The following is a 72,089-nucleotide window of genomic DNA, read 5'->3' as shown; positions in this document are numbered from 1 at the left end:
TGTGTTTATATACATAATTTCAATTAATCTTACCTAATATCTAAGAGAATACAAAGGGATTATGCTGTATAACTCTGCGGGGAATATTTATAAACAGTGTGGGAGAGTTTATAAGGGCTTAAAATATATAAAAATAACAATACAAACATATGGTTTCTACTTTGCGGATTTTCACCTATCTGGTGGGGGGATCTGGAACGCAACCCCGCGATTGAGGAGGGATTACTGTATTTATATATATATATATATATATATATATATATATATATATATATATATATATATATATATATTATATATTATATATTCTAATAAAAGGCAAAGCCCTCACTGACTGACTGACTGACTGACTGACTCATCACTAATTCTCCAACTTCCCGTGTAGATAGAAGGCTGAAATTTGGCAGGCACATTCCTTACAGCTTACTTACAAAAGTTAAGCAGGTTTCATTTCGAACTTCTACGCAGAACGGTCATAACTGAATCCCACTTACGTACATATATACGGCCATAGCCTGCAGCTCGTTCGCCGTGTGAGGCGGAGTTGCGTCACCCATCACCATGCCTCCTACGTAGTTGGCTGCCTGCCTATATTGCGTCTCCCATACCCATGCCTCCCACGTGATTGAGTGCCTGCCCATATAAGGCCGTCCGTCAGCAGCAATCCAATAGACATGCTGCCGCTACGAGGCGTTTGTCATGCCTAAGACGAATAAGACATTCGTGAGATACAAGTTTAGTGAGAAGACACAAGGTATAAACGAGACTTTTGATCACTTTGTAACGGAGTTAAAATTGCTGGTGAAGGACTGTGCTTATGCAAACGAAGATGAGATGGTCAGGGATAGACTAGTGTTTGGCACAAACTCAGAAAAAGTGCGAGAGAAACTTTTAAGTGCCGGGTCTGAGCTAACATTAAATACAGCCGTGGACATAGCAAGTTTGCACAAGATAGCAAATCTTCGATGCATGTACTCCGAGCGGCTCATGTGAACTGACTGTGAACGCAGTACGCAGACAACAAGCAAAAACTCCAAAGAGCGCTGAACAAAAAAACGCATTACACAATTGAGAAGGCAGCAAAAGAATATGAAGCGAGTGACGCATACAAGCATATTCATAAGTGCAGCTACTGTGGAAACAAAGCATACGGTGGAAAAACTCAATGTCCAGCTAAAGGAAGACAGTGCAAACGAAAATGAGATGGTCAGGGATAGAATAGTGGTTGGCACAAACTCAGCGAAAGTATGAGAGACATTTAAGTGCCGGGTCTGAGCTAACATTAAATAAAGCCGTGGACATCGCAAGATCGCACAAGATATTCGCGAGATACAAGTTTAATGAGAAGACGCAGGGTATAAACGAGACTTTTGATCACTTTCTAATGGAGTTAAAATTGCTGGTGAAGGACTGTGTTTATGCAAACGAAGATGAGATGGTCAGGAATAGAATAGTGTTTGGCACAAACTCAGCGAAAGTTCGAGAGAAACTTTTAAGTGCCGGGTCTGAGCTAACATTAAATAAACCCGTGGACATTGCAAGATCGCACGAGATAGCACAACCACAGCTGAGAACCTTCGACACCTACGCACACAAAAAGCAAGAGCTCCAAAGAGCGCTGAACAAAAAACGCATCACACAATTGAGAAGGCAGCAAAAGAATATGAAACGTGTGACGCATACAAGCATATTCATAAGTGCAGGTATTGCGGAAACAAAGCACACAGTGGAAAAAGTCAATGTCCAGCTAAAGGAAGACAGTATAAAAAATATGGTAAATTGAACCACTTCGCTGTAGTTTGCAGGACTGGGAAAGGTAAACCCGTGCATGCAGTGTGTGATGTCTTAGATAAAGAGGAAGACGAGCTATTTATTGATGCAGTAAGAAAGAAACAACCCTCAGATGCTGAACAAGCCTTTGTAGACATATCAATAAGAAAGCAAGGTGTAATGCTTAAGTTTAAATTACGTTCATAGACACGCTGCCGCTAAATATTCGCAGGCAAATCCACAACTTAATACCGGGAATGCCTGTTAAACATCTTAGATTCACGAGTACCAGTTTGGGTAGTGAACACTTCAATGAATGAAAGCTGTTATCTTTACAACAGTTGACAAACACGGAATATAACTTGAACACAACACATCCTCCAAATACAAACCTGATTGAAAGAAATAATGATAATCAAATCCTTGATGACAGCAACACTCATAACACTCACAAAACAATTACTTTGACAATCATGTTACGTTATTTTCAAAATGTTTCCTTTTCTTTTTCATAACTTCTTTAACACACTACTTCTCCGCTGCGAAGGAAGCCTGGGTATTTTGCTAGTATATATATATATATATATATATATATATATATATATATACAGTGGTGTGAAAACTATTTGCCCCTTCCTGATTTCTTATTCTTTTGCATTTTGTCACACAAAATGTTTCTGATCATCAAACACATTTAACCATTAGTCAAATATAACACAAGTAAACACAAAATGCAGTTTTTAAATGATGGTTTTATTATTTAGGAGAAAAAATCCAAACCTACATGGCCCTGTGTGAAAAAGTAATTGCCCCTGAACCTAATAACTGGTTGGGCCACCCTTAGCAGCAATAACTGCAATCAAGCGTTTGCGATAACTTGCAATGAGTCTTTTACAGCGCTCTGGAGGAATTTTGGCCCACTCATCTTTGCAGAATTGTTGTAATTCAGCTTTATTTGAGGGTTTTCTAGCATGAACCGCCTTTTTAAGGTCATGCCATAGCATCTCAACTGGATTCAGGTCAGGACTTTGACTAGGCCACTCCAAAGTCTTCATTTTGTTTTTCTTCAGCCATTCAGAGGTGGATTTGCTGGTGTGTTTTGGGTCATTGTCCTGTTGCAGCACCCAAGATCGCTTCAGCTTGAGTTGACGAACAGATGGCCGGACATTCTCCTTCAGGATTTTTTGGTAGACAGTAGAATTCATGGTTCCATCTATCACAGCAAGCCTTCCAGGTCCTGAAGCAGCAAAACAACCCCAGACCATCACACTACCACCACCATATTTTATTGTTGGTATGATGTTCTTTTTCTGAAATGCTGTGTTCCTTTTAAGCCAGATGTAAAGGGACATTTGCCTTCCAAAAAGTTCAACTTTTGTCTCATCAGTCCACAAGGTATTTTCCCAAAAGTCTTGGCAATCATTAAGATGTTTCTTAGCAAAATTGAGACAAGCCCTAATGTTCTTTTTGCTTAACAGTGGTTTGCGTCATGGAAATCTGCCATGCAGGCCGTTTTTGCCCAGTCTCTTTCTTATGGTGGAGTCGTGAACACTGAACTTAATTGAGGAAAATGAGGCCTGCAGTTCTTTAGACGTTGTCCTGGGGTCTTTTGTGACCTCTCGGATGAGTCGTCTCTGCGCTCTTGGGGTAATTTTGGTCGGCCGGCCACTCCTGGGAAGGTTCACCACTGTTCCATGTTTTTGCCATTTGTGGATAATGGCTCTCACTGTGGTTCGCTGAAGTCCCAAAGCTTTAGAAATGGCTTTATAACCTTTACCAGACTGATAGATCTCAATTACTTCTGTTCTCATTTGTTCCTGAATTTCTTTGGATCTTGGCATGATGTCTAGCTTTTGAGGTGCTCTTGGTCTACTTCTCTGTGTCAGGCAGCTCCTATTTAAGTGATTTCTTGATTGAAACAGGTGTGGCAGTAATCAGGCCTGGGGGTGGCTACGGAAATTGAACTCAGGTGTGATACACCACAGTTAGGTTATTTTTTAACAAGGGGGCAATTACTTTTTCACACATCATCATTTAAAAACTGCATTTTGTGTTTACTTGTGTTATATTTGACTAATGGTTAAATGTGTTTGATGATCAGAAACATTTTGTGTGACAAACATGCAAAAGAATAAGAAATCAGGAAGGGGTAAATAGTTTTCACACCACTGTATATATATATATATATATATATATATATATATATATATATATATATATATATATATATATATATATATATATATATATATATATATATATATATATATATATATATATATATTTTCCCTATCCTATTGCATAACTTGAAGATGTGCATATTGAGGAATATATGAGGTATATCTGTCGGATATTTATGTGTGTCTGGACCCAATACAGGGCTACTTCCTTCCCTGTTCCAGTAATGCTAGTATAAAATCAGAGTCCCCAAAGCCCTAATTTGGAAATGAAGAGGAAGATCACTCGATGTGGGTGTATATTTTAATTAAAATAAGTTTGTTTTATCTCTGCTTGAGGACATTTATCTTGCGTATGTGTTGCTCTGCCTGTACCCTTAGAATATTGCAACACACTCACTTCTTGCTGATAAAGACAGCAGGTAACATATTGTTGTCAGCTCGAGTCCAGGAGTCTCAATCGACCACAGTCCAAGAACCTTCTTGAGCTGGAAAGCTGATTGCATCAGTACTGTTAAAGGCTATAGGATTTTAAGTATTCAGCTGAGCCCAGGTTAATTATAATCTATATAATCAATGCAGCTTTAAATTTCAAAGTTGATTTAAACTATCAGAGCCTATCCAAGAAATGTTCGATTTAAAAATAGAACAAATTCTGGGAGGAATTCTACTTCACTCTACTGTATTACAGAGCACATTTAGGGTACTCAAGAGTAAACACACACACTTGGCAGATTTTGCATTACCAGTTGACCTACAATGTTTTCCCAATGTGGAGTGAAATGACCTGAGATGGAAGGAACAGCTGTAGTAAGTTGGCGACACCAGAAAGCCAGTTCTTCAGGATACAGCAAAGTACCAGGCATTGCTCCATTTTCATTGATTGTATCTTGGTAGCAGATCCCGAATATGTGAGAAGTGTTAACTTTGTAAAAAGATTTCCATGATTAAAGTAGTGCTGTGCTTTAAAAAAAAAGAAAACAGATGTTAAGCTGGTATCTGACTCCTACTGTAATTTTCTTCCCTACTTGGTGTTTATAAAGACAATGTCAAAATGCAGTGTTACATTCATCCTAAAAAATAAAAGGTCATTACAAGCGGAAAGAGGAATACAGTGTCCTAGAAAGTGAAGGTAATTACAAGTGGAAAAAGGTACAGTGTAAGTGCCATGCTGGATGGAACAGCATCCTGAATGAGATGGAAGATGGATTCTTACACGGCCAAGAGGCCATAATGAAAGGACTACAGAGAAGGAGGTGTAACCTGGCCAGGTTGATTGTAGATTCCTGTCTCAGTCAGGACAAACAAATAATGGCTGGACAATTCGTTCCCCAGTATAAAAGGTGGCAGTGCTTCTCTGGTTTGGCCCCAGTATGGACACCCACAGGGTTGCCTTGGAATTGGAGTTTTGAGGGACTATTAGCACTATTAAGAGTAATTCTCCATATTTTAGAGGACTTCTGTCTGGCCTGGAAGTGCTTCAGTTATGTAACACCGTAACCATGGAAATAGTCCCGGGTCTGGCATAAAAGAGTTGGGAGGGAGTGAGACGACGCATATGGAGGAGGAGGACACAAAAGGATGAATAAATACGTGTGTGCTGTATTGTTGATTGGAATCCTGAAAAATGTATTTTTATCAATAAATCTTAATTTAACAGATCTTGGAACTGTCTGTGAGTGAGTTGTGTCTGAAACCTGGGCACCAAGTGGAGGTCACAACAGTTAATGAGACTCTTGTTTTTATTTTAGACACCGTACCAAACACATCTCAAGCCCTTTTCCAACACTCTTCACCAATGTCACTCTCTTGTTTGGGCTGTCTCTGCAGTACAGACGAAACCTATTTCCCCTTTCAAATGGAATCTTCAACAATAACTTAAAAGTCTGCAGCAAATATGTGTGGAATTCATATAGAAATGGAGTTTCTGAAATTAATTTGTGTGATTAATAATTCCAGGTTTGTCGTTCATATTATTATCTTATGTTTTGTGAAATACAAAGTAAAGAAAACTGTGCAAGCAGATATGGAATTACTTCAAACACAGCACAACCAACAAATGCCCATTCAGGAAACTAAATGCAGTGAGAGTTGAGGGGGGTACATCTAAGTCACACACTTAATGTATGAATTCTTCCACTGTACCACGTGTAGTGGCATTGACAAAAAGAATGCTACTGCATTTCCTATATTTTCCATAGCAATGGCACACACTTGTTTAAAATAATATAGATATATCCAACCTTGAGACCACACAGAGCTGATATCAAAGATCCACATTTTAATGATCCACATTTTAATGACACACCATTGGCCCTAAAAATGTTCTGCTGGACACAACAACTAGACAACTTCCTACAAATTTACATCAGCAAATCAACAGTATGATCACAAAACTTCATCTATGAATTTTAATGCTTGGAAAGTTAAATTTACATTGCCGGAAGAAATCTCACCTGTGATTAGGTGGGACCTGAGATCACACTAACGTATCACTGAGCAAAGCAATGTGACCACATGCACAGTATCTGCTACAGGCACTAGTACAGGCCTTGAGCAAACCTTTTCAGTTCACAGTGCCACTTTTCTGCTAGCAATTTACAAACCAAGAAAAACCACATTAAACTGGGTGACTGGTTTCGTTGCAGTATTTATTTCCATGAAATGTCCTGGAAGCCGCCATGAACTTTCTTTATATACAGTAACTGTGCCAGTTTGGGCATGAATCAATGAAATTATGATGCAACAAGCTGACAATTCCAGGTTATTTCTTTCTTGAGGCCTTTTTATATCCCTGCTCTAATTGTAGCAGTAGTAGTTGCTGTGGTTGTACTGCTATGGGAATAGGGTACAGTGGAATTCTAAAATGTCTGAACTATCTGGATTTGTGTAAGACTGAAGTAAAAGTGCAAGCACGTGCTTGATGGTGTATGATGAAACTTGGGAAATTCATTCTTATCAAAGCCCCAAGTTTATGAACATGAAAGAAGCTGATGGAAATGCATATAATGTACAGAGTGCTGAATAAAGCAGCCAAAAGTAACTTTAGCATCACATCCTTATCTACTGGGTGGGTAAGCATTCAAATATTCCCCTGTTATGTTTGATGTCAATACCGTACATGTATCGCCTCCTGTAGAATACTCAAATATGTATCTCTGCAGCCAGGAGCTGAATGTTGAGTAGGAGGAGCAATGTTGAGTAGGTGGGGCAGTGTCGAGTGGGAGGGGACATACTTAATGGGTAGGATGAAGTTTTCAAAATAAAAGTCTGTCACAGATGCAGCTGTCAGAGGTTTGGCATGAATACTCTAACATTTTCACAGTTAATGCTATATATAATAGGGAAATATACAATTTAAAAATGACATTTAGACAGGATTGACAGGGTACACTGCAAAAAGAGTTAAGCCGTATTTCCAAAACACAGACCTAAACGAAGAACAGCCAGTCTAAGATCCACAACAAGATTTTTAAGCCGACTGAATTTTATAAAGGCCAGCTTGGAGATTTCCAATTAAATAAAGTTAAGCCTAGTAGATAGGATTGAAAGGTGCAAGATATTGCAAAACTTATCTTGTGAAAGCAGAGTTACATAAATCCCTTCGTTCTGGTTTGGGAACTGCAGTGTCTCTGACTGCAAGATCCTACAACTGATAGTGCACAAAGCAGAAATGATCATTGGGACCTCTCTGCCCTCTATTGAAGACATTTTTATGAAGTGTTGTACTCGTAAAGCCTTTGGCATTGTGAAGGATCTCTCCCATCCTTCCCACAGTCTCTTTGTCCTACTTCCATCTGGCAGAAGGTATCATAGCATTCAAACCACTTCTGCCAGGTTCTGCAACAGCGTCTATCCCTTGGCTGTCTGGAATCTGAACTCTGTGCTGTCCATCTCCCCTCCGATCTGCTTCTAGTGGTTGATCTGAATGACATACCATACTTGTACATATTTTGTCTTATTGACAGTGGTTTTTATTATTAATCTATACTAGGGGGCTTTGCCCCCTGCTTGCTTTGCTCGCCTTAAACCCCCTCCCCAAACCCGGGGTGTGCTATGCACCAGCCACTGTGTCTCTGCCTCTCACTTTGTGTAAGAGGGAGGCTGAACACATTCTAAGGAGATGCGTTGGCTCCTCCGAAACGCCCTCTTAAACGGTGATACAATGGGAAACAAATACATTTTTTTACCTCCTCTATGCTCGATCAGCTGGCTTGCTGCTGCTACTGCTTGTGCCGTGCTGCGTGATCTGCATGTCGCGCTGTGCTTCGAACATTTAAAAGCCTGTACTGTACAGCAACTGTCCTCCTTGGATGTTAAAGTGTCTCAGCGAAAATCACATCTCGACCCAAGATTTTTTTATATAATAGAGAGATATAATTAAGTATTTCAGATTATTTGATCTATTCATTATTACTTAATTAATCAATAAGTGTGATATAGTGTGGTATAACTTTATTACAGTACAGTTTCTTACTTGTCCTGCACTTATCCTGTTTTTTGTGTTGTCCTGTATGTGTTCTATTTGATCGTGTACATGTTGCACCGAGGTCCTGGAGAATGTCCTCTCATGCCACTGTGTATGGTAAGACAATAAAGTCACTGTAGCCCCTCCTACTCAACATTCAGCTCCTGGCTGCAGCAATACCCATGATATAAAAATATCTGGTATCAAGTCATCAGCTGCAGTCGTCTGGTCCGCCTTTCTAGTAGAAAAGCAACATCAGACGATGTGAGTGAGTGTGGCCAGTTTGGTAACTTTGGATACAAGTTCATTTACGTTCTGTGCATTGGAAATGTGGAAAATTGTGTTTGGTGTAGGCTAATGTGATGATATCACATTACACCACTTCTAGTCAAATGGCGTGTCAGGCTTGCCCACTGCATTTGTTGATGTTGTTGACGTACCATGTTAATTTATATAACTTAAAATAACTGGGCATGTCAAATCTAGTGATCATGTGCTCACCTCTTTTTGTAGCAGCCAATAACATGCTACCTGATAGAGCCGGTGCTATATGAAGGGTTGACAGCAAGCTGAGCCACAATCTTGGCCTTTTTTTTTTTCGTTTTTCCATTTTTTTTGTGGTATATAAAACATGAGGCACCAGACAGATGAGCCTCACCTCTGTTTGTGATGTCCATAATATTCCTTATTCCTCATTGCTGCATTATATGCATTGCATTTCTGGTTGAGAACTCATTGGTTGTTGCACACTTATTCTCACAGAGTCTAAAAATTGTTGGGAAAGTTGCAGAGAGTATCTGCCTTCTAGTCCTTGCCACTTTACTAATCACTAAACCAATACTCACTGTATTTTACTTTAAGCAATCTTTCTATTAATTAATTAAAGCACTCTTCAATGAACAAATGAATGAATGAATGAATTTGTAATCATTTTTGTACTTTACAAGCCAAAGCAAACATGTGAAGACTATCTCTATGTTTTTTTTTACAAGTTTTATGGATCGAGTGGGAGTTGTAATTCAATTGTTAAGTAAAGCTAATTCAGATATATATTTAATATAAAGCCCTTCCCTGAGAAATCAAAGACAAACATATAAAAACAAAAAGCAAAAGCAGAAGACATTTGTCTAAAAGCTGTCACGTGCAGGTTTCCCTCAAAACTTCAGACTAATCAATCTTTTTTCAATTTTCCTTTGTCAAGTGGCATTAAGGTCCAATACATTACAAAGCACAGTCCGTTCTTTGATCTAAATCAAAGTGGGTAGGTCGCTTTTTTGGACTGTGGTGACCCAGTGGCTAACACTGCTACGTCACAACCACTGGGTTTGATGATCTGCTGGGTCTGTCTGTCTTCTGAACATTCTGTGTGTGTCTGTGGATTTTGCTCCAAGGCATTTTCATTTTCTCATGTTCCAAAAACTGGTGACACTAATTTAGTCCTTTGTTAGCTACTATGGGAATATTCTGCAACAGACTGGTGTTAGCACTCAGCAGCGACTTCTGCCTTGTGTCAAAGCGCAGATAAATTCTGGCTCCCCAAGACAATATTATGATAAAGTGTGCTCAGTCAGAAAATGGATAGATGCCTAAAACGACTTTTAAATTTGAATGATGGTATTATTCATCTTCTTGGGTTTTTAAAGATAATTTTTGAGATCAGACATTGGTAAAATATAGGAGGCATTTTCTTTTTTTTAAACTCATCCTCCTTCCATTGACTCCTTACTTTAACCATTTTAAGTCTATGTTGATCCGACATCTATTACCTAAGGTGTTTTACATGAAGGGCACAATATAAATATGACTCTTACTACTTCCATCCGTTTTGTGACAATTTGTTCTCTCTCTCATAATTCCACAGAGAACTGAACAGTAAAACAATCTAAACGAGAACAGGTCATTCAGCCCAACAAAGCTCACCAGTCCCATCTACTTAATTCCTCCAAAAATAACATCGAGTCTAGTTTTAAAAATATATTAAGTTTTACTGTCTACCACAATACCTGGGAGCTTATTCCAAGTGTCTATGGTTTTCGAACGTTGGTACTTCATTATCTCTAACCTGCTCTGGATGTGTATCACGCCAACGTTTTTGAATTCCTTATGACATTCTACTTTGTCATCTACTCTTTGTCTTTTATTTCCAGCCCCGGGCATGGTTAAATCTGTTGGCAAAAAGTCTTGTCTCGTGGGACATGAAAGTATCTCTCTGAAAAAGTCACGTCCTGTCCCAGGCTAAAAAGTCTCGTCTCCTCCCAGAGAACTACTTAACAGATTTAAATCAGGTTTTTTTCTATAATTTGCTTGAACATTCCGGTTGATTTTACAACTTCTCTAATCACGCTAAGAATCATAGTTCGCTTGATTCGTGACGTCAGAAGTAGGGAGCCGGTCAGGGCCCTCCTGTCCTGTTTCACTACTATGCAGGTGGAGCCGCAGGGGATGGCTAGTATATGTATATACTATATATAATAATAATAATACATTTTATTTATACAAGGCGCTTTTCTGAGAATTCAAGGACACCGAACAAACAATAAATAAATAAATAAAAAGACACATTATAAACAACATAAAACAGAAAAAAAACAGGATATAAAAATGAAAACCAGATATGTCAAACATGCGGCCCACAACAGAAATCTGTGTGGCCCGCATGCCAGATCCTAGTTAGCACTAAACTTGTACAAAATGATTACTATCATTTGTGATCGAATCAGTCTGCATCTTCGTTGTTACTTATTGACTTTTCTTACTTCCGCCTTCTGACAAAAGCACGTTTTCCCATGGCATTACAAGACCGGAAACGTCATCTGCTAGTATAGTTGTAAAGTAAAGTTAATGAACGGCGACGTCGCAACTGAAGTGCTCGGCTGCAGCAGCCTGGCAGGCTACACTACTGGCTAGGCTGCTGAGACTGGCCACTGGGCAGAACTGACCATCACGAGTAGTAATATCTTGCATATTTTCACATAATGGAGCGGGAGATCGACAGGCGGATCAGTGCTGCGTCCGCAGTGATGCCGGCTCTGCATCGGTCTGTCGTGGTGAAAAAGGAGCTAAGCTGTAAGGCAAAGCTCTCAATTTACCAGTCAATCTACATTCCTACCCTCACCTTTGGTCATGAGTTGTGGGTAGTGCCAAAAGAACGAGATAGCGAATACAAGCGGCTGAAATGAGTGTCCACTGCAGGGTGTCTGGGCTTTCCCTTCAAGATAGGGTGAGAAGCTCAGTCATCCAGGAGGAACTCAGAGTAGAGCTGCTGCCCCTCCGCATCGAGAGGAGTCAGATGAGGTGGCTCGGGCATCTGATCAGGATGCCTCCTGGACGCCTCCTTGATGAGGTGTTCTGTGCACGTCTAACCGGGAGGAGGCCCCGGGGAAGACCCAGGACACGCTGGAGGGACTATGCCTTCCGGGTGGCCTGGGAACACCTCGAGATTCCCCTGGAAGAGGTAGAAGAAGTGGCCGGGGAGAGGGAAGTCTGAGCATCTCTGCTCAAGCTCCTGCCCCCGTGACCCGATCTCAGATAAGCGGGATAGGATGAATGGATGAATATTTTCACTTTTTTTGGCCTAGTTTTATGTAATTTTGTGGTAGTATTGTAATGAACAGTTAGTGCAGACTACAGCTGAAGATCTGAAGTGGACACGAGAAGTTGAGTTGTTTATTAACAAATTTTTGTGATTTTGAGTTTGTAAAATTAGTGTAGGTCAGGTGGCTTTTTGCATATCGGCTTATTTTACAATATAAACTTTGAAGTAAACTTAGTAAAGTAAAATTAGATTTTTGGAGGATTTGTTTTCCAACTTGAATTACTGAACAATGAATTCAGTGAGCGTTTTCATGATTTCAGTTCACACCAACAGGACTTTGGTAGATAGATAGATAGATAGATAGATAGATAGATAGATAGATAGATAGATAGATAGATAGATAGATAGATAGATACTTTGCGCTGTTTACATCACCATACTCTTACAACGTTGAGAATGTGCCTGAGAATTTCCAAATGGAATTGATTGAACTGTAGTCAGATTCTATTCTGAAGACAAAATACAACAAAGTTGGTGTGCCAGACTTGTATGCTTACCTGCCACCCTCGTATGTGCAGATCCGTAAGTTGGCATCGAGAGTACTGTCTATGTTCGGAAGCACTTACCTTTGTGAGCAACTGTTTTCATTAATGAAAGCTACCAAAACCCCATATCACTCAAGACTTACTGCCGAGCACCTTTCATCCCTCATAAAAGTTGCAGCTGCACAAGATTTCAAGCGCGATATTGGTGAACTGGTCACTAACAAGAGATGCCAAGTGTCCGGACAAAAGAAATAGATCTCACACTGTAAGACTCCTATATAAGCAACTAGCTAGGATACTAAGACTCTAATTGTACGCTGTTGTACAGACATTGTATGTAAATAAATTGATTTTCTTTAAACTTTAAGTGTTACATTTTTTAAAGTTTTCAGCACTGGAAAGAAAGCTACAGTAACTTTGTATAGCAGTATACTGTAATAGTATTTGTTACAGTGCGGCCCGCTGACATACGTATGGCAGTCAAAGCGGCCCACCAATGGTAGCGAGTTTGACATGCCTGATTAAAACCAAACAAAGCCACCGTAATCATAAAGGAAATCCCATTTTAAACAGATGCGTTTTAAGTTTACATTTAAAGGTTAAAAAAGATTTGATATTTCTTAGCTCAGTAGGTGGTGAGTTCCAGAGCTTGGGAGCAGGACAGCTGAATGCTCTGCTCCCCATGGAGGTTAGACGGGCGAGAAGGACGGTCAGGTGGATGGAGGAAGAGGATCTAAGGTGACGGGAGGGAATGGCAACATGAAGAAGGTCAGACAGATATGGAGGAGCGAGGTTATAAATGGCCTTAAAGGTTAATAGCAAAATTTTAAAATTAATTCAAAACTTAACCGGGAGCCAATGAAGCTGCTGCAAGACCGAAGTAATATGGTGAATAGATGAGGTTCGAGTAATGATGCGAGCTGCAGAATTCTGGAGTAGCTGAAGCTTATGGAGAGATTTATTAGAGAGACCAAAGAGGAGTGAATTGCAGTAGTCCAGACGAGAAGTAACAAAAATGTGAACATGAATGGCAGTGATATGGGGAGTGAGGGAGGGACGGATGCGATTAATATTACGTAGGTGGAAGTAAGCAGACTGGGTGATGTTATTAATGTGAGATTGGAAAGAAAGAGTACTGTTGAGGATGACACCCAGACACTTAACCTGAGGTGATGAAGAAACAACAGAGTTCTCAATCACAAGAGAAAGATTATCGGCTTTGGATGATGATGATTTTGAGTCAATGAGGAAAACCTCACTTTTGTCACTGTTTAATTTAAGAACATTTGAAGAAAACCAGAATTTAATTTCAGCAATACAGTCAATAAGCAAAGATGGTGCAAAAGAAGAGGTGGGTTTACTAGCAAGGTAGAGTTGGGTGTCATCAGTATAATAGTGAAAATTAATGTTATGTTTACTAAAGATATTGCCAAGGGGAAGAAGGTAAATAATAAAAAGAAGAGGCCCCAGGACAGAGGCTTGGGGCACACCAGAAGTAACTGCGGTGGGTTGGGATGTGAAAGTTTTAAACTGGATGAACTAAGTGCGGCCTGAGAGGTAGAATCTGAACCAATCAAGAGGAGTGTGGTAATTTCAATCAGAGATAATCTATCTACAGTATACCGTATATATATATATATATATATATTACAACTGGAGCCTGTTCTGCCAACATCAGTTATAATTCAGGAACTGATGCTGGACAGGTTGCTCATCTAACACCAACACACCCACACTAACTCATACCAGGATATTTTAGCACATTCTTCAACTACAAGAGGAAATGGAAGTTAAAAGAGTAAACTTTATTGAGCATGAAGAGAAAATGTAGATGCTATATACTGTAGAAAACACCGGTTGGAAAATAAGTTACTTAATTTGAATTGTTTTAATAATCTAAATGATTTTCCTGGATCCACATATGTAACTGGCTTTTATTTCATTTGCTGTTTTTAATATCTGAAGACTTTACTGATTCCTCTTTGGAAGTGACTGAGAGGTAAACTTCTTTTAAGCCCCATTTTATATAGCACCTTTCACTGCTGGCCCCATTACAAATTACTAAATGCAGCAAACAAAATGATAGTACATGTACACAAGCTGAATTTTAAAGGTGAGTTTGTCCTCTTGGCCAGGGGATGTTTACAGTGGAATTTGGTTCTTTTCTCTGTAAGTAGATGATTGATATTTGACTAGTAGCTATAAGCTTTCTTGTATCATGTAATTACAAACCCAAGAGAGGAACCGAGAAATAATTCTCACAGACAACATTAGAGCTCACTGTTCCAGCCCACCAGATATGAGAGGAGAATGCCTTTACCTGAGGGGCAGTGGTGGCCTCAGCTGTAATACATCTGATTGGGGATGACCCTTGGACTGGTTTACGAGCCCGTCCAGCTGTCTGGCTCAGATTTTTCAGGAGTAAAGTCCACAGCAGGTAGGCGGGGGACTGCTTTCGTAGTCAGCCAGCGTAAGTTTATGTATTTGCCTGGCAGACCCATTTCTATCACTCCTAAGCATTTGCAGGATCGAGACTGGAAGCCTTGACTCTGGAAAGCTTCTGTTCCATCATGAAGCCATCAGTGCTTGTTCTGCTGCTCCTGAGCTCCTATCTATGGCTGTCACATACCCAGGAGACAGAAGTTGTCACCTCTGCTCCAGAGCAGACTGTGAATACAACTGAGACCAAGCAAGAAGAGGACAGCGACTGGGGTATCGGTTCCATCCGAGATAGCTTTGAGGCAGTCAATGGTTATTTTGATTCTTTTCTGGAGCTGCTTGGAGGTCGTAATGGGGTCTGTCAATACAGGTGCCGATTTGGTAAGTAGAGTAAGAAAAAACTCAAAATAGTACAATATTATTTTTAATGGCAATGGTTATTACCAATTTCCTTTGATTTTTAGACCAATCCCTTTTTTCTGTTTCATATATATATATATATATATATATATATATATATATATATTTATTTTATTTTTATATATATATATATATTTATTTTTATTTTTATATATATATATATATATATATATATATATATATATATATATATATATATATACTCAGCAAAAAAGAAACGTCCTCTGACTTTCAACTGTTTTTACTTTCAGTAAACTTAATGTGTAAATATTTGTATGAACACTAAAAGAGTCAACACCATAAGACATAAACTAAAAATGTTTCACAATGTGTCTCTGAATGAAGGGAGGCTCAAAATCAAAAGTACCAGTCAGTATGTGGTGTGGCCACCAGCTGCTTGAAGTACTGCAGTGCATCTCCTCCTCATGGACTGGACCAGATTTGTCAGTTCTTGCTGTGAGATCCACTCTTCCACCAAGGCACCTGCAAGTTCCTGGACATTTCTGGGGGGAATGGCCCTAGCCCTCACCCTGCGATCCAACAGGTCCCAGACGTGCTCAATGGGATTGAGATCCGGGCTCTTCCACTGCGAGGATGATCAGCTGTCCTTCCTGTCTCCCTGTTACGCTGTCTTAGGCGTCTCACAGTGCGGACATGGCAATTTATTGCCCTAGCCACATCAGCAGTCCTCATGCCTCCCTGCAGCATGCCTAATGCACGTTCACGCAGATGAGCAGGGACCCTGGGCATCTTTCTTTGGGTGTTTTTCACAGTCGGTAGACAAGTCTCTTTAGTGTCCTGCGTTTTTAGAACTGTGACCTTTAATGCCTACTTTCTGTAAGCTGTTAAGGTCTTAACGACCATTCCACAGGTGCATTTAATTCATTGATTATGGTTAATTGAACATGCATGGAAAACATTGTCTAAACCCTTTACAATGAAGATCTGTAAAGTTATTTGGATTTTTAAAACATTATTGTTGAAATACACAGTCCTGAAAAAGGGACGTTTCTTTTTTTGCTGAGTATATATACATATATATATATAGCCTTTGACTCTTGTAAGTCTAAGCAGTATCCTCTGATGAAGGTCCCTGGCAGGGGCTGAAAGCTCAGGAATAAAAACTACTTTATGATTCATAAAGTGATTCATTTTCTCCCTTTGTGGATCTCCAGCTGCATATATATATATATATATATACAGTATATATATATATAGGTTCCTGCCTTGTGCCCTGTGTTGGCTGGGACTGGCTAGAAAATGGATGGATGGATGGAGATATATATATATATATATATATATATATATATATATATATATATATATATATATAATTTTTCTAAATCCACTTATACCACAACAAGATGTTTTTCACAAATTATCTGGCAGGTAACATACACATCTTTGTGATGTTTGAGGAAACAAGCATGTTCAGGGAAACTTTAGATCAAATGTGTGTGTGTGTAAGCTGCATATCTATCTCAGGCCTCTGGACCTGTGAATCAGACAGACATTGCACCACCATTCTAGCATCACCCGAATCCTGTCATCTCTATATAAACAAACTACAAAGTTGTTTTGGTTCACATTTACCTCCATGAAATCAATTCTGTGGGTCCGTTCATAGCTCTCAGGCTGAAGGGAAACTTGGGAAGATGAGCATTTGAAATCCTGGGGTCCCTGGAATTGGGTCTACATATTTACTTCTTGGCACCATGTTATTAGGATTCATCCCCTTGATTTGTTCCTTGGGGATAAGATGAATATTTTCCTTTTTTTAACTAATATGGAAATTCAATTTATTCACAAGGAAACCATTTTTAGAATGGTCGGGATAAGAGTAAATCTCCCGTTACTCAAAGAAGTCACATTCCTATTTATTTACATACCCGTCCACTGCTCAGGCCAGTGTTTGCTTGGAAAGGCCTCCATCACCCCATAATGATGTCACATACAAAGTATTTGTCACACAAGCAAAATAAAAGAGCAGTTGATTTCTGTTTTGCTGTGACTGTCAGGGTCAAAATTCCACCATGGGGTTAGTTTGGTTGTTTGCTTATGTATCTTCCTAATTCATTTATTGACAAAACCTGATAAATCCCAGTGTTGGCCACAGGGAGTCAAAGTGTATTCTTATGGCAAAAAAAAGTACAAAGTCTGGGGCATATCCTGAAAAGGGCACCCAACCCTCACAGTAGCACATGCCAGGTCAATTCGGAGTCAATGAGTGGATAAAGGAAATCCAAAATACATAAAGAGAACAGCGGCACAAGGGCACCTCAGGCAGAAACTGAATTCCTGGAAAAAGCACTGAGGGTTTACACCATTACCAGCTACCCAACGTACACGAAACAAGATTTTTCCAAACAAAGCAGATTTCAAATGGATTTATTTCCGTTCCACTTACTAGCATATGTGTTTCATCTAATGAAGGTGTGGACGTTAGAGAATTTGACAAAATTTGTCAAAAATCTAATCAGTACTGTACACTAAAAACAAGTATATTCTTTTTTTTATTTAGCACTGACTTAAAAATTGGCAGAGATGTCAAGAAAGGTAATGGTGTTAGCAAAGTGAACCAGTAGTATGGTGGATGGGTGGGCTGGGCTTGCTTTTTTATATGTTTGAAAGTCTAAAAGATAGCAGAGTGAATGATGTCACCTCAGTGCCAGTCAGTTCAAGCAAGTGCTGCTGATGTTGAACTATCTGTGCCAGGTTGCTGGCTCAAGGGCACTCTGTGCCTACTAAGATCGCCTGATTCCTCCTGGCTCACAGCCTGCAAATACACTTTCATTAAGGTGATCACCAAGCTTTCAGAACTGGGCTTGCATTGGTGAAAGTATATCACTCAATGAAGGCTATGCTATATATTACAGTTCAGATTAAACAAAAAGCCCTCTGACACCTGCTCGCTGTTTTTTATTGTGTTCCAGTCTAGCAAATGTTTGATTAGTGTTGTCGGAAATTTTGTGATTTAGAGGAAGGCTTTTTACATTTATTTTCAGTTTTTGCATTCAAGCCTCATATTTTGTGTTCATAACTTCTATGATCGTGGGCAGTCTTCAGACCAGTGGTACAGTATCACTAGTGGGGTTCAAGGGGTGCAGACCACACTGGGTGACACTCAAATGACTGCCTATAAAATTTCTTTGCAGTGGTTTAGGCTGAAGGGGGACACCAAACTGATTAATAAAATGGAGGCAGTCCATGGGCTGAAATCACCAGCTGCTCAATGAAATGACAGAGTATCCAACTGGTATTAATAGTAGGAATTACCCGGCTGGATTAAATGGTTAGGTTGTGCGCATGCTGAATTATTTAACTCTCTTTTAAGGAGTGCTATTTATCAAGTCACCCAGGGGCCTATGGAGGTCATAATCCAACCCTGGTTACCACAACGGGTGACACCAACCCTAGTGACGCCACTGCTTTAGATTTCTCTCTTATGAGTAAGTCAGCGATGCTCATTTTAAAAAACACCCATCTATTAAATTTCCCACCACCCATTACTGAATCTGCTTATCTTAAAAACCTGTTAGAGCCTCACTCAGCAACCAGGAACAGAACAGGACAGGAACAAACCTTGGATGGGTTTGTTATCCCAAGAATCCATTTGCTTATGGGGCCAAACATTAACCTAAAATGTATGAGTTTAGGTGCAAAAGAAAACTGCAGGACACATGGAATAAAATGGTATGGATAAAATGTGCAAAGTAAGACAGGGCATCAAATGTAAATGTAAGACTGTAGTGCCAATCAACTTGCTAGTAACGAGAGGAGTAATCAGGCACTGTGATTCTAGATGAGCCAATCCCAGCCAACACAGGGCACTAGGCAGGAACAAATCCCTGGGCAGGGCGCCAGCCCACCGCAGGGCACACACACACACACCAAACACACACTAGGGACAATTTAGGATCGCCAATGCACCTAACCTGCATGTCTTTGGACTGTGGAAGGAAACTGGAGCACCCGAAGGAAACCCATGCAGACTCGAGGTTAGGATATAGCAGGCTGGATAATGGATGGATGGATGGATTCTAGATGATGGTATACAGTATGTTCATTCATGTATTACCTAACGTGTTTATCCAGTTTAGGGTTACAGGTAGCAAGTGGCTATCCTGGCCTCACGGAGTACGATGAAAGAATCAGCTCTCGACAGGACACGCTTACATATGCTAGGCCAGGAGAAAGTAGGGTGAAATGACACCTTTTATTCGCTAACTAGATTACAAATGCAAGCTTTCAAGGCAGCTAAGGCCCCTTCATCAGATAAGGTATAACCCAGTAAGTTATTAAGTTAATAGTCTTTGACTTTGGACATACACAGGAAGAACATGCAAAATCCACACAGACAGCACCCCGGCAGAGATTCAAACTCAGAATTCTGAAGCTGTGAGGTAGCCACACTTGTCATGATGCCACCCTATGAGGGCAATAGGCATACAATACATGAAACACAAAAGACAATACTTGTAGTGGATTATTTCTTGTCTTCCTCCCAATGTGTGTGTTAGGTTTGTTAGGCAGCTCTAAGCTGGTCTCATGTACTGTGAGTGGACCACAAAAGGAAAGGACTTGTTGACACTGTGTGACCTTGAGCAAGTCACTTGACCTGCCTGTGATCCAATTACACAACCAATTACATCATACATGTTGTAAGTTGCCTTGGATAAAGCCATCAGCCAAATAAGTAAATGTAAATATCCAGGGTTGCATCCTGTCATGTGCCAAATCTGCTTGAATAGGCTCCACTCATTTTGAAAAAGATGTTATTCCTCAGCTCTATATTTATAAGTATCTAGGTCTTAGTCAAAGAATTAAACCTCTTTATCCAATTAATAGGTTTTTAGGGTCATTATTGTCACGTGTAAAGGGTACAGTGAAATTCTTACTTCGGTTGAGACTGTTATTTTAAAATGAGTTCATCAAGGACACGGGGACACAGTTGGAAACTTGTTCAGGGTAAATTTTGCACAAACATTAGGAGGTTTTTCTTTACACAAAGAACGATAGACACTTGGAATAAGCTACCAAATAGTGTGGTAGACAATAAGACGTTAGGGACTTTCAAAATTAGTTTTGATGTTTTTTTGGAAAAATTAAGTGGATAGGACTGGTGAGCTTTGTTAGGCTGAATGGACTGTTCTCGTCTAGATTGTTCTAATGTTCTAATACTCTTACTTGCATTTGCTAAGGAACATACCACACGATGCCACTCTCTCGAAACCTTTCGCTTTCTTTTCTGAAATAAATACGTCAAAACTTCTGTCTCTCTAAATCAGTGGTGTCGAACTCCAGTCCCAGTGGGCAGCAGTGGCTGCAGGTTTTCATTCTAACCATCTTCTTAATTCGTGACCAGTTTTTTATGCTAATTAACTTCTTTAGCCTTAGCTTTAATTAGCTTGACTCAGGCCCCTTAGTTGTTTTTTCCTTAATTAGCAGCCGGACAGTAATGAGACATAAAACAAGCAAGACATGACCAGCTCACCTGTACCCATCAAACAAAATCTGAAAATAAAGATGAAGGCCTCAGTAAGGTTGATCCCTCAGGTTACCAAAACATTTTAGGAGTTCTTAGAAAAAAACTGAATATCAACAGTTTTGGAAATGTCTGCTGTGGCAAAAAGAGAGCAGCAACAAGCCATGGAATTGAATAACGGGTTTAATTAACAGCAAGAATCAGCTTCTCATTAAGGAACTGGTTGGAGTTTGAAACCCCAATTTAGTTGGTCATCTATCTGTTGGCTTGTTTCAGGTCTCATTTCTGTTTGGTCTGTCATTTAATGAAGACAAGAATCAATTCAGAAGACTTAATCCTTAAAAACAGGGCTATTAAAATAGAGGGAAAAGAAGTTAATTAGCAGTGAAAACTGGACACTGATTAGGAAAAGGGTTAGAAAGAAAACCTGCAGCCACTGCGGCCCTCCAGGCCTGGAGTTTGACACCCGTGCTCTAAATAATCTTTTTCCCAGACACCTTCTACTACTTGACTTATGTATGAAATATTGACAAGATAAACTGACAAAGAAAATCTAGCTCTTAAGATCTAGCTCCAAGATAATATTGGGGTTTTGGTGTTATTGGCCTGCCCAAGGAGGTTAGCCTTTAGTCACTAACCTTTAGGAGGTAATGACACCAAAATAAAAGATCTGTTTTTTTCTTCATTACCTTCCTATCTTTTTTAATCACATTTTCTCTCTTTGACTCATTCTACACTCCCTTTACTGCAAATGTGTGATATCAGAGAGTATCAAACAAAAACGGTTTGTGTCTAGGTGCACACATATAATAAAACTTTTCATTTACATGTATTGAAATTGGCACACCATGTCATACAAGGTATACTGTATATTATCTAATGAGTTATGTGCATATTTTACCAATTTACATCACAAAATAAACTCATGTGAATTAAATTTATGAAATCATAGAGACAAAAAGAAATAACGGGAGTGGTTGAAAGAAGAAGAAGGAACAAAACAAAACTCACAGTGCATCATAGTGATATGTGGTTAACTTAACATTGACTGCATTTTTCCATAAAATACTGCCATCCCTCCATGACATGTTATCTTTACTTAAGCTTTGATGGTCTGACACGCTTGCACATGTTCATAGGAATGACATATTCTAATGCGTATGACATTTACAGCCTAAACAGCATTCCACATAGAGTGGGGGGCTACACAGCTTGGTCTGTATAAACAAATACTTTTTGAAAACCAAAATATTAAATTCATTATTAATGATACACATATGAAAAAACTTGGGCGGTGCGGTGGCACAGTGGGTAGCGCTGCTGCCTTGCAGTTAGGAGACCCGGTTTCACTTCCCGGATCCTCCTTGCGTGGAGTTTGCATGTTCTCCCCGTATCTGTGTGGGTTTCCTCCCACAGTCCAAAGACATGCTGGTTAGGTGCATTGGTGATTCTAAATTGTGCTTGGTGTGTGGGTGTGCCTGGCGGTGGGCTGCCTTGTGCCCTGTGTTGGCTGGGATTGGCTCCGGCAGACCCCCGTGACCCTGTAGTTAGGATATAGCGGGTTGGATGATGGATATAAATTACTTCAAAAATTAAAGTCTGACCCAACACATGTAGAACATATTATTACCTTCTGTTTACACTTTAACTAGAAACCATATGTTTAACAATATGGAAAAATACACTCCCTGCCTGTTTACTCAATGTTATGAAGAACATCGAGCTAACACCATCAATTCTCATGTTCTATCGGGTACTAGCAGGGGTACGCGGCACTGCCTGGGGTGGAGTAAAGTGCAGGTCCAGACACTACATAAGTTTCTCAGAGGGAAAAATTTTGCCCATGAAAACAAAGTTTCACTGACTAAACCCACCATAGGGATCACTAAAAGTGGATCCTAGGGGCACTTCTGTAAAAGAAAATCACAGGTGTGGTTACTAAATAAATTGCAGACTGAAGCATAGCCTGTGGTCATCCCCTGTATGAACAGAGAATCAATGCCAAATTGTGGATTTGCATACCGGACAAACACACAGACATACAAACACATGTACAGCTTTGTATATTAGATTCATTGTTTCGTGGGCTCAACACCATTTTCAGTCTGAATTTTTCAGCTTCTGAGTTAAATTAAGGCCAATACATCCTGGAATAGTTTCCACTTTCTGTTCGGTTCATTAAATGATTTTCATAGGCATCAAAATGCAATTTAGGCTTTAACTATGTGGCCTTTTTAATTAGTATGATAAAATTTGTCATCTAAGATTCATTGTTTTCACTTTGATGTTTATTTTGTTTGTACCAATGATTTTTTTTTTTGGTCATTCTTTTTTTTTTTGCACAATGAACAGGATTCCAACCCATAATCCTTTGGGCTGTGGTTGATACTTGCACTGGCTAATACAAAGTTTTGGAATAACAGTCATGCTTTTGTTAACCAGGGTGATAAGAAACACAGAGTTGCACTTAGCATAGGTAACATAGGTTTTTATGAAATAAATAAATGTCTTTGTATTGCACATCATTTTCTAGGTTCTTGAAAAGTCTACATAACTCTATGTAGATAATGCAAATAGTCATCTTTCAAGGTTCACAGAGATGAAGCTCTGGTCAAATTTCTACCCATCTAATTTTATTAAAGGCTTTTTTGTCAACATGCTAGAATCTAGACAGATGGCATCTTGTTTGGATTAATGCTTATCAGTTGCAAATTTCAGATGCCTTGAATTGTACCAAGCAAGATTGCAAAAGAAATGCCAAACCTCTCCACATTAAATCTTTGTGGTCTATAAATTAAGTTGTCTGAGACACTATTGCAAGGATGCAGGGTGGCACAAAGACCTAGGGTGCCACATAAAATGGCAAAGATTATTTTATTTTAATACTAGGGGGCTTTTCCCCCTCCTTACTTCGCTCGTCAACCCCCGGGCCTGCGCTACACATTCGCCTCTTTGCAGTTCTGCTGCTCACGTATGGGGATGCGGATGTACAATTTAAACAGATTGTTATTTTCATGAGAATTGTTACATATGCATAATAGAACTAACTATTTTACATTACAGCGAGTAATTAAACATATAAAAAAATAGTAAAATGTAATAATTTGAAAGTAAATTATGTTTCATGTTGCGTTACAGTTGTTCGTTGCGTAATACGATTTTTTTGCCTTTGAAATTAACATGCAAATACTTTTTAAACTTACACTTTTCCTGTAAAACTTCAGTAAAAACAATTTTTTTAATTACATTTTTGTCAATATCGCATTGAATTTTGATTCTGTGTTTGGACTTTCATCGTGACAATGCCACATATAACTGCACGTGATTGAATTTTGAATGTTTGGCTCTGAGATTTGTTAATTGTCTTTGCAAAAGCTATTCTAACAGGAAACTGTTAACGTTTTAATATGGATGGCATATCAAGATCTCCTTTGTTGTCTAATGTTATCCCCTGAAGATGTATTCCCATTCTTGGATACATCCTTCTTTCTACATTAATTTGTGTGGTGGAAGACCGGACGGTGTTAACGGTTGTAGATATTCTTCGAGATATTATAAGTTGATGTTTTCATCTTCTGCACGATCACCACCAACTGTTTCAGCATAATCGACTCATACGCACTTAACCAATTTGCCATGTAACCGATCGTCATTTTTGGCTTTAATTTATTTGACTTCATTGTTTCTCGGTGCTAGGATTGCCCGTGTACTCATTTTTTCTGTTGATAACAGTACCGTGTGCGTGGTTGAATATGGTTGAGAGGAGGGCATGACTTGAAAAAAATCTCATGGCCAAAGTCTCGTCTCGCGAGAATTGAAAAAATCTCTTGAAAAAAGTCTTGTCTCATCACAGGATTTTTTTATACAATAGAGAGATATTGTTCTTGATTATTTAATAGTAATTTGCAACTTTGGTAACTATTAAAGAAGTAATTTATGGATGCAATAGGGAATATACACCTCATTCTAGATTAGATAGATAAATTAGCACAGTTACAAACTTCATATTGCAAGCTTCATTCCAGGAGCAACAATGGCTTTCTCCTGGAGGGCATTTCAATGTGGGATGCACTGGACACATAGTTGCTTAGCATATGCATCTTAAACAGCTTGTGAGCTAGCCAAAAAGGTCTCTATATCCTGTATTTGGATTCATCTGGTTTACAGTGAAGCTTTGAAAAACCTAAGAATCTAATCAAATGAATCATAAAGGCACCATTTTGAATATATAGTATAAGAACACACGCAACATACTTTGCAATAGTTAGTGATGCTGTCTCACAGTGTCTTGGTGGATGTGTTCATTCTACTAATGTCTGTGAGGGCTTTTCTCTGGGTACTATGGGATTCCTCCCAAATCCCAGAAAACTGTGTATTAGGTTAATGGGCATTTCTAAATTGATCCCATGTGTGAATGGGCCTGAGCGAGTTGTGCAATGGACTGGTAGTCTATCCGATGTTTCTTTCTGCTTCATGTTTGATGGAGCTGGCTCCTGGCAAACCTGAACTGGATTAGGTGGTTTTGAAAGTATCATATAAATGTAAAAACACTATTCGTGCTACACTGGCTCTTATGAACACAATCCTCTAGGGGGAAACCTTAGTCTGATCTAACCATTTTTTTTTTCCTTGGCCTCCAGGGAAAGCCCCAATGCCACGGCCGGAATACAAGACTCCAGAGCCCAATGGATGCAGTTCCTACTTCTTGGGCCTCCAGGTACCAGAGAGTGTATGTAAAAAAACATTTTTTACCTGAAAACAGATCCGACTTTGGCCGGTGAAGAAGACAGTTACTGTTTTCAGTCTAGCAAATCACTCTTTTCAAGTTTATACAGTCTGTCTTTCTTGTTCAGCTTCTGTTAAACATTCAACATTCAAGCATCTTTGCTACAAACAAATTTATCTATCTATTCTTTCTTTAATAAAAAAAGTTTAATAATGCATTTCTTTGATCTTAGCTGGATCTGGGAATTCCAGCAATGACCAAATGTTGCAATCAATTGGACCTCTGCTACGATACCTGTGGAGCGAACAAGTACCGCTGTGATGCCAAGTTCCGTTGGTGTCTGTATGGAATTTGCTCAGACCTCAAGAAGAGTTTGGGATTCGTATCCAAAGTTGAAAGTAAGTGCTCTTCTAAGTATTGTTTGCAATTGCATTTAAAAAAAAATAAAAATAATGATTGCATTTTGTTACACAGCACATATAAAGTAATTGGTTACACACTAAATAACAAATCGTCATTAGCATCATCTTCATTCTGTTTTCTTAGTGAGGGTCACAGTAGCAAAACACAAGTTCCTAACAACTTCCTCTAGCCAATTCTGGGGAAACCCAGATGCTTCCAGGACAATTGAGAAATAAAAGCCCTGCAGCTTTGCTCCTCTCAGTGACCTTCATAACTGCTTCTTAACTAGCTCCTGTTGGTTCAGAGAAACAGCAGTTATACTTTGAGTTATTTTCCCATAGAGAACGAGTCCAGAAACCTTGCACAGGATCCTATATGCAGTAGAGCTCTTTGATGCCCGGGGTTGCCTATAGCCTTGGGATCTTTTGAACCCAGGACATCAATATAAAAACCAAAGTGGTCTAGTGCAATGAGGACACAGAGTAACAAAGGTAGGTGCAAACAGGGCATTGTGCAATTTACAAAAAAAATAAAAAGCAGTGTCCCAAAGAATGAAATGCACTGCGAAGTCATCTCAAAAAATAAATAGATAATCCATGATAAAAACAAGGGCTTTTATGTGGGAGTTAAAATCAGTGCAATAAATAAATCAAACGCAGGTTAAAAGAATAAAACCATTGACACAAAATTGGTTTAGGTTTACTGCTGCAAGCCTTCATGTCTTTCTCCTTCTTGTCTTCGCCCCACTCACCCATCAGGTCTCCACAGCAGAGCTGAGGCGCTGGTATGCGAGGTCAACCATTAAACCTCAGCCAGTCAACACCGGGATGCCAAAACCTAGCTTCATCTTCTTACCACCATCCCATGCATCCGGAGAATGATCCTCAAAGCCAAAGTGATGTTTCTGCTCCCTGGATGCTCAGTAGGAGCAACCCTACCCTAAGAACATTGATCGTCTCACTCACTGTGGGGCTTCTTCCCAACCACTATGCCTCTTGTCCAATACACCTCCTCAAATTTCTGACCTTACTCCACTTTTTTCAATCCTGTCTCTTTATCAATTTGCTCTCGCCATAGATCTTTCTCTTCTTCCTTCTCTGTCTTACTTAGGGTCCTTTAGACTCTGGGAGTGTAGGTGTTTTTTGTAATGACCCGTGGAGCGTCCATGAGGAACAGTTGAGCTGATCGCACCTGCATATTAATAAGCAATAAACTAGCTTTCCAATCGAACATCCCACAGCTTTGCATCAGCATGCACCCACACCCACCGAGCCTGGGGGGGGCACTGTTTTTATTTCTAAAACTCTCACACCGCCATGGACCCTTAACACGCTTTCCCATAAACTTGTGAACATAGGTGAGAATATGAATGTAGACTGTGCAGTTAACTGACACATTCATCTGTGGACTTAGGTTCCACTTCATGACCATAGTTCGATACAATGCTTCAAAAAACCACTGCTGATCCACTGTGTCAGTCGCATAATTGTTTCTATTCTTGCTTGTGAACAAGACCCAAAGAACTTGGAGGTATTAGAATATTTCTATTCAGGACAGCCGTTAACCCGTTATCTGGCAAGAACTCTTTACTGTTGGAGGATCAGATATGGAGGTAGTAATTCTACCACATCACACTCAGTTGTACACTGTTCAAATATGTACCAGAGATATATAATAGTCTAATTTGGCCAAAAGGAAAACATTGCCTGCAAACAGCAGAGATGCAACCAATATAAGTAACAGTGTGAGCAAAATCACATGGAGTGATCCTTATATTGGTAAAATTGTTAGGAGGCATTAAATAGACCTTCAGTCGTCAATGCATCAACTCCTAATAAGAAGACAGTAGTCAGCAGAGAATGACCCCATTCTATAAAGTATTCAGTCCCTGTATTGTATATGACAATGGGTGTGTATAATTATATGAAAGAAAAAAAATATTTTAATGAAATAAACAGTGACATTTTCTGCTTGCAAAAAAACTATTTTATATTTTAATTGAGCTGAGTTACCTATTATTTGTGTATAATCTTTTGTAGTGTATTTCCAACATTTTTAATTTAAGAATTAAGTCTTAGGGCTTAACACCTCTTTACTTTAGAATAAAAAGCAGGGACAGAGCAATTTTGGGAGAATCCTTCCTGAACCGGAAGATTTCTTGGTAGGATAGGCAGAAACAGTCCAAACTGTAGAAATAACCATTCTGAATTTTTCACTGGACTGATCTGCTTTTCCTCCACTCAGCCCAGTATTAACTGACTGATTTGCTTCAGCTTGCATAATTAAATTAACCTCATTTAAAATGACCTCCTGCAAAATTTCTAGTTCATGTTCAGACCCTCTTGATCGCAGCTTTTACCAAGTTGTGGGATGGCCTTCCACACTCATCGGATGGTTTGAGTGTTTGTCAATGTTCAGTTGCTCTCCTCTGGTTTGACTTAGGAAAAAAAAGGTCTTTCTTATTAGATTAGAGAGTTAGGAGGATAGTTAGCAGAAACATTAAACCTGTACATAAGTGCTCTCCTATTGGTATTCATCATTATAAGTCCCTAGGCTTCATTAGTTCCTGATGGGCACAACGTAAACATTAGAAAAAGAGTTAAGATGAGTGAAGAAGCTTGAGAAGCAGTAGCCGGTTCTGAAAACCTGACCCTCCTGACCTCCCTACTAATCAATCATTTTTTTCAACTTGTTTCTTTACAGCCTGTGAGACAATCGCAGACACAATGTTTAACACGGTCTGGACACTGGGATGCAAACCTTTTATGAACAGCCAGCGAGCCGCATGTATTTGTAATGAAGAAGAGAAAGATGAACTGTAGAACGGAAAACAGTTCCACCACCAACATTAGATCACTTTTGCCCTACGGCTCTTCAGAGACATCAAAAATTGTCAAATTTGTTTTGGAAAGATCTTCCCGACAGCATTATAAAAGCTAATAATGTACAATATATGAAGTAGAAGAGCAGCAAATTGAAAGAAAGTTTACCTCTTGGTCACACATAAAACTTGGCACTCTCTGCCCGTGAAGAAACAATGAAGAAAGATGCCACGTGAGCAGACCAGGAGCTACTGGAAAAAGTGAACAACATCTGGAGCAATCCCAGTTTTGACCCAGTAGCTAAGTACTCTGGCACACTTAGCAGAAAAAGCAATCAGGCCCAAGACTGCATGCACAGTAATAGATCTGGAGACGCCATATTGTCTCACCTAAAGAAAGGGAGAGAAAGAAATGCATCTTCAAGATTGCATCTGATAAATTTACAGTGTACATTGCATTGCAGTTGTAATAGTAATTTAGTAATAAAACTTTCTGAGAAACCAAGAAGCACAGAAGATGAAAAATATCTCTAAAAATGGGTATTGCTCCAAATTATATATTAAAATCAAAAAGGTGGGCTGTATCATGAAAAATTAAGTTGGTTTGTTACGTGTTTAGTTCTGTTTTTTTCTAAATTTATTTTGTATGTATAGTTTGTGGCAAATGGCACAGCAATTAACTTATTGGTAGATTCACTGATGACAATCTACAGAATAGCTAATGAATATTTTGCTAGATGCAATGAATTCACATTGTTAATTTAACTGGAGGCTGAAGATGTGAATTGAAAAGTCACGTTCCCATTTCTCAGTAGCAATGAAACAAATTTCTACAACCTCTGTGAACAGAAAACCCTTCTGTTCCAAAACTGCACAACATGGAGTTTTCTTTCCCCATGTATGCGACATAAAAGACTCAAATGTGACCGGCTACAGTGTGCCATGCTAAATAAGTAACCTATGATTCATGTTTGCATGTTTCTTATATTCTTGGTCAGCCCATTAAAGTTATGTGGAATTTTGTACTTAAATTAAATTGCGATTTGCTTTTTGTACACTTCTGTTCACTGTATGTGTGTTTTGCCAATAGGCAATGTGTTTAACTTATCATTATTAATCATGCTTCCACTAATAAGCTCAGTGTACTATACAAGAACGACAAGTTTCATATGACAAATAAAACGCTGCATAACCACAAAAAGTAATGTTGAAATACAAACAGAGATTCATCATGCAATAAATACAATATTCTGTATACAGACCTGCACACGTATGTACAGTACAGTGCGTTTTTACCACCCAATTCTAACTTTCCTAGGTTATCCACATTCTGTACTCAGTTGTAAATATCACATTTTATGTACAAGCTTGCCCATTTCTTACGATTAATATGTAGCGTCATACACTAGATTTGTCGAATGTACAGCCCCAAATTAGAAAAAGTCGGGACAGTATGGAAAATGCAGATAGTCATTCTTCGATTGACTTTGACTTTTATTTCATTACAGGACAGTATGAACCCCAGATATTTCATGTTTTATCTGGTCATTGTTTTTAAACATTTCAATAATTTCCCACACATTTATTGACAGACTGGAGACCCTCTGCCCATCTTTGCTTCTCAATCACCTGTTTGAAATCACATCAGGATTTAATTATTTTAAAGCATTACTGATCCTAATTTGCCCCCATTTACAATGTGTAGCAGGAATGGATGTATGTTAACAAATGAAATGAAGCTGACCAGACAAAACATGAAATATCTTGGGTTCCTCCTGTATGCAATAAAATAAAAGTCAAATTAGTTTATGAACCCCTGCTTTTTTTATTTGTATTGTTTTCATACCATCCCAACTTTCTGGGGTTGTATATACACGTTTGAGCATTTTGTGTATACTTAATACAGGATCCTCTCAAGTCTATTAGTGTATCCTTTTCACATGTCTGGAAGGATAATTTTAACTTTTTGTTTTTCATTTTCCATAAGGTTTTAATGCAGCACGGTGGTGCTGTAGTTAGCACTGCCACCACCTCACAGCAGCAACAGGCTGGATTCAGATCACCACATGCTCTCCTTGTGTCTACATTTCTCCAGTTTACCTCTTGACTCTCAAGCATTAATTACACATTCAGCTAGCCTGGTCAGACTTGCATTTATGGGGGTCTCTGATCAGGTTTTTTAAGGTTGATATCGACCACCGATTTCATGTTACTTATTTTCCAATTCTAATTTTTTTCCTTTATCACTTTAAAAAACTTTTTACACTAATCTCCTGCATAACCAGACATATAGAAGCCTCATGTCCTATATTAATGTATATTTTTATAATTACACTATAGACAACAGGTGTTAACTTTTCATTTTTTTATTAACAAAATTAAATTCTGTAGGCTTATTGTTCACTGACCATAAATAAAATTTCCATAAAATACTTACTTTAACATACAAAACATGTACAAAATATTTATCCATATTACATATGGCATAAAAGAAAATAAAATGCTTCTCATAATTACAAGCTGTCATATTGTTTAGTTTTTTTCTGTAATGTACCTGTCTGAAACAAGACATAATTAAAAAAGTAGTTTTCATTATTTCTGTAACAACACCAAAAAATAAATAAATTATATATATATATATATTATATATATTGTAACAAAGGCGCTATATAGGCACCTGACACGACACAGATGGGCACGGAGGCACGTATAAAAAACACAAAGACTTTATTTTTCTTCGGCTGTGGAACACGTCTTCCCCGTGCCACACAGCCCAAACACAGTCCCCAAAACACAAGCACAAAACAGTTCTCTTCCTTTCTTTACCACCACTCCTCTTCAAGCTTCGTCTCCTTCCTTCCAATTCTGGCTCCTCGAGTGGTGGTGGCTGGGCCCTTTTATAGCCCACCCAGATGCGTTCCAGGTGATTAACCACCTGATCCTAATTGCACTTCCGGGTGGGGCTGAAGACTCGTCCAGCTGGGCTGTGGGAAGCAGACAGCCCCCCCTAGCGGCCACCCCAGGCCCCAACCAAGCTGTGGAGGACTCCATCTCCCATAGAGCCCTGCGGGTGGTTGGGGAATCACCATGGCAGCTCCCCTGGAACATAAGCAGCAGAGGCATCCCTGCCGGGCATGGGACCCAGCTGTCCTTCACAATATATATATATATATATATATATATATATATATATATATAGTGATATATGGCCGGTCGATATATGGCCAATACCCCCAGACTGCCAGATGGAGCCCTCCCTGTAGCATGGAGGGGCCCTGTATTCCAGCAGGGCATCATGGACATTGGAGTGTTTATTCACAGCCCTGCTGGATACCATGGGGGCAGCCAGAGGGCACTGCAGGGAGGATCAAGGACTATTTTCCCTACAGCCCGGAAGTACGTCCCAGTCACATGGACAAGAGGAATGATGTGTTTCCGTGTTGAAGAAAAGGACTTTTTAATCTGACCCGGAAGTGTTCCTAGTCACATGGACAGAGAGAGCGAAACACTTCTGGGTCGAGGACTATAAAAGACTGTGGTAAATCCCCAGACGGCGAGCTGAGCTGGGTGGAAGGGTGGCAACGCATCTGGGAGCGGTGGATTGTGATTATTGATTTAGTATTGTGTTTATTTATGAGTCTTGTGGAGAGGAGGGTGCTTTGTGCACTTTGTATTAATAAAAAGTCAACATATTGGACTTTAACTTGGTGTCTGGCGTATAGTCTGAGGGTTCAAGAGGATGATAGCGCCCTCTATCTGTCACTCTATATATATATATATATATATATATATATATATATAGTGGGAAACAGGTAGACATCGTTTATTTACAATAATATTTACAAAGGTGCACACACAGCCCAGTGCCGCAGCACCAATCACCCTCAGTCCAGAATCTTCAACACAATGCCTTTCTCTTCTCGCCTCTTCTCTCCTTAGAGGCTCCGTCCTCTTCCACCCGACTCCAGCCATTGAATGGAGAGGGGTGGCCCCTTTTATCCTCACCCGGACGAGCTCCAGGTGCCTCCCGATACCTGGGATGGCCAGCGGAAGGTTGTGTTGGAAGTGCCGGTTGTGCACCCGGGTGTGGCGGAAGTGCTGTCGGCCAGGTCTCCTCAGGTATCTGGGTGCCCCCTGGCGGTGACCACGGGCCCCTATAGGGTTGAGCTTCTAAGCTCTGTTCCCGTGGTGCCCAAAATCACCAGGGTGGTTGCCCCCTTGTGGTTTGGAGGAGGCGTAAGCCCTCCTCCGGTCCTTCTGGGCGTCCTGTCTGGGTACCATCCCCCAGCCACTTGCCACAATAATATAGTCACAAACTCAACAAAAAGGTTTGGGGCAGCCACCTGTATATTGTTTCCTGGCTGCAAAATTGAATAATTGTGCAGATGTGTACAGGTCAGAGTCCAGAACAGAACTAATTTGCTTGTCACAAAGATGGCGGCTTTAAGGGAGAGCAGAGGAAGTCATATCATCAGTAGGTCACCCGTGGCACCAGAAACAGAAATGGCATCATTGGGTCCAGGGAAAGTGATGGCATCGGGGCCAGACAGATTTTCCCATAACTGGTCTGCAGAGAAGTGAGAGCCACCACCTCCTGGTCTGGCATGGGATTACTCTCATTCAGGCCCTTTAGCTGTTTTTCATGTGCACGTATATATATATATATATATATATATATATATATATATATTGATTTTGACAATTAAACTGTGTTTAAGTATAAATATACTTGTACTTATAGGTTTTAATCATTTTAAATCATTAATTGCACTACAGCTTTTTAATGTTAAAATATATATATTTACTATATTTATACATGTGTTTTTTTTTTCTTCAGTGTATCAACTTGTAATTCTTGAGGTGTTATTATAAGTATGGATCACTGTTTTAATAATGCCATACCTGTTTCTTTAAAAACTTATGCTGTATGACCCACAGTAACAAATAATAGACAGTACAAATGTGGTGTTATGGGTCCACAGCTCGCTTAGCAAAGGCCTTTTTTTTAAATAAATAATCACTGCACTTCCGGCGGCTTCGTGAGGGGCGTGGTGGCCATAGCAAGCTACGGGGCGGTCTGCAGTGTGGGCGTTTCTACATCTGTGATTGTTCCCATGGCTAATGTGCTGAAGCTGCTATGGCCCCTCGCGATATAAAAGAAGCGCAAGTCGGTTGGCGGGGAAAGAACAAATCAGAGAGAAAAAAAAAAGAAGGAAATGGAGGTTGTAGCAGGAAGCAAGTGAGGAGAGAGAGAGAGCAAGTCGGTGCAGCAGGAAGCGAGCGAGCGAACGCTCGCAGGCAGTTGAAGACAGCCTGAGTGTTTGGCCAACACCTGGGAGAAGTAGTGGTTGTGGTCGCTCAGGCAGAGTTTGATGTGGAGGGCGGGAGTGATCGGAAGGTGTAGTACTCTCGGCGGAAGGTAGCGGGAGTCGGGACTTGGTGTCCCCAACGTGAGAGCCTTGGCCGTTAGGGGATTCCCAAGTCAGTGTCAGTGGGAGCAGACCGGAGCCAAGGATCGAGAAGGCGACTGACAGTAGCAGTAGTGGCAGAAGCAGGAACAAAAGGTCAGCTGCTGAGAGAGCGTCTCGCCTGCTGTAAAGCCCAACCGGGATAAGCAGGTGAGACGCTAGCGTAGAAGAGTATCGGGCTTGGCATTGTTTTAAAGACTGCTTCCTAGAGAACGTTTTAACCTTGTTTTAAAAGGATTGTTTTTTGTATTGTTTTTAACCTCCACATTTTTCCTATGGATTCTTTGTATCACTGCACTTTATGGACACTTGCTTGTTTTAATAAAAGCACTTTTGCACCTTTTGAACCAACCCCTTGCTCAATTGTTATTGCCTCTTCTGTCCAGCTCATCGGTGACATTAATGACGGTTTTGGATTGAGGGGCTCCTGAACAGCGATGGGAGTGTGGAGCCGAACCCACATTGTCACAACAAATCTTTAAAAAAGCCTATTGTTTACTAAACAGCCATTTCAAATTTGTCTTTATCTTTTATCTTTCCAATTAAAAGTCAAGCGGTGTCCATTTCAATTTAAAGGACAAAATGAAAAGGTCAGAATTCATTAAAGCTTTTCTTGTCATTTATCTAATTGCACAGGATGACTCCTCTGATTCCTTTTTTCAGTTTATTACTCCACTTTCTTTAACATAAAGGCTAATAATGCGATCGCCTCTGTCTCACTGATAAATCAAGCCTCGACTTGCTGCTTTTTGCTTACACAGCAGGAACTTTGTTGCAAAAAAAATAATTAAAAAATAGAGACTTGGTCTCCCTTGACTTTCTTGTATACTCAGATATGGGGATGGATATTTGAGCCATAAACCGCAAGACAATGATTATATTTTTATATTATGTGCATTTAAGAATCATCAACAGCAAATCAAATTAATATTATATTGAACAATATATATCGAATTATTGTAAAAGTAAAGTTGAATAAATCGGACTCAGCAGCTGCATGAATAAAAGATAAAGTACCACTTCCAGTTAGCAGAAATAGCCCAAAAGGTGATAGAAATCTACGTTTTATACTGTGGAAGATCAGCCCAACCACCAACAGGCAGACACCACTGGTTCAAAAACACACACACACATTTATTCACACTAATTACAATTATCCAAGTCCCGCACACAACCCAGTGTCCTTACACCAAACACCCCTATGTTCGGGCCTTCCAATAGTCCTTTCTACACCCCCTCCACTCCTCTCCTCCGAGCTTTGTCCTCTTCCTCCCAACTCTGGCTAATGACTGCAGGAAGGTGGCCTCTTTCATCCTCACCGGGATGTACTCCAGGTGCCCTTTGATGATCTTCCTGCAGCACTTCCTAGTGTGGCGGAAGTGCCACATGAGCACCAGGAAGCACTCCAGGTGTCCCTGGTATTCCTTCCGCCAGCACCTCCGGGTGTGGCGGAAGTGCTGACGTCCAGGGCTCCTCAATCATCTGGGCCCCCTGTTGGTGGCCACAGGCCCCTATAGAGTTGAGCTTCCATTCTCACTTCCCGTGGCCCCCATACAAACCAGGGAGGCGGACCTCTCATGGTCCGTGGGAGGCATAGTCCCTCTCCCGGTCCTAGGAATCCTAGCTGGGCACAGGCCCCAGCTGACCACCACAATACCTAATACTTGTATGCAAGATTTAGTTGACTTCAGTGAAAGCATACTCTGTTTATCATGTTTTCATACACACACACACACACCCACACACGCACACACACAGTTCCAAAAATGGTATTTTAGGACTAAAACATTGAGATTCATCAAAATCTCGGCATCGAATCTTTGAACAATTAAAATACTTTCCTTATACTTCCATTCATCCATTATCAAACCCACTATATCCTAACTACAGGGTCACGGGGGTCAGCTGGAGCCAATCCCAGCCAACACAGGATGCAAGGCAGGAAACAAACCCTGGGCAGGGCGCCAGCCCACCGCAGGGCACACACACACACACACCAAGCACAATTTAGAATCGCCAATGCACCTAACCTGCTTTGGATTGTGGGAGGAAACCCACGCAGACACAGGGAGAACATGCAAACTCCATGCAGGGATGACGTGGAAAGCGAACCCGGGTCTCCTAACTGCAAGACAGCAGCGCTACCCACCACGGCACCATGCCGCCCTTCCCTTTACTTTGTATATGAAAAAGTAAAAAAGATGTGCGTAGGCTCAACTGCTGTAATATCTTGTGTAAAGGAGCACTGTAACTAAATTACCGTAAAGCTTAGTAAAGTAGGGGCTGAAAATATCGGTTCTTGTGAACCAGCATTTTTACCGATCAGCAGTCAAGTGTTTTTTAGTGAACATTGGCTGATTTAGATAAGCAGCCCATCGATTGGCTCATCTCTTCTTGCATTGTGTGTGTGTGAATACTGTATGCGCCGTGATGCTTTATTTAGGTTTGATTCCTGCCTTTCAGCAGAGTCAGATTAACCCAGTCAGGACTTCGGAGCTATGACATGTCATCATTGTGCCCCCTTTATTCTTGGATGCATTGTGTAAAGCAACAAAAAGTTAAAGAAAAATGTAACTGGATAAAAACAAAGTAAACAAATATTAGATAAGAAACAAAGCCAAAATGTAGAAATTGTGTCATCATGTACATAGTTAGTCATTGCAATGGCTGCTAGATGCATGAGGCTCTTACTACTTATGTAAGGCTTCTTTGCATTACTGCACTATTAAGTACACTAGTTATGCTTGATACGACATTTTTCTTTCTTTAGCTCTGATTTCCTGCAAACTATGCAACATTCTGTCACTACGACATACAAATTAATTTTTTAGCATGTTTAAGATGCCTTGTTTCTAAATGTCAGACATGTTTGAAGCTGCCGTGACGTGAGTGAGGAATTCTGAACACAAATCACGCAATAGGTAAGGGTTCACCTTTAACAAGCAAGCATGTACATCCATTGCCATTTGTGCTTTATATCTTTCTTTTCTAACAAGTGTCTGCCCTTTGCCTTACGTGTATCATTTTCTGGAGTAAACCATTTTAATTGATCTATTCAATTTGCCACTAATAGTATTTCTCTTGCGTTCTTTTGATGTTTAACTTTATTACTGAGTATAGTATATATAAAGGAGTGAATTTAAAGAAACTAATATTGATGATGAATATAATACCACTATGTAAAATTGTTAAAGTGACAAGAAGCTACTGAAACACTGCCTGCTATTGCACCATATGTTTTAGAGAAAGACTGAGCCACTTTGGGTACCGCTAAAGAATTTTTCAATTTTAAGAAGCAGTTTAAATTCCAGACATTTCATTAGTTCTTTTAAATGAAAGTGCTATTCCTTTTTATTGTAAGAGCTCATAAATATATGACAAAATTTAAAAGATTGATGATTTTTTTATATAGTCACATGCCCCCATGACTCTATGAACCTATTAGGTTTATACCCAGGTAGTCCCATGCATTCATCCTGCCCTGAAATCCTGTCCCCCATAACCCTGAAATGGGTTAATCAGAACAGAAAATGCATTGATTTGTGGAGCAAAGTTCCACATGAGCACATTTATCATGTCACAATGGAAATGCCAGAATATGGATATTGAGTATCCATAGGCAGAAAGCAAACTGAGAAGTTCTGACTTGTTTCTACAGTATGGCACACTGTGTATGTGCTTCAGTATGCAGACCACAGAAGTTCAACTGTTTATCTTGTGTCCTAATCATTGGATTTTACAGGCACTTGTTGCGTGAATGTGTGTGTTTATAAAATGTAAAATTACAGTTAACAATATATTTTTTAACTCGATTAGGACATTCAGATCACAAAATACAAGCAGAAAAAATAACTTCCTGGAAATCACATATGGCCACAAAACACAGATAGGAGTGTGGAAAAAGAGTAAACAGAGAGCTTAATACCATTTAGTTACAGTAAAAAGAACGCACTTTAGTCTGGACTCTGCACTGATATGGTGTTTTGAAACCGTAGATAGCAATGGCTGATTCAAAAGAAGTGCCAGTACTGTTCAGTTAAGATGCATGCCAATAGCCCTGCACAATATGAGAAAGAATATAGTGCCTTCCATACCGCCTCCAAACTAAACATGCCAATGTGCATTCCTTTCTAAATTAATCATGGCCTCAAAACCAAGTCCCATTCTGTCTCTCTGGACTGTGCATGTTCTCCTGAGGTCTGTGAGGTTGTCTTTGGGCTCATTGCTTTCCTCTCATGTTAGGTTAACTGGTTACTTTAAATTGACCCAGTGGGTCCTTAAGTGTATGGTAGACTCTGACATGTTTGTGTTCAGTGTTAAAATACTTGAAAACACTGAAGGTCTGTGGCACCTACGTGCAGATTCAGATACATAGATTGTTTCACTGGGTGATTCCCTAACCTTTACAAATGGTGATTCTTAACCACCACATGGTATTTGTATTGTTTTAACTTTCAACCACAGCTGCTTGCACACTTACAGAACTATTTTAGCCACTATAAAGGAGTATCTCTTACTCTACCTATGTAACTAACCAAGGATTTCTTGCACATTATAGTTTCTTAAATTTTTAAACATTGTGGCAGAAAGTTTCAATACTCATTCCTATTTACTATACTAGGGGCTTTACCCCCGGCTCGCTTTGCTTGCCAACCCCCGTATTGGGATGCGGATTTCATGGGAATTGATACATATGCATAATAGAACTAACTATTTTACATTACAGCAAGTAATTAACCATATTAAAAAATAGTTAAACGTAATAATTTGAAAGTAAATTATGTTTCATGTTGCGTTAAGAGTTATTTGTTGCGTTATACGATTTTGTTCTGTTTGGATTTGAAATTAACATGCAAATACTTTTTAAACTTACACTTCTACGGTAAAACTTTAGTAAAAACTATTTTTTTTAAATAATTTTTTGTCAATATTGTATTGAATTTTGACTCTGTGTTTGGACTTACATCGTGACAATGCATCTTATAAATGAGTGAATTTCATTTCTTTCTCACTAATAAACAAACCGGCTTTTACAAATGTTTGGCTCTGAGATTTGTTAATTGTCTTTGCCAAAGCTATTCTAACGGGAAACTATTAACGTTGTAATGCGAATGGCATATCAAGATCTCCTTTGGTGTCTAATGTTATCTCCTGAAGATGTACTACATTACCTTTCTTGGATACATTCTTCTTTCAACAGTAATTCGGATGGTGGAAGACCGTATGGTGTTAATGGTTGTAGATATTCTACGAGATATTGTAAGTTCATGTTTTCATCTTCCGCACCATCACCACCAAGTGTTTCAGCATAATCTACTGATATGGATTCAACTAATTTACCATGTAACCGATCGACAATTTTTGGCGTTAATTCATTTGACTTCATCGTTTCTCTGTGCTAGGATTGCCTGTGTACTTATTTTTACTGTTGATAACCCTTTGGGATGAAATTCTTCAATAATATTTGGATATAATACGTCTTCTTTTATTGGGAACTTAAAGCGAGGAAAACGTAAAACTTTATAAGAGCTAAGAGAGCAGAAACTGTGTATGTCAAAAGCATTCACACAAATGAGAAGTGAGAGGGCCGCATGCGTGGTTGAATATGGTTGAGAGGAGGGTGGGACTTGAAAGAATCTCATGGCCAAAGTCTTGTCTCAAGGGATTTGAAATTATCTCTTTGAAAAAGTCTCGTCACAGAATTTCCTTTTATAATAGAGAGATTTTACTTCATCTGCAAATGTCTTCTTCTCTAAGTTCCTTGTTATAGAGCAGGGTCATAAGGTGTTAAGACCAATCTTAATAGCAAAGGGTGGAACAGCACAGTAGACCATTGCATATTCACATCTATAATCACTCAAACCAGGTTCATACAGAGTCATAAATTAAAGTGTTTGCCTTTGAACTGAACACATGAATATCATGCAAACTCCACATAATCAGTCCTTTGGGTGCAGAGACAGCTGTATACAAAAATGTCTAAAGATAACCGTGAGATAACTGTGTGAAAACAATTAGAAGGTTCACTCAATTTGAAATTCCTAAAGCAATTCAATGCCTTGTGAAGGCGGAGCTCTGAGTAGGGGCGGGGATTTAAATAGCAAAGACTTACAGTGCAATTTATTAACTTGGGTCAACAGACAGCAAGCCTGTGGTCATGATGGATGAACTTCTATGGCTGGACAAGACTCCTTAAAAAGACCATGTAAAACATAAATTTGTGCACAGAGAACACGTCACATGTTTAAAAACCAAACATAACTTGTTGCAACAGACAAAACATTTTGAAAAAAACAAGACTATGCATTCAAAGACATCACTGGGCTAGTGGTCTGCTATCGGCAGCTGTATGTGGTGTCTGTTGCTCTCATTTATGACGATACTTCCACAGTCAATGTGAGGCTGAAAGAAATGGCAGCTATGTCGCCGAAAAGATGAACAGTCAAATATGCATTTGAACTAAACGGTGTGCCATCACATTGAGGAGGTGATTAAAAACTGTCATTACGCAAGTTTTTAAAAAGGAGCCACTGGAAATGTAATTTTCAGTCCTCAGTACACCCAAAACAGTAAATCTGTGTAATGAAACTGAAACAACTCCAGCAGAATCACAGATAAGGCTACACAGCACCCAGCATCTAACCACATATCTAAATGAATAACTAAAGTTAACATTATTGTCTATTTGGAAATCCCAAACATGCCGTACCTGAATATGGTCATATCACGTTTGTCATGTCTCAGCCAAGGTCCCTCCCCGGCTGGGGTTAAAATTCATGTTTTGTGTCTCTTTTGTTCAATTTTTTATTTATGTTTATTTATTTTGATAATGTACATGTTTATTTTCGATATAGATTATGTATATCAGCTGCTTTAGCTATGTTGAATGTGTTTTATAGGAACACTTGACAATCACTGCCAGAAACTGCTTTCCACCTTATAAACTTGGAGGGTGTTCCACATTTTCTCTCAGATCATTGTGAATGCATTCTAGTGTCGGTGAGTTCTTGTACCCTTTTTTGTGCTTTTTGTGATTTACTGGATTTTTGACTTTGCCTTAGATTTCTGTTTTGATACTCATCTTGGATTGCCCTTCTTAGCAACCCGTTTTTGGCTAATGCGCTCTACGGAACTTCATGATGGCAAGTGTGACACCAGAGGGCGCTGTCGCTCCTCGAAACCCACAGTTAACTCGTCTAGAGACCAGGTAAAAGTATCAGAAATAATTTAAATTTCTTGTATAATGTGCACAAAGCACCTCCACCTCCACAATACACAATTCAATAATCAAATAATCACAATAAATCTTCCTTTCCACCCAGCAGCTCCGTCACACTTCCTCCCAACTCCGGCTCTCCTTGCTGGGCTTCCACAGTCCTTTAAATAGTCCGCGATCCGGAAGTGCCCCTGTCCTCCAGTCCATGTGATTCACTAGCACTACCGGTTCGGTTGAAGATTCATATTTTTCTTCAGCCCAGAAGTACTTCTGTTCTTCTGTCCCTGTGACTTGGGAGTACTTCTGGGCAATAGGGAAAATTAAAATCCCTGTGTCTCCCTACAGCGTCCTTTGATGGCACCCACGGCACCCAACAGGGCTGTGAAGTCGCACTCCATCTCCCATGATGCCCTGCGGGAATCTGGGGCACCTCCATGCTGCAGGGAGGACTCCATCTGGCGGCCTGGATGTATTGGCCGGGATAAGCTGCCGCCCATCTCTCACACAAGATATACCGTATAAATTAATTATTAAGTGTCACATACCGAGCCCTTGAATTGATAACATCAATTTTACCTTTCTATTTTCTCTCATTGTCAAGTATTTTGTTTAGTCCAATATGCACTCTCCGACTTTCCATACTAATCTTTGTATATAATACACTACCGTGGCTGTCCGTTTGTTTGTCCAGGATTTTAAATTACCTGTAGTTCGCAAACCATTTGAACTATCGACCTGAAATTTGGTACACATGTACTCAAGACGTTTAGTTTCCGCTTTCGTGGTGATGATTGGCCTCCAAGTTTATTCCTCTTTTTAGTTTTATTTTATTGTAGAATCAACTCTTGGCGATGCAGCGCATGTGTACGGGCGCTGTTCTCATCTCCACCACCTTTGTCATCACTTCCCCTACCTCTTCATATCTTAAATCATTTTTGAGGCAGATTGAAGACTTAAGTGCCAGCTTAGGTGAAAAATTAAAGAAAACATACTAAGTAATTGCAACACAAACACTGACTTAATCAGTTTTAATGCTAAATGATGCAGACGAAAGAGAAGAAGCAGGATGCTAGGACAGAGAAAAGAAGAGCTGCTCAGGATAAAGCAAGCGTATCAATTTCTGAGCAAATGAATGCTAAACGTACAGAGATATAGGATGAAAAATATAAGTCAAAGGTATTCACTGCACGTTATCGTGCAGTACGCTGTTCCCGTTCTATATACTTGTCTAATACAAGAGGAGACATGGGACACTCCAACCCTGAATATTTAAAGTGCACTGACTGGAAGAAATTGGGGGCTGGTTTTGAGGAAGAAACTCTTTACAGCACCGGATTTCAACAAGAATGACTACAAACTTTTATCGGGTTACACTCAATCTACAGTTGTCATTCAAGAATTACGTCTGGTCCTGTGACACTAATGAGGAAAGAGAAGCAGTGATCTCAGTTGCCACTTTTCATTTTCATCACATGGTATAATTCTAACTGCCGAGCCTTCTATACATAGTGTGCATGCTTCTCTTTGTATTCCTGTGTGTTTTTCTCTCACACTTCAAAGGCACACTTATAGTCTAAATCAGTGATGGCGAACCATTTAGAAACCAAGTGCACAAATTGCAATCCAAAACCCACTTATTTATCGCAAAGTGCCAACATGGCAATTTACCCCTGAATACCACCTAAAACTGAACACCAGCATAACCAAGGAGCTGGTGGTGGATTTTAGGAGGCCCAGGCCCCTCATGGACCCCGTGATCATCAGAGGTGAGTGTGTGCAGAGGTTACAGACCTATAAATACCTGGGAGTGCAGCTGGATGATAAATTGGACTGAACTGCCAATACTGATGCTCTGTCTGTCTATCTATCTACTGAGCTTTTAGTTTAGAAAAGCAACTCATACATTAACATCTTTTGTCTTAAAAGAAAAACATAATAACAGAGCTTTCAATGATACAAACAACTTTTTGTTGAAAGGTAAAAGTTTGCATTCGGTATGCTTTTGAACAATTAATGTGCTTTTTGCTGTTGTATGCATGCTGATAATTTGTCTAACCTTGGCTCATACTTTGTAAGCTTGAGAGCAACACATGCAGCACTCAGGTCATCTGTTAGTCTGTTTCTGGTGTCAGATTTGATTTAATTCAAAGCTGAAAACAGCTGCGCACAAGCATAAGATGTTCCAAACAAAGTAAGGAAAGCAATCTCAAGTGCCTTCATTGACTTAAGATTATTTGGCAGAGAATTCCACACTTTAAGGATTTCATTTTCATAACTAACTGTGCTGTGCTGTCCTTTGTCATCCCTTCGATCCTCTCAAGTGTTTCACGCAGGTCTTCCCTATTAAGCTCCGCCCCCAAAGCTTCCATTATATACTGCTCTAAAGAATTAAAGGAACACTTTTTAATCAGAGTATAGCATAAAGTCAATGAAAATTATGGGATATTAATCTGGTCAGTTAAGTAGCAGAGGGGGTTGTTAATCAATTTCAGCTGCTGTGGTGTTAATGAAATTAACAACAGATGCACTAGAGGGGCAACAATGAGATGACCCCCAAAACAGGAATGGTTTAACAGGTGGAGGCCACTGACATTTTTCCCTCCTCATCTTTTCTGACTGTTTCTTCACTAGTTTTGCATTTGGCTACAGTCAGTGTCACTACTGGTAGCATGAGGCGATACCTGGACCCTACAGAGGTTGCACAGGTAGTCCAACTTCTCCAGGATGGCACATCAATACGTGTCATTGCCAGAAGGTTTGCTGTGTCTCCCTGCACAGTCTCAAGGGCATGGAGGAGATTCTAGGAGACAAGCAGTTACTCTAGGAGAGCTGGAGAGGACCATAGAAGGTCCATAACCCATCAGCAGGACCAGTATCTGCTCCTTTGGGCAAGGAGGAACAGGATGAGCACTGCCAGAGCCCTACAAAATGACCTCCAGCAGGCCACTGGTGTGAATGTCTCTGACCAAACAATCAGAAAGACTTCATGAGGGTGACCCAAGGGCCCCATGTCCTCTAATGGGCCCTGAGCTCACTGCCCAGCAGCATGCAGCTCGATTGGCATTCGCCATAGAATACCAGAATTGGCAGATGCACCACTGGTGCCTTGTGCTTTTCACAGATGAGAGAAGGTTCACCCTGAGCACGTGACAGAAGTGAAAGGGTCTGGAGAAGCCATGGAGAACATTATGCTGCCTGTAACATCATTCAGCATGAGCAGTTTGGTGGTGGGTTAATGATTGTCTGGGGAGGCATATCCATGGAGGGTCACACAGACTGTTACAGGCTTGACAAAGGCACCTTGGCTGCCATTAGGTATCAGGATGAAATCCTTGGACCCATTGTCAGACCCTATGCTGGTACAGTGGCTCCTGGTGCACGACAATTCCTGGCCTCATGTGGTGAGAGTATACAGGCAGTTCCTGGAGGATGAAGGAATTGATACCATTGACTGGCCACCACACTTTCCTGACCTAAATCCAATAGAACACCTCTGGGACATTATGTTTTGGTCCATCCAATGCCACCAGGTTGCACCTTAGACTGTCCAGGAGCTCAGTGATGCCCTGGTCCAGATCTGGGAGGAGATCCCCCACAACACCATCTGTCATCTCATTAGAAGCATGCACCGATGTTGTCAGGCATGTATACAAGAACATAGGGGCCATACAAAGTGCTGCGTACAATTTTGAGTTGCTGCAATTAAATTTTGGCAAAATGGACTAGCCTGCCACATAATTTTTTCACTCTGATTTTTGGGGCGTCTTTGAATTCAGGGCTCTGTAGGTTGATCATTTTCATTTCCATCAAATGATGTGGCATCCTTTCGTTCCTAACACATTACCCAGTCTATATCAGTATAGATATCCAGGAGGATTTCTTTTTCCCATTGAGATCTGATGTGTTTTCAAAGTCTTCCTTTAATTTTTTTGAGCAGTTTATATTACGGGGTCGTGGATCAGGTATGGCGATTAGCAACTCCCGGCAATAATTACAGATGCGGACGACTCCTCACCTGTGCGCTTAAGCGAGGACTGCCCGCATCACAAAGCTCCCAGAAACCGCACCGGCCTCTCTACCATAACCCCCTTTAAGCCGCGAGTGTGGCAATTATCTGTTAAAACTGGCCTTTTCAATTTTGAGCTGTGGACCCGCTATACCACATCCCCTCCAACCCCACCACGGGAATCACAGACTCAAAAGGCTGCAGTCCGTGCCGCACCCTCAAGCAGCATGTGTGCCCGCCTTACCCCAGACAGGAGAGGAAGGAAGCACTCCCATTGGGCTGCTGGGCAGAGGGGCGGGTGATGTGAGAAAAGTCCTCCAGCGCGCGTGAAGAGGGGGATCGGTGAGGGGAGCAGCCCGGCCCCGCATTCCTCTGGCTTTATAGTAACGAACTCTGTGCTCGGGCGACGGTGCACGTGCCCACTGAGAGGGCTCTGAGTGCCCCCTTTGGCACGCGTGCCATAGGTTCGCCACCACTGGTCTAAATTGTGCTAAGACTGTGCTTTTTGACACACGTATGTTCCTTCCAGGATAGGCCTCAGCTCACTTGAAACCACTTTCAGGACAAACAGAGTATGGAAAACAATTGTGACAAGAATGTCACCAATAATGGTTCAGGCTGATACACACATGAAATCACTGCAGACTTATTCAAAATGAGAAAACAAACTGAGTAGCCATGGATATGGAATGGAACTTCAAGGTTCAGGCTTTAATTCTTTTAAGAATTCTGAAACCCAATTTGTCTGTTTTCAAAATGTTATAAATTTTTTATTTTGAAAGTGTAATTTTGGATCTTTATTTTTATATATCAGTTCAAATTGTATGTCTTTGTTCGAGAAGAATTTTCATTATTTTTGTTTAAGCTTTAACTGCATCACATCACTATTTTCAAAGCCTCAATGGATAGGTAATGGAGTCTAACCCTCCTGATTCAAGCGGCATGAGCTGCTTTGTCCAACACACAGATTCAACTAGTAAAGAAGGGCTGTATGACGGAGGTTTTCAAATTGCAAGCTATGGCCTCCAGGGGTCCAGCAGGCAGCAGCTTAGAGGGCTGCAGTAACTCTGGTGAGGCTGACATTCTTAAAATAAAATAAAATAAATAAATCCAGTCCAATTTTGAAGATTGTCTTTAAATTGCCTAACATAGTTTTTAAATAAACATAACTGAAAACGTTCTGCAATTGTTGTATAGATAAAGATTGCTTCTGCTGCAGTTTGCAGCCAGAGAAAAAAGGATTAGCTATAAAGCAGTGTAACCTGCATGTCTGTGCTAGTGTGTATTTCAGTTCCACTGCTTCATCGCACACTGATCTAGCACAAGTCTCCACTCCTGTCTCACTCACCCAGCCTTGTTCTGTTGTTCTTTATTCACCGCCTGTGCCAATTTGTGTTCGTGGGGTTCGAGATCAAAGCTACATCTCTCACCCCATCTCTTTGATTTGACCCATGCTATGATGGAAACTGCAGGGAACAACATGTCGAGACCGACGGTTTTTTGAGAAAAGTTGCGTTGTTAACAGGTGGGTGATGTGCTTGTCACCCTGACGTGAACCAGTCTACAAAACATCTCTCTCACTCTCACACGTGCATCAATGTTATTCAAATTTTTAATTTTGGTAAACTTGTTCGCTGTATCTTCATTTTCAGAACGGTTTAAGAAACTAAAAGACTTGTGCAGAAGAATAAACAAGGAAGAGAGGCAGATGTTAACAATTACCAAAATACACATATCAAACATTTCATTTGAGTGTTATTAATACACTATTAAATCAACAGTGCAAGATTTTAGAGTTGCGAATGTTCAGTAACTATCATACTTCCTCAAAAAATACATGCAGAACCAAAAAGCAGAACTGAGCAGCCATGAAGCAGACTCAGCCTTGACTTATAAACATTTGTGAGTTATTTACCTGTTTTTTTTTTTTTACCTTACGTTTCATGTAATGTCAGGCATGAGCTTTAGAGGAACTCCTTGCTGACTCACTCAAGGTAGGCGAGAGGGGGAGCTGTCGCTAACTGTGTCTTCTCCTTTTCTCCTCACAGCTCCAAGAAGCTGCCCAGGGAGGGAAATTAGCTCCGCCCCTTACGGTCCTTCTGCTTTAACAAGCCCGACTGCCTCCACCGAGGTGTCTTTCGTGATTGATACCTGATGACTTCAGACCTGTTTGTTGAGAAGGCTCACCCGAGCCCTGTTTTCTTTTGTGCTTTGCCCAATAGGCTTATGCCATTTGTTGCCAGAAGGCATTTACTTTAAGTTTGAAGAACAGCAGAAATAAATTATAAGGGAGACGTCTAACGCAGGTGCAGGAAATTTAATGAATTAGATTAAATTTTAAGTTTTTTCATTAAAAAAAAGTAATACATTTTTTTTTTTATTTTTATTATTTTTTTTTACATTTATGACAAATATCAGCATTGTAGTTAATATTATTAATAAAAAAAAATTATGGTGGGCGATTTCATCCAGTCAATGCCACTGATTTGCTGAGGCAGCGTGTCATCATATCCCAACGCCACTCTGATTGGCCGAGGCAACACCCCAAGGCATTCGGCGCGAATCACAAGTTTTCTTTGTTCACTCGGCTCTGCTCAGTTTGTCTTGCAACAAGCGAAAGGAACGCTCGGCCAGGTGAGTTAAGTGTATGTTTATTCGTGTATTTGTAAGTGTGAGCTGTTTATTTGTGTTAGGGTGTTACTTATTTTTTGTTTCGTCTTCTACTATGTTTGTTAATTGAGACTTATGATCTGTTTGCGAAGAAAGATAAAAAAAAAGTGTTAGCTGTTTTAGCTTTGTGGCCCATTTTGCATTGCCTCTTTGTTAGCTTACATTAGCGAAACATTGGCCATAGTTAAAATGGCCGGCGATACGAGATGGCATTGATAATTTGGTCAGCACAGCAGAAAATCTTAAAGTTTGTAAATATGGAATGCAAAAAAAATGGGGAAAATTGATGGGATGCATCAATATATCGAATTGTGAAACATCTAAACAAAGTCAAATCTGTCTCTGGCTAAATTCTCTAAGCTAGCAGCATTCTTTTTTTTTAACTCTATTTGCAATCAGATCATTACAAATTCTCAATTGACAAACATAATAATAAAAAAGAAAAAAATATGTAACGCACAATATCTGGGGTTCATAACACAAACGGCCAGCTGATAGATGAATCACAAAAACCAAGTAGATATATTCACCGTTTTGATTCACTCTGATTGGCCGAAGCAGCACGTCATCATAGCCCAACCAGTAAACGCCACTCTGATTGGCTGAGGCAGCACGTCATCATATCCCAGCGCCACTCTGATTGGCCTAGGCAACATGCCAAGCATTTGGCGTGATTCTGATTTTTTTTTTAAGGCGTCTAACCCATTTTTTTCCCTATCCCTCAGGTGCTGTGAGGTGTGTCTTCTTTGAAATTGTGAACATATTCATCTTTCCTTGGCTGTGGTAATTGGCCAGTGTTTTGTTTTGTAAATGAATAGCCAATCAATTTTTTAACAACTATAGTCCTATATACTATAGACTATAAACTTAAACTCACATCTGTATCTACAGATGGCTCTGAGAATGAGACGATGGCGAAAACGGAAAAGAGAACTCGATCTACTTCTACGTTATTCTGACAGTGATGAACACCAGGGCACTGAAAATAATAGTGACAGTGTGCCTGGGACTCTGAGTAGTTGCAGCAGTGAAAATGTGCCTGGTACCCCACATAGTTTCAGCAGTGACAGCGTCCCTGTGACATCAGATAGTTTTGACTTTGCCACTGATGTGGACTATTGGTCTGCTGACTCAGAAAAGGAACCACATGATGAAGCTGAGGTGACCAGCAGCTTTGAAGATGACCCGAGACAGTGGGCCTTGGAGCACAAATTGACGCACAGAGCGCTTAATGGTTTATTGCCCATATTAAGGGGGCAAGGTCACCTATTGCCTTTGGATTGCCGGACACTCCTTGCTACACCACAAGTTAATACAACAGAGCCTAAATGTGGTGGGCAGTACGTGTACTACGGCTTAGAAAAAGGGATCTGTCATCATTTAAGTCAGATGGACAGTAATGATGTGCACCTCAGTGTAAACATTGATGGCATACCACTTTTTAAAAGTAGTAACACTAATTCATGTGTTTCAGCCTCTGAAGATGAAGCCAGGTCTGTGGAGCGTGCGGACAGTTCTCAGGGCAGCGAAATGTCCACTCCTTGTGAGTATTTACTTCTCCCCTCGCATCAACCATCCCATTGAACAAAGTTAAAAGTCCATTCAAGATGGTGAATTTGTCACTGCTTCTGAATTGAGCATAAAGGGGAAGGGCTAAAAAGAGGGCTTAAGGGTAGAAATGGGATTCAGCCCAAGTGTCCATCACAGCTAAAGGTCATCTTTTTGTTTCATTTCAATAATTTTGCACCTTTGAATATTCTGTCTTTTTCAGGCCCTCACACTGCAAGCACAGCACCTCGGTGTGGAGATCTGTCGACACCTAGTGAGAATTCATCTCATCTCACTTTAAACAGTCACTTTTTTATTTTATCATCTTTGTGTAAGAACATTCTTTGTGGTTTTTCAGGATCTCGACATGCAGCAGGAGGTTGTCCCATCGATGGCTATCGCTCTAGGTAAAGAAACAGGATAAGGCACAGTATTGGCTGGCTTCTACTGGTTGGTCTCCAGCACATATTGTTCGCCAACCAGTAGGTGTTAGTCTGTTTCCGTGTTATGGTATTATGTCCAAGTGATTTAAAATAAATTTAAATGGTACTAGGTCCAGAGGTAGGTCCAGCAGAGGATCCAGACACAGGTCCCGGTCATGGCACGGTGGTTCGAGGCACACGGACAGGTCCAGGTCACGGCACGGTGGTTCGAGGCACACGGACAGGCATGACGGGTCACACCGTACTGATGCCTACAGATGTGATGAAAGATCCCGGCACAGTGATCTTACCAGATGACAGGCCAAGGCATGGTGAGTTGTCCAAAGGCCGCAATTTCATCAAAACACTTTGCAATTCAGTTAGTTGTACTGATGAACCTGTAATTGTTTTAATTACGTTATTTAAGATTATTTCTCTTCTAATCCTGCTCGAATCTGTTAAAGTTTGTCATTTGGTAATTTCTAAATGAAACTTTCTGTGGTGCAGATGCAGTGACAGAACTAAAATGGACATTCCCATTGCCTACGGATGGTAAGTATTTGATCTATTGGCAGTGTGAGATGAGCGAGAGAGAGAGAGACTTAATACTACAACTTTCTCTCTTTGTCTACTGTTCTCTCGGTCTACACAAACTGCTTTTCAGTTATAGCAGTGGCTTGTTTTTCTACCATCAATTGTAGGGTGGTTTCAATCATGTTATAACATTTGTTTGAACTTTTTTCTTTCTCCAACACTATCTACTGTATTGATAAAAACTGAAACTGATTACAAAAATAATTTTGAACCAGCTAGCTAGCCTTGCTATTCTAAGGTAATCACAGTAATCAACAAATGTATTTCAGTGTTTCAGAAAAAGGTCTTAACCCTGCTGTTTGACCTGCGCGATCAGTACAAAAAAGCAGAACCTGCCTCTTCAGCCGTGCACATTTTGAGGATGGAGATTATGGTGGATTTTGAGGCAGAGGAGCAACACTGTTCGGCTCCTCTGAGGAGTGTCAGTCAACTTTATAATGGACTTATTCCAACAGGTTCTGCAAATTGCACGTATTGGAGGGAAGAACACCAAGGACTGTGTCCACAAAGTCCTTGACCGGTATGTTTCTACATACAGTATGAATTGTAACTTTTTTATTCTGGGTGTGGACCAGCCTACATGTTTTCATTTGCTTTTTTTCTTGCTTAACCCTTGTGCGCCCCTTGATAAATTTTTTGCATTTCAGTTTTTTATGAGATTTTGAATCTTGGATCTAATAATAGGACTATAATATACTGTAGAAGAAAAAGTTCCATCTTTTACCCTGCAGACATTTTTTGCACCATTGACTCCCATTAGAACATCAATTTCTGTTTGCATAAAAAGAGACCTTTTATTGGCTAACTAAAAAGATTACAATATGCAAGCTTTCGAGGCAACTCAGGCCTCTTCTTCAGGCAAGATGTAATCAAGTATTAATCCCCTTGGGATTAATAAAGTATCTATCTATCTATCTATCTATCTATCTATCTATCGTAATCTTTTTAGTTAGCCAATAAAAGGTGTCATTTTGCTTGGCTTTTCTCTACATTCATAATGGCTAACACGGTACAACAACCTAGTACTACTGTTTGCATAAAACAATGTCTGAGTATGTCATAATAGATAAAAATTAAGCGAAATTATAAATTCACAACGCATTGTGGTCTTATAGACCAGCACCAGCTGTTCTGAAAAGAGGGGGCCAACCTAGGATACACTGATCACACGTCATAAAGCCTTTATACTACATTGATGTTGTTCCTATGTATATCATTCACATTGATTTATAAATGTCTTTTTTTTTTTAGGCTCTTCAGTAATGCCCTGATGGCGAGTTTTAATATGAAGGGGAAAAAGGGCAAGAAACCTTTGGAGAACACAAAGGTTTATAGAGCAATACAAGGTAAGCCCATATTTCATGTTGGCTAAGGCAAGAACATTAGCCCTTGCCAACCTGTAATAATTTGATTTATAAATTGATTTCCGCCTAATGTCTACTAGCTGTGACTATCTTTAATATTTGCAGACATGCTTTTGTATTAATCCAGTATTGGTAGTGGATGCATAGGCAACCTATTTTTTCTTTTTTAAATATGGGGACTTGGTGTATGACTGCAGATTACCTTCATAATTCTAATCACTTGTCTTTTTCTACTCGTGTAGATTGAGTCATGAAATTTGACCCGGCAGCCACAGAGGGCTTTATAAGGATGTGTGCTTCAGAGCATTTAAAGCATGCACCACAAAGATGTGGAGGTTGAGTGGACACACTCATCTCTCATCGATCATGACTGATTAACTTTTTTATTTTTTTTGTATTCAATATGGTGGATGGAATTAATAAAAATGGAAAGAAATGTGTGATGAGTGAATTGTGATTTTTTTTCTTATTTGAATAAGAATATGATGACTGGAAATGCATACAAAAGTGTAAAACATTTCCAGTTCAAATCGGCTGCTGAGCCAAACAAAGTTACAGGAAAATAAACTGGTACATTAAACAGGTCCTCCACCTTCTGGAACTACAGTATGCCACCTTCTGAAATGGAACTACAGTGTACAGAGAATAGAAACAGTAGACCTGTAAAAACAATGTCTTAAATGAGTTTAAATTTTATGTCAAGATAACATTTTTATTAGAATTAGCATAACATGCTATGCTAATTCTAATCCAAACGTCCACATTTGGACCTCACAACGACCTCATTTCGACTAGAATTAGCCCTTATCTGGAGGTCCTGGGGACGTCAATACTTGACGTTCGGAAGACGTCGAAAAAAAGATGTCATCTGGCGGCACTATCTGCACCTTCAGAGGACCAAAATGGTATGTGCAAAAATGACGTAGAAAAGACGTCGCTTCAACATGTCTCTGCGCAGTGGGGGGGTTCGCCTCCATGCTCCTATTGCTGTTCAGGAGCCCTTGAACCCAACACCGTCGATAATGTCACCGAGATGAGCTGACACATAGGGTCAAATCTCTCAAGGCCAGGGGATATTCCATAATGTGCTTTTATTCAAAACAATCAAAAACCAAAAAGTGCAAAGTCAAAGTTCAATAAATAATTCCATAAAATCAAGTGTCCAGTGGGGTTAAAACCAACAATAAATAAATCCTTTAAAACGCAAGGTTAATATATGCAGCAATTAAAATGCAGTCTCTTTCGCTCCGTTTACTCTCCAGCCCACCTCCGTCTCTTTCTCCCCAGCTCACCATTACTCGCGGCCAGCGGAGACCAACAACCACGAACGCCTTCAGTTAACCTCCGTCTTGGCCTCCATCAGGAAGTCACTGCCAGACCGCCGAGATCAACTCTCCTCCCTCAATCCTTCGCACACACGCAGTCGCTCCTCAGATCCTTCGAATAACGCTCCTTCGCGGGACCCCAGCTCATGGCGTTTCCACCTTCCAGGTGGCCGGATCGTCACCCCCTGACTGCTGTTTTCCGACCTTTTACTGCATCAGCTTTTCTCTCTTCATCAACCTTTCTCCTTTCTTTTCCTCCATGATTTCTTTCCAGTTTATCTTATCTTTTTCTACGATTTATCCTCTCCTTTTCCACGATTTATCTTATCTTTCTCCACGATTTTTATCCCACGATTGCTTTCCCTCTCTGGTGTACCTTCGTTTAGATATAGTAATCCCTCGATATATTGCGCTTCGACTTTCGCGGCTTCACTCTATCGCGGATTTTAAATGTAAGCACATCTAAATATATATCACGGATTTTTCGCTGGTTCGCGGACTTCTGCGGACAATGGATCTTTTCATTTATGGTACATGCTTCCTCAGTTTGTTTGCCCAGTTGATTTCATACAAGGGACGCTACTGGCGGATGGCTTAGAAGCTACCCAATCAGAGCACGTATTATATATTAACTAAAACTCCTCAATGCTATAAGATATGCTTGATTGTTTGCTTGTCTCTGCCTCTATCTCCCCCTCTCTGACATTCTCTGCGCCTGACGGATGGGCTGTGAGCAGAGGTGCTGTTTGCTAATTACACACCGCAGGAAGCCAATGAGGCAAACAAGAACGACCGGACCCTCACGTTCAGGTGCGACTCGCTCCAATCACCCCATTAACTCCCTGCGGTTGTGCAATCGCGCCCACGGAGAACGACACGGCTATACGGATTTAAAAAACCTGACTTTTTCCGGAAGCCGCGGACCCGCTATACCACAGGCTGATATCCCAGCTATTCATTTGTCACAGCTCTGTTTCTACCCACACTTGGCCACATTACAGTAACTTGTGAGTTACTTTCCTTCATCCTTTGATGTAGATTCAAATGTAACTGTATACTTTTTGTAAATGCATTAAAAAGCCAAACTACAAAACTGCTTTTACATAAAAAAAACACAAAAAAATCAATTGGCATATACATGGAAAATTAAAAAAAAAAAACACAAACCCACAGAAAAGTTATTAATAATTTCTTGTTAAATTATCAAACTGCAATATTGCGGCACGGTGGAGCAGTGGTAGCGCTGCTGCCTCGCAGTTAGGAGACCTGGGTTCGCTTCCTGGGTCCTCCCTGCATGGAGCTTGCATGTTCTCCCTGTGTCTGTGTGGGTTTCCTCTGAGCGCTCCAGTTTCCTCCCACAGTCTAAAGACATGTGGACTGGTGATTCTAAATTGGCCCTGGTTTGTGTGTGCCCTGTGGTGGGTTGGCATCCTGCCTGGGATTGGTTCCTGCCTTGTGCCCTGTGTTGGCTGGGATTGGCTCCAGCAGACCACCGTGACCCTATGGATGGAGGTTGAGTGCTCCGGCCTAGAGATCACATATTCTTTAATAGTCTGCTATAGTTAAGCATTGGCTTTAAATAATAGGTCAGCTATTCTCCAAAATCATACTGTTAGTAGAAACCAAGATCCAAGTTAACTCTTTCAGGGCTGATGTTGACTATTGTCAAAAGGAGGAGTTGATGATGGTAATCAACTGTAAACTGTGACAAAACCCACCGTTACGTTTTAGTTGGACTCTCATTGCTAGAAGGAAAGTTCATTGGTTTGACAGAGATTCCCTGCACTCTCGTGAGTAGCAAGGCACACACAATGGCAAAAAAGGCACTGACATCTGGCGAGAGATCAAAGCAAAATGTGTAAAGCAAAATACTCGGTGGACAATGTTGTTGCCTATTATCTCTGAACTGGACTATGACTTGTCGGACTCAAGTTTTTGATACAAGCGATCAAAGATGAATGTGAGCTTCCAGCTTCAGCTGATCAGTCCCCAGCTAGTTGCGGTACTGACAATGTTGGCCAGGGAGGACTGCCACTTAACAATGATAAGAGCTAGAAACCAGATTGCAATGCACTGTGACCGCATCCCAGCCACGCAAAGACAGCCTGGCAGCAAGCAAGCCGTACATTCTTGGCCAACTGACAGCCACAGTATGCAGCAACAGATGTTTAATGTTGACTTCTGAGTGAAACTATTGCTTTTTGGAAAAAATATTCAGCCCTCAAAGAGTTAATGCCCAGTTTTACAGAGTTGGGTTTTGATTAGTGGCCCTGATGAGGTGGAGGACCTTAGAATAAAAGATTTTGGGAACACCTGCTCTAAGAAACTCTTGTTTTTGGTATTCTGGTATCAGCATTAGCTCTTTCACTCGACTTGCTCCTTGATTGGCATTTTGGCTTGCAATGTTTTGCCGAAAATTTTACAGTTAAGCCCTATGGTTTACAAAAATAAATTTCAGTGCTTACCAAATCCATCCATCCATTCATTATCCAACCCGCTATATCCTAACCACAGGGTCACGGGGGGTCTGCTGGTGCCAATCCCAGCCAACACAGGGTGCAAGGCAGGAAACAAACCCCGGGCAGGGCTCCAGCCCACCGCAGTGCTTACCTAAAGTTTTCAAGAAATATTTTTTATATAGCTTCTGGAAGAAACATGCATCTCCTGCTTTTAACAACCAATCAGAGCTCTCTAAAACAAAGTGCCAGTAATCGTCCCAGGGCAGTTGATTTGGGAAAAGAACGGGTATCTTTTTTGGGCTGTTCCACATCTCTGTAACTGGCATAATAAATTTTTATGCCTGTTTCCATCTCGTTTGAATGTGTGCACCACATATTTGCATTTTTTGTTGCTTGCACGGCGACCATACACAAATCATTAAAACGTTCTCATTCTCAGCAAACCTGCTCAAGCCATACTGACAGGAATTTCAATAACTCATAAAATTAAAAGTAAAATATGTGAAACTTTTTTTTTGTACCTGCTAGTTTGTTTCCAGGTTGCTTGGACAGGCCCTTTAACACTGCAAAGTTCTTGAAATACCTCTTCACATGCATGAGCAGGTGCAGCCTGAACGCTTCAGTTTCACTTTGGGGATTGTGAACCGGAGCCCTTTCAATCAGTCTATTGTGATGCAATTCAAAGGATGCGTAAACTTCTATATCTTGCTATTCTGGAGCAGTGATAATCATTGTCAGTTCACTGACAAAAGCACGATTGACATATGAGAGCCGACAAAACCGCGACAGACAAATGAGCGCCGACAAACTTGCTAACTGGTTTTTGACAAAATCGCGAGAGAGGACAAGAGAGTGGGACTACATATGCAGGGCGTGATCTTAAGGACTATCTGCGTGCCGTGTCTCATAATATTGACTTCTAAAATAAACATTATTATATATGCTTTAAACTAGTAATTCATATTTAATGAAACTTTCGTGATTTTGTCGGCGCGATTTTGATGCCGCATTTTTAATCGGCGCTATTTTGTAGGCGCTCATATGTCGGGTCGCTCTCATTGTCATGAATTACAAAAATGACTTCTGGTACAATATGATTTAGTACTTTGCCCATTGATCACAACCTGAAAATCTCTTCATTGGCATTTCTGCTTTTGGTGTTGAGTATTTGATGTTGGGTTTTCTTTTAATACTGTATGACAAAAATAATACGCTGATAGAAGTTCATTTTGTGTGATTTTTTTCATGCCACTATTCAGCTGACATTTTATCATCACTGTTGCTGATAACGTAACACAATTTGATACATAGTGTCTCTCCCTTGCTCCCTCATGTGATCTCTACTAGAGGTTGTCTCCTTCCTCAAACTCCACAGCCACCATTTAGCTCTAATGATCCATTTTCTGATATATCCATTAGTGGGGTCCCAAAAAAAAAAACAATCTAACAGAATTAAGTTCTCCACAAGGCTAGTTTTATTCTTTAACATATTCATAACAACCACACAAACCTTTAGTGAAAATAAACAACATTTTGGAGTCACCCCACTTGGTGATTTTATGTCATCTGAATTGAACAGAAGACAACTGTTTCACACTTTGATCTTCTTCTCCTTCTTTGTAGGTTGCCACAACGGATCATCTTCTTCCATATCTTCCTGTCCTCTGCATCTTGCTCTGTTACACCCATCACCAGCATGCCCCCTCTCACAACATCCTTAAACCTTCTCTTTGGCCTTCCTCTTTTCCTCTTACCTGGCAGCTCTATCCTAAGCATCTCTCCTCTGCACATGTCCAAACCAAACTGTCCTTGATGAAGTTGGAAAAAAAATCTTGCCATGGTTTGCAGCCAGTGTCACACATCTGCACATGGGAGACGTTTACAGCCTCAAATAGTGTTATTTCTTAGCTTGACCAGGGGTTGGCGCTGTCATCTGGTCCTTTCTCCTTTTCAGCCAAAGGCCGTGCCCCTCAGTGACATCACCACTGGTCCACCCACTGATGTGTCACTTCCGATACCCAGAAAATCTACCTGACACATCAGTTCCTGTTCCAGCCTACCTGACTCCACCTCTTTCTCTGATCCACCATATTTATTGGCCAGTTTCATCCTATTAGTCAGTTCTGACGAATTTTTCATTTTTACCTGTCTTTTATCAAATATACTGGGTGGCCATCCCCAAACCTTTTTCTGTCTGCTGCCTATTTTATTACACCAGTCAGGGAATAAACTGTTTCTGTTCCTTGTCCTTAGTCAGTATGTCACTGTATTTTTCAATGAAACTTATTCCTCTTTCAGCTGCATCATTCACTACCATATTGCATATCAATAGTTCACAAAATTTCGTTGAAGACTGGGTCATCAGTTCAGTGCTCAGGAGGTTTCTAAAGAAACAAAAAACTGAGATGCCTTGAAAATCCAGGTTGTGGTAAGTCTTAAGAATTGATAAAAATCTAATGTCGTCATTGAGAGGAGCTTGGATTGCATTCCACTTTCTGACATAAACAAGACAGACAAACAAAGCAAAATCCGTTGTGATCGTGGATTCAAACGTAGTCATCCTGCACTGAGCCTTAAAAAGGAAAATTTTCAATGCAAAAATACCTTTTCCCATCCACCTTGCGCAGGGGTCCTCAATCACGGTCCTGGAGAGCCGCAGTGGCTGCAGGTTTTTTGCTCCAACCCAGTTGCTTAATAAAAAGCACTTATTGCTAAAGTAACACTTCTGCTTCACTTTAGTGATTTTGAGCCCTTATTGCTTAATTTTGTCTTAAACAGCTATTTTAATTGCTCCTTATTATCAATAACATGCAAATGACAAGAGAGAGCAGCATTTCTCCATTTAGCTTATTTACATTTACACCTGTGTGTATTTATCTGCACTATTGGGTTTAATTAAATACTTGGAAGAAAAATGAAGAGAAAAAAGTGAAGGACTGAGAATTATTCGTCCATTTTAGCCTTCAAATCATTTGCATGATAGAAAGGGAAAGAAAATCTAGGATATGAGAATGACCTGACATAGCAGAGTTAATTTAATTTCATAGCTTGTTAGTGCTTTATTGGCAAGAATTGCTTTCTAATTAAGCAACCAGGTCAGAACAAAAACCTGCAGCCACTGCGGCTCTCCAGGACTGGGATGGAGGACCCCTGACCTGGCGTGACGTGATGAACCGTAAAACAAGAGAGACAAACGTAGGAAGTCCTGATAACCTTGATAACTCCTTGCTGTTGGGCTTCAAGAGCACATAGTAGGTAGTCAAGCATTTTACATCGCAGTTTGCACATTACCAGGCCAACAATCAGGTCATCAATAGACACAGCATCCATCCATCCATCCATCCATCCATTATCCGACCCGCTATGTCCTAACTACAGGGTCATGGGGGTCTACCGGAGACAATCCCAGCCAACACAGGGCACAAGGCAGGATGCCAGCCCACCGCAGGTCGCACACACACACACACACACACACACACACACTAGGGACAATTTAGAATCGCCAATGCATCTAACCTGCATGTCTTTGGACTGTGGGAGGAAACCGGAGCACCCGGAGGAAGCCCACGCAGGGAGGACCCAGGAAGCAAACCCGGGTCTCCTAACTGCGAGGCAGCAGCGCTACCCACTACGCCCACCATGCCGCCCTAGACACAGCATATGTATCTTAATTTATTGATGGGCATTCCTACTGAAATTGCTTGAACAGCAACAGTTCACAACCAAAAAAAGACGCTTGACAGCACTACTTCCATGATGTGATGACAACATGCAATCCAGACATGCATTTCCTAGAGCTTGTTTGATTCTAATGTATGCTCTTTCATGAAGCCCTGCATTTGCTGGCTGAATGACTTATTACTTGTGAAGTTTTAGACACTTTATATACAGTAGGCAAAAGCCGTTAACAGATATTTCTAAAAACATCTGGGTAGACTGCAAATAAGCTAGAAATAAAATAGAAACTCATACTCACTTCTAAAATGCTGTTGCAGCTCTTACTTAATACTAGAATGTTCTGTAAACTTACACTTACTACTAGAATGTAATGGCAATTCCACCTTAGTATTAGAATGTGTTTTATTCCATTTTATTCAATTGTTTACTAATCGCTTAGTTATTTAAGAACCCCATACAAGAGTATGTACATAATAACAATACAAATAAAATGTTCAGAATGGAGTGACTCCTAAACGTTTTACAATTCAGGCCAAAATATCAAAGGTAAGCAAGCCATCCCTAATTGACAAACACAGGCCTTGAGGTGAAATGATTCTACAAACAGCAACTCTGCATTGATTTACGGACAACCCTAGTGTCTACTGTATGCACATTCACACCACCAGCCTTATGTTACACCGATCACATGTGGTCAGTGGAAACGCCACTGGTACTCACTTTCCGCAGGTCTGTTGCAGATGGCCATGTACCCAGGCCAATTGATTTAAGCAAGGAGTGAATCTCATAAGCTCTGCTCTTCAAGTGCTCGATTATCTCTCTGTCTTTCTCTCTCTCTCTCTCATTCTCTCTCTCTCACACAAACGCACTCCTTCTGCCATCATCTCTCTGTTCTAGGTCCATGTGGCAGAACTATAATGTTCATGTCAAGAACGGCACTGCAGCCATGTATTTGAAGTAGGTACTATGCCGTCTATCTGTTGTCATCTGCAGTTGTACTATAAACACCGACAATGGCAATCTGACTAACACAGCAAATTGTTTACTCTGGATTGTAAACTTTGTTTTTAATGGAATTTCATTTACAATGTGCCAATATTATTTGGGTATCTATTGCAAAACCAAAAAGCCCTGAAAATGAGCTGGATTCCACTTAGTGATAAATCTGTAATTACTGTAACATGTTACTAAGTTAATCGTTTTACCTTTGTAGAAAACCAAACTTCAATTATCCTAGGATGAATAAGATGAAGAATGAAGAGCATGCCCTTTCAGAAATGAAGGCCCTTTATTTACATTTTAATTTGAGATATTCTGTATATGACTGCTGTGACAAATTTTCTATTAACTGACACTATATTGCTGATAACCCTAAATGTGGTTATCAGATTCCTGGTCACCATCTGGAATTCAGTAGACAGATTGCCAATGTACTGACTCCAAGATTGGGATACTCAAGGGCAAGAAGTGTACCTTGCGTGTACTCTTCATGTAACATCCACAGAATTTAGAACAGCATTTCTCCCATTATTAGCAAGAAGGAGTATTATGGGTAGTTCATCTAGAAAAGACCATTGTTGTTTAAAATCATATATATATTAATGAAAAGGTGTCAGACCTTGGCCCTTGGACCTATTTAAAGTGTCCAGCTTCATCAGTATTCAAAACATATTACAAACAGCCCATGTTGGCCATTAGATTTCTGAAAAACCCCTTTTAATGTACGTTTTGTAAAATAGATTGTATTCATAATGTAAGTGGAGAACAGGCATCTTGGCTGGGAAGGGGGATGGTTTCTTACCCAGACGGGATTCCAGAGTGGAAAAACAGACAAATTGGCCAGCAGGCCAAGAAACAACTTTGTGTCCAGCCAGTATAATATAATGAACGGACCAGTGGTAGCCTAGAGTTGGGAGTGGTTCAATTCCCCATACGCCAGGGGCCTCATGTATAATGCCATGTGTAGAACTCACACTATAACAAGACGTATGCACAAAAGTGGGAATGTGCGTATGCACAGAAAAATCCAGATGCATAAATCTGTGCGTTCGCCAACTTCCATGTTCTTCCACTACATAAATCCTAATCAGCGTGAAAATTAACGTATGTGCATGCGCCTGCTTCCCCACACCAACTCCTCCCAGAATAACGCCTCTTTGAATATGCAAATCAACATAAATAGCCCTCAAGCTCAGTGTTCTGCGAAAAGGCAATGGCAAAAGCACGAGGGAAAATAGAATTTCAACGAATACCAATTGGAGGCAAGGAAAAACATACTATTTGTTGGTTTAAACAGTGGTATAAACAACAAAAGGAAGTTGATCGAGTGACATAGCGTGTCGGAGAAACTTGAAAGCTCAAGTTCAGAAAGTCGCACAGTGCCCGATATAAATGTCAGATATCAAAGTCGCCGTGAAAAGGTGAGTCTTAACCCACCGTCTGAGTGTCATATGAAAGCTTATTAGGGTACAGAGAAAAAAAAAAGACACAGAGTGGGGAAAAAGCACGAAATGTCAACTTTAATCTCGAAATTTCCACTTTAATTACATAGTTTATTTTGTCATTAAAGTAGAACATCATAAAACATCTTAAAATCATTTAATTTACTAGTTGCTCAAATCCCATTGTAACTAAACTAGCACGTTAAATGCTTTGTTTTGTATTTGATCTTCTATGTGCTCTATATGTGTGAACCACTACGTACTTCTGGGCTTTCTCTTCATCCGACAGGACACAGAATCCATTACATTTGTGATATTACAGCTCTCTGAATAATTAAATTGCTGAGATGTATACGTGATATCATTTTCATGATGAGAGGAGTTAAAGCATGTTATTAAACATGGGAACACAGTGGCGCAGTGATTGTGAATGACCTTCGATGAGATACTTTATTGTAGCAGTACTGTCTCTTTCAAATGTACTGACCTCCATTTCCTGTCCTTACTTTTCTTTTCCAAATACCCAAACGCCATACAATCAGCTCTGTAATAGAAGTTAAGCCATCTGTAAGCTTAGAATGCTGATTCTTCAAAACTTTTAAGGAACATTGAAATATCTTCGTAGTACATGCTTAATTATTCTATCCATCTATCCTTCCAGTTTCATGTTAGCACGAGGCAGGAACAATCCGTGAATGGAGCGCCAGCTCCTTGCTAGTGCTGCAACACCATGTCCTCACGTTTATTTATTAACAGTATAGATTATTTAAATGAAGTTAAAGTTTTATCTGTATAATATAAACATATTTTGCTGCATTTCATCTTAAAAATGATATCGTCATCATATGTAAATACGTGCTTTATAAAGTGGCTCAGGTTGTGCAATATTATAACTGTATCGCAAGTTTACAGTGCGGTGATTGTACTTATAAGTACAAACAGTTCTACAAGGAGCAATGATTGAATGCATTTATAGTTCTTAGGATGAAACTGTTTCTGAACCGCGAGGAAAGGTTCTGAAGCGTTTGCTGTATGAGAGCAGTTCAATAGACAGCATGGCTGAGGCAGCGTGTGCTTGATGCTGTATACCGATAATTCTCTTTCCGATCAGGTGCTGTACAGCTGTGATTCACACTCCGATACAGTGATATCAATACTCCAAGTGGTGCAGTGAGAGTAATATGGAAAATGATGATCCGATGTGGCAACCCCTAACGGGAGGAGCCGAAAAAAGAAGAAGAAGGTGCAGTGAGAGTAACAATGCTAAAGCAGTTATGGTATTTGGAATAGTTTGACCATTCTGTGGACCATTATATTGTTACAGGTTAATTACAATCAGATGCATTAAACTAATAAACAATATGCGGTTAATTTCAGTGTATTTATAAAGCCGCGTCAGAGATGTGGATCTAAAAAAGAAAGGGTAACCACACAAGAACAGTAGCACTGCTTTGACGATGGGTGCCGCCAGTCTGCAAAACCAAGCGCAGAACTTGCGGAAGACAGTGTTGGAGCTACCATGGAAATTTGCGTGGCTTTATGCCAAGTTTAGGTTTTATACATTGCGATTTGAATGTGGAAACGTTCTTACGTAACATTTTTGTGCGGACACGCCGTTTATACATGAGGCCCCAGGTGAAAGTGGTCCTCATATGGCAGCTCATTCGAGATACCTGCAGGGATGCTTTGGGTTGGAGTTTGGAAGTGCAAGCGTGCCGGTAGAGGATGCTGTCGGGTGAGGACCTTCCTATTTTTTATATGGCCTGGAAGTGCATTCAGGAAGATATGGCGTGGCACTGGAAGAATTCCTGGGGCCTGCTGCCTCTTATCAATGAATTAGAGATCAGGAGGCAGTGGGCAACACTTAATGGGAGGATGAGAGGAGGAAGAATTTGCTATTCTTTGTGTATAGTGGATAATCTTTACAAGGGTGATTTCTGGAGAGGTGCTTTGGATAAATAAATATCTTTGTTTTAAGCCTAAAAGTGTGCTGGCCATTGCTGTTTGAGCCTTTTTGGAGCACCTAATGGTTATAATATATAATTTAGCTCAATTAAATTTAGGCCTGCCATTAAAATGTATCCCCAATGTCCACTCACTGCAGCACACTGCATCTAAAAACCAATAGTTAGAAATGGAGAGTTAATTGGTCCAACAAAAAAAAGTGAAAAGATGGTGCCATGCCACACTTCCATACAGAACTTTAATGTTTTAACAAGATGGCAAAGATATGTCACTTCCATGAACGAGACGGTAGCTTGAGTTCACTCACACTGCTGCTGCCACTCTGCCAACTTTTTAAAACTGCGCAGGTGTCAGAACTTGCTGCTCTTCCACAGCTTACTTGACGTTACCTACTGCTGATTTTTGTATGGGGATAGAAAATTCATTTACATTTCCATCCATCCATCCATTATCCTACCCGCTATGTCCTAACTACAGGGTCATGGGGGTCTGCTGGAGCCAATCCCAGCCAACACAGGGCGCAAGGCAGGAAACAAACCCCGAGCAGGGCGCCAGCCCACCGCAGGGCGCACACACACACACCAAGCACACACTAGGGACAATTTAGGATCGCCAATACACCTAACTTGCATGTCTTTGGACTGTGGAGTTGTGTTAAATGTGATCACTATCCATGTCTGAGCAACTCCAAATGTGGTCTACATTATCCATCACCATATGCATACACCCAGTGTTTTAATCTGGCTAAGCTATATCAGATCGTGACACACGTTAATGCGGGTGTAAATGAATATGAAACTTTGTTTTATCTAGAAATTCTTGTGCCCAGACTGCCAATCTTACACGAATTTATGTTGTGACGCAATTTTTTTGCTCAATGCTGATTTTGGTTCTGTAGCTGCTGGTAGCTTTTTTAAATCACTGCAGTGTCCAAGAAAAAAAAGCTAATCAAGTGAGAAATCAATTTCAAGTGAGGTATGACGCAAAATATATGATTTTGATGAGCAGAGGGGTACCTGTGTGTCTTGTTTTTAAAGAAAATGTACTGGTAGCTGTTTTTTGATATTTTCCCATGCCCAGGGTTTGTCGGGTATACAAAATGTTATTTTTGGCCTTCAATAAGTTTGACATCCCAGGCTTAATGTTAACATTCACCAGATAAAAATAAGTGAAAAATGTTTAATAGTATTTTGTACTTTTTTCATTAAATTTTTAAAATTCCTACAGAAAATTAGACTTTTTAAATCTTGTCATTGTTGAAAAACAGAAACAATAATGCAGGCTTTGACCTGGCAATAAAACAGCTCAGACATGAACACCATCAAACATACTTGGAAACATCAGGACCGGACGTTCAAAACACATACATCACAGAAATCAAGAGCTAAAGTAGAAACTACACATTATTATGAGAAAAACAAGATAAGGATTTTAATCACATTCACACAGGTTCCCAAGTTCAGCAAAATGCAGACAGCCCCGAGCCAAATACTGTATTTCTATGCTTGCAGCGTACAATAATCTGTGAATGAAACTTGCCTGGGGACTCATTTTTCATTCTGTTCTAAGAGGGCACTAAAGCTGAAATAAATACCTACTGTTATAAGATTAACTACTCAAACAACATTTAAACAATTCTAAATCTGTAAAAAGACTGTCTATGTGTTACTCTGTGGTACAAATATCTTGTAAATGAATGGAAATATTGATTTGAGATTATGTAACTATAATTGGCAAACTGTTCGTCATTCACTTCTATGTTTGCACAAAACGGGACTATCCAAAGATACTTATGCCATCAGGCCATTCTTAAGGGCAGGCCTTTGCAATGTTCTGAATTATTTGTAAGTTTAAATAGGCAAATACAAAGGTCCCCAAAGATGACTGAGAGAAGTATTATGCTTTTAAATATATCCTGGCAGCCTAGGCAACTTCTGTCATAATTAATAAATCACAATAACAAACATATTAATCATTATGGTAGAAATTTGTTTAAATATTTTTAAAGGGTAGATCTTCTATCCTTATATAAAAACAGTTTTTCTTATCACAAATATTTTATACCAATTAAGCATACAGAAAAAAACACAATACTCATTGGACTGACATTTCAACCGTTACTGCTGAAATAACAATAAATAAATCAGATGAATGGTGTAAAAAAAAAAAACAGTTCAACAACAAAAATTACATGAAAACAATAAAAACTGTGCGCATGGGTCATTTTGCAGGCCTTCAGTTTCTTCTATGACCACCCCTTGCAGCTGCCAACCTCTGCTTAGCAATACTTGTTCCCTGAGCCAATGAGCTTCTGAATATGCAGTTGTGGGGTGGATGTTATCCCTATTCCTGTAGAAGGACCTGTTGAAGTTGCTGGCCAGTGGTGGGCAGAAGGTCATAAACAGTTAGGTCAAGACAGCATTTCACAAGCATTTCCTAGGATAGCTGCCATCCCAGTTGCTGTGTCTGTGTGTGGTCTGGCATTGTTCAACTGTAGGGTCAGATGTCCAGAAGGCAAAAGCAGGGAGCCTCTGGCAGGTCTCCATCCATGTTGTGCGCCCAAGAGCATGGATCCAGTTCCTGACTGTTCTGTCAGTGATGTGATCATTGTTACAACAGCAGTATAGGTGTCAAGTCTGAAACAATCTCTTAGATCAGGAGTGGGTAATGTCAGTCCTGAAGAGTCGCAGTGGCTACAGGTTTTCATACCAACCCAATTGCTTAATTAGAAAGAAATCCTTGCCAGTCTCAGACCTTATTTAATTTTATGGCGTGTTAGTCTGCAATGTAAGGTATTGTAGGTTTTTTCCTTTCCACGGATATCATCCAAATGATTTGAGGCCTTACACAGGTAACTTTCAGTCTGTCACATTTTCTATTAAGTATTTTATTAAATCAAACAGTGCATGATGAACACACACAGATGTAAATGGAAACAAGCTAGATGGAGAACTGCTAGCTACTTTGTCATTTACATCTTATTGCTAATAAGGAGCCATTAAAACAGTGAATGCAGCTGCTTAAGATTGAAATAAGGAGTTGAGGTTGGGGACCCTTAACAAGCAAGACCACTAAAAGGAAGCATCAAAAAGTAATTCAAGCAATAAGTGCTTCATCAGCAATAATTGACTTCTCATTAAGAAACTGGGTTGGAACAAAAACCTGCAGCCACTGCAGCTCTTCAGGATCATTCAGATGTGTCTATTCTGATTTGGTCTGATCACTCGAAGGTGACAAGCTCTTGAACATTCATCTGTTTTGTCAGTCTATTATGGCCTACAGGGGGCATCTTACAGTCCAAACCCCAGACACAGCTGTAATCCACACAAGTTCCAGGCTCAAAAGATTTTTTGTTAAACCAAATACCTTCCCACAAACAGGTTTCTTCCACAATAGCACAATTCTTTCTTGTGCACTCTTTACGGGTGAGTCCTCCTTCTCAACTGACTCACGCTTCCTTGAGCATCTTCTTTTATGGCAGACGCAGGAGTGTTTCTGGTGCCACAACAAGAGACATTTCCATAAAACAGGGTAGTCCTATCCTGGCAGTGCCCTCTGGCAGCACTCAAGTACTCCAGCAGGGATGTTCTGTAGAACTACAACTTCCCTGCTTGTGTCCAAGGTGGAGTCATGCCAGAGGAACATCACCACGTAGAGCACTGGGAGAATACCTGGTCTATCTATGCTTTATCAGTCCCTCCCAGCTCAGGAAGGGGAAAGCACCCATCTCAGCCAGAAAGTTCATTTGCCCATGTTGTCACTTAATGGTGGCCTCCTGGTCAGGACAGTATGCAACTATTCATCTATATTGTCCCTCCATTATGATGGCATCCTAGTAGGGATGCCAGCCCATCTATTTCTTTCATCACACTATTAAACCATGCTTGTAGTCAGGACATAGCGGAGCGGCTTAATCCATAGTATATGGCAACAATGGCATGGGACATACTTGGCTACAACATGCCGACAGCCTTCTTCCTTGCTTCTAGCGACATCTGAGGCATTATGGAATGAAAACAAAACTAAACATGTGTGGCCTTTGTTTTGCTGTGACATAAGCTTTGTATTAAGACATTTTTAAAAGGGACCTAATCAAGTATTTTTCTACCTTGTTGGTAAAAAGTGCATTTAACAAGCTTTATTGAGTTTGGCAAACTTAAACCTTCTTGTGAAAGTACTCAAGGTAACTATAGTTTTCGCATTCCAGAAAATGTTGCATTACTTTTAATAATCAATATATTTTAATCTTGTATTGATTTACAGCACTCTATGCCTGCTAAATTTACTTTCATATTATTACACCATATTTTATGTAAAAGTAAGTACAGATGTATATGCCTGAAAGTATACTGACATGGGCTTTTTGCCTTGCTGCTAGAATTGGCTCCACTCCCTCAAAACCCTGAACTACGTTTAGAAAGTATTTAGAGTTAGGGTTTCAGTATGTTGCATGGTAACATATCTAGATGGGAGAAAAAATTCATTCAGAAAGTTGTGTCATCTCAAAAAATATATATACAACAAGAAATTACTTCAAATTAATTGGTGATTGTATAGCATTTTTGTTATAAGTTAGAGGTCAGTCAGAGAGGACGGATTTCATTTTTAAAGACACAGACTGCTTGGGAATGTAAAGTCTTTCTGAACAAGGTGGTGATGAGGGCAGCTTGCCTCTGGGTTGGCAGGATAATTTAATTAGGGGCAGTCAATTAATGGTAGGTCATCTGTGCAGACGTTTTAGCAAACTATAAAGCATATACTGTTAGCATTTTATTCTATTACATGCTTTATAATACTTCCTTAAAACCATTTTGTTATAAATAAATGAAATGATATTTCATTGCTTGAGATATAATGCATGCCATATGTCATTTTTAATTTACTGCAAAATCAAAAATAACTTTAATTATATCACACCTACATACATGCATCACAAGGTGCTTTACAAGCAATAAAAACAATAATGTAACCAATACAAAGTCGGAAGTAATTAAATAATAAATAAAACTTAAAATAGGAAAAATCAGGATATAACCAAATAATAAAGATAGGGTTTTATAGTAGATTTAAAACTAATAAGTGTAGGTGAGTTATTTAATTGCTGTAACAAAATGTTCCCTAATTTCAGAGCATAATATGCAGATGCAGTCTCTCCTCCACATTTAAAATAAACTGAGTATTTTGCTAAGGACTAAGCATAACAGAGAAAAAATATATTTTACTAAGATCCAGGAAAAGGGAGAGGCTAAAATTGTGATTAGGGACAAAACAAAGGTAATCAAATACCAAAAAGAAACAGGGCAAAAGTTAGTAACAAATAAAGGCTGAAAATAACATGCCAAGGTCGTTTTTTATTCCTAATCAACAAAACAAACACTTCTGTGTTTTTAAGAATTCAGAATCTTAGAAAACCAGGAAGTATGTGGTGCTGAAATTTATATTGTTGAGCAAATGACATCTTGTGTTGTGACTTCTGGATGTCCATCCTTAGCAACAACTACTGTATACCAATGGTAAATAGAGACCTTCACAAAATGGCAGTGTAGAGAAACATTAAAAATATTATTCAACCAGGAACAAAATAGCAAATGTAGGCAGATCATACCACGGAGTGAATGTCTAAAATGATGCACAGTAAGAATGAAGACCCTCTCTGACCTGATACAGGGCTAGACATGGCTAATATGTTCAGGAGTTGAACCATACAGGGCCTTACAAACAAACAAACTTAAATCGATTCTAAATTCCGCAGAAAGCCACATGCAGTTTCTTAAGAACAAGAGCAATATACACTCTTTTATTTGCCTTTGTCAACAACTATGCAGGTCCTTTTTGAATTATTTGCTCTTAATCCGATACCTTGGTCCTTCAATGCCAGTAACAAATATCTTAGACTTACTGCATTTATCAATATTAACTTAGAAAAACAATTAATGTCAGAGATACCTTTCACTAAAAGAGTAAGACTTTTATTATCATTAGGCTTCATACTGTCATAAAGTAGTAATTTAAAATGAAAAGATATATTATGCCTCTTAATTACTTGCCAGGGAATAACAAATAAACAGAAAACAGTCAATGTAAACCAGAACTACATATAATCGGGACTACAAAAGTACATATCCTGCCTGAACATTGTCTTTAGTTAACGTAAGACTTAAACCAGGATAGTGCTTTGCCAGATATTGTATACCTATCCCAAACTTTAAGATGGTCAACCAAAATAACAATCACTACCAAAATCTGAGGTAAGATTACAACTCACATTCCCTTTCGGTTGTCATATGAATGTCATTTGTTATCCTTACCAATGCTTTTTCCTTCTTATCCTAATCACAAAATCTGTACAGAAACTTTATCAAACAACTGAATTAAATCTATAAATTTGATCAATTGATCACATACAACTTTCCTTAAACGCTGGGCCAAAATAAGGAAGTTCAGAGAATGGAGACAATTTTTCAAATAAGCAGGATTTAAATTAAATTGTCCTTGGTGTGTGGGTGTATGTGTGTGTGTGCCCTGCGGTACGCTGGTGCCCAGCCTACGCTTTGTTCCTGCCTTGCGTCCTGTGCTGGCTGGGATTGGCTCTAGCAGACACCTGTGTTAGGATATAGTGGGTTGGAAAATGACTGACTGACTGACTAAACTGAGGTTTAAAAAAAGAGAGGGAACTAAACCAGTTAATAATGAACTATTAATGATATTGACAGAATCAGGCTTTTAATAGTCTTGTAAGCAATATATCTAAACTGGATGAAGTGAAATTTAAAGATAATGCAATCTCAACAAGTTTCTTCTTTCTTTAGGATGTCATTGACAGGCAAAAAAAAAGCAAAACCATAACAGGTAATATCTGATTTCTAATATCCATTGTCTTACTCCCGAACAAAGTTAAAAATTTGTCACGCTGATCGAAAGTAGAATCAACAATTGTACAACCCCAATTCCAATGAAGTTGGGACATTGTGTAAAACGTAAATAAAAACAGAATACAATGATTTGCAAATCCTTTTCAACCTATATTCAATTGCATACACTAAAAAGACAAGATATCTAATATTCAAACTGATAAACTTTATTGTTGTTTTGCAAATATTCACTCATTTTGAATTTGATACTTGCAACACGTTCCAAAAAAGCTGGGACGGGGCACCAAAAGACTGGGAAAGTTGAGGAATGTTCAAAAAACACCTGTTTTGAACATTCCACAGGTGAACAGGTTAATTGGAAACAGATGTTTGTCATGATTGGGTATAAAAGGAGCATCCCCAAAAAGCTCAGTTGTTCACAAGCAAGGATGGGGCGAGGTCCACCACTTTGTGAACAACTAACTGGGCAAATAGTCCAGCAGTTTAAGAACAACGTTTCTCAACGTACAATTGCAAGGAATCTAGGGATTTCATCATCTACTGTCCATAATATCATCAAAAGATTCAGAGAATCTGGAGAAATCTCTGCACGTAAGCGGTAAGGCCGAATACCAACACTGGATGCCCGTGACCTTCAATCCCTCAGGCGGCACTGCATTAAAAACCGACATCATTCTGTAAAGGATATTACCACGTGGGCTCAGGAATACTTCAGAAAACCATTGTCAGTTAACACAGTTCGTCGCTACATCTACAAGTGCAAGTTAAAACTCTACCATGCAAAGTGAAAGCCTTATATCAAAAACACCAAGAAATGTCGCCGGCTTCTCTGGGCCTGAGCTCATCTGAGATGGACTGATGCAAAGTGGAAAAGTGTGCTGTGCTCTGATGAGTCCACATTTCAAATTGTTTTTGGAAATCATGGACGTTGTGTCCTCTGGGCCAAAGAGGAAAAGGACCATCCGGATTGTTATCAGAGAAAAGTTCAAAAGCCAGCATCTGTGATGGTATGGGGGTGTGTTAGTGCCGAAGGCATGGGTAACTTGGACATCTGTGAAGGCACCATTAATGCTGAAAGGTACATACAGGTTTTGGAGCAACATATGCTGCCATACAAGCGATGTCTATTTCAGGGACGTCCCTGCTTATTTCAGCAGGACAATGCGAATTCACATTCTGCATGTGTTACAACAGCGTAGCTTCGTAGCAAAAGAGTGTGGGTACTAGACTGGCCTGCCCGCAGTCCAGACCTGCCTCCCATTGAAAATGTGTG

At 40.0% G+C, this 72,089-nt stretch overlaps 1 protein-coding gene across 2 annotated transcripts; it reads left to right on the top strand.

Annotated features, from left to right (window-relative positions):
- The first annotated feature begins 14,991 nt into the window (after nucleotides 1-14,991).
- On the top strand, nucleotides 14,992-29,843 carry LOC120539134 (group XIIB secretory phospholipase A2-like protein). Of its 2 annotated transcripts, none has more exons than XM_039768948.1 (4): nucleotides 14,992-15,315; nucleotides 25,480-25,556; nucleotides 25,798-25,963; nucleotides 28,671-29,843. In XM_039768948.1, exons 1-4 carry the CDS (start codon nucleotides 15,066-15,068, stop codon nucleotides 28,787-28,789), a joined length of 612 nt encoding a protein of 203 aa, XP_039624882.1. In that variant the 5' UTR covers nucleotides 14,992-15,065; the 3' UTR covers nucleotides 28,790-29,843. The 2 variants fall into 2 exon arrangements, with proteins under 2 accessions (XP_039624882.1, XP_039624875.1); XM_039768941.1 differs by having other exon boundaries at nucleotides 25,480-25,568.
- Nucleotides 29,844-72,089: the final 42,246 nt, after the last annotated feature.

This window comes from Polypterus senegalus, chromosome 1 (genome assembly GCF_016835505.1).
Source record: "Polypterus senegalus isolate Bchr_013 chromosome 1, ASM1683550v1, whole genome shotgun sequence".
Taxonomy (NCBI): Eukaryota; Metazoa; Chordata; class Cladistia; order Polypteriformes; family Polypteridae; genus Polypterus; species Polypterus senegalus.
This window is presented reverse-complemented; position numbering and strand designations above follow the sequence as displayed.

Coding starts and splice junctions, on each gene's coding strand:
- LOC120539134 (XM_039768941.1), top strand. CDS start 15,066: ATGAAGCCATCAGTGCTTGTTCTGCTGCTCCTGAGCTCCTATCTATGG. Junction 15,316..25,479: donor TCAATACAGGTGCCGATTTG/GTAAGTAGAGTA, acceptor CTTGGCCTCCAG/GGAAAGCCCCAATGCCACGG. Junction 25,569..25,797: donor GCCTCCAGGTACCAGAGAGT/GTATGTAAAAAA, acceptor CTTTGATCTTAG/CTGGATCTGGGAATTCCAGC.